The 72,089-nt window shown below is 37.8% G+C and overlaps 1 protein-coding gene across 3 annotated transcripts; it reads left to right on the forward strand.

The window, feature by feature from the left end:
* The first annotated feature begins 7,589 nt into the window (after positions 1-7,589).
* LOC118237404 (T-box transcription factor TBX5-like) lies at positions 7,590-44,422 on the forward strand. 3 transcript variants are annotated; one of them, XM_035436081.1, is made up of 9 exons: positions 7,590-8,028; positions 11,795-11,967; positions 12,892-12,986; positions 14,854-14,973; positions 16,413-16,560; positions 22,244-22,396; positions 32,286-32,377; positions 37,011-37,237; positions 39,778-44,422. In XM_035436081.1, exons 2-9 carry the CDS (start codon positions 11,815-11,817, stop codon positions 40,359-40,361), a joined length of 1,572 nt encoding a protein of 523 aa, XP_035291972.1. In that variant the 5' UTR covers positions 7,590-8,028; positions 11,795-11,814; the 3' UTR covers positions 40,362-44,422. The 3 variants fall into 3 exon arrangements, with proteins under 3 accessions (XP_035291972.1, XP_035291970.1, XP_035291971.1); XM_035436079.1 differs by lacking the exon at positions 7,590-8,028 and adding an exon at positions 9,537-9,950; XM_035436080.1 differs by lacking the exon at positions 7,590-8,028 and adding an exon at positions 9,959-10,103.
* The last annotated feature ends 27,667 nt before the right edge of the window (positions 44,423-72,089 follow it).

The raw sequence follows: 72,089 nt of genomic DNA on the forward strand, positions 1-72,089 counted from the left end.
ATAATCCATTGACTAACTAGGCCGACGCACAAAAGAGGTAATGTGTTTGCTTGATGTGCTTAGACCTGTAAGCCTGTTAAGTGCTGAAAGCAGTGAACTGTGGGTTATCAATAATGCTTAATTTGTCTTTTCTTGAATAGCCTACACCAAATAAATGAGCAGAAAGTGCAAGCAGGACGAATAAAATTCTCATAAAATACCATCACATGTTTATTTATTCAGTGAAAAGCTAAGCGAATTGGTATGGATTAGATTTTTTTTAAGGAAGATCTAATCTTAAATAGCTCGCTTGAGAAGAGAACGAGGTGAGTTTAAATTAGTAGGCTACTCGACTCTTTCCAATCTAAAGCAATAATTAGTGACGGCGATTCTAAAACGAAGGGGGCGGGGGTGACTTTTAAAATATAGCCTACCAGCTTTTCCCTAAATTTTAAAATAAGTTTTATCATAACTTCATAGCTTATAACAGGTATACCTGTCTGACTGAAACTATTAGAAAAAAATGTCAAATACATTCCGAATATAGCGTGAGCACTTACAAGATGGATTCAGCAAATGTGGGACACTTTTTGGTAGATTCATTAGGAGACTATCAAAAACTTTTTTACTGACCACGCCCACTGTAAAGACGTCAGGCCCAAAAAATACAATTGTTGAATGACAGTAACTATTGTTGCAACAATTCAAGAATGTTTTTTTTTTTTTTGATTGGCTGTTGATGCGTACATAGCAGAGTAATGCAAACCTTAAGTGTCCCACTTCTACTGATGTCCCACATTTGCTGAATCCACCCTATCCAAAGTTTTTCCATGCTAGTAATTTTCGATAATAGGCCAGAAGAGAAAATACTACCTAATTTGTTTTGTTTTTTTAATTAGTAAAAAAAAAGGCCGTTTAGGCTATTCCGTATTTCTGAAATATTTTCTGGATTATTGGTAGCCTAATTTATTGACAAACTGGACAGTACATAAGTGGACCACCATGTATGCAGAAGTAAATTATTGTGTGCGAATCTTGGAACCATAGGCTTGCTTTAAATTCAATGAATTAGGCCCGGGTAATGAAAAGCCAAGAATTATTCAAGCAATATACGCTCGATTATGAACTTTGAGGAGGCCGATCGAATGTAACCTATACGAGTGCAGACTATTTCCTGTTACAATGGCCTGTGCCAACAGGGTGTGAGGTGGAATCGTGACGACATGGCTACGCGTGATAGCCTAAGTGTTTCATCAATTGTGAAGAACATGGCTGGTAAATATGATTTTCTTTCGTTAGCCTACTTCTAGCACATGATTAGTAGACTAAATTAACAGCAACTTTAATTGGAAAGCTTGGGTTTAAAAGTGAGCTATTGCTAAAAGGACAAGGCAATCTTTAAATCGACTGACTACTTTGTCGCCAACAGCTTTCAAATATAATTGGAAAGCTGAATGACGATTTTTTTTTTCATTTTTAAGGATTGTCGATTCGGCTGGCTCATTTTTAAATGCTTTTTTTGGCTGCATAAACTGTGGGGTCTTCTCTCCCTTAAATAACTGATATCAGGCTTTAAAACTTTATGCCTGCTCAGTCGCCAATAGGTCAGCTTTATATGATCATTCGTTTTCAGTGATACGTAGCCTACTTACCCTTTAACCCATGTTGGATAATGGAATACAATGGTACCCATATAAATCTGTCCAGAAACTGATCGTGATGTGTTATTAAGCAGGAGTCTGCAGTCCTCGTCACTGAGAGCCACAACTGTCCATGACATTCAGAAATGGCCAGTAACTTTCTGTACACTGATGCGAGCCGTTTTAGGTTTTTTACACGTGCAGTTCAGTTCTCTACCGCGTGATAAAATAATGGACCAATTCGACAACCTTTGCGTGAAATATTTATTTAAAAACTGTTTTGAGCGAAAACTCTGTTCCGGAAGTAATTTTCGGACGTAAGTCATTATTCATTTTTACAATAAATTAAAAGATACAACATGTAAGCAGTCATCTGTCCTTGAAAAGTCAGTATGTTTTTCCGAGTGAGTTTTTGCGGGAATTGTTCGTTAGGTGACAAAAAAAACATGATGCCCCCTTCTGTATAAATGTAACAGCTGTTACAATTATGCCGCCTCTAAGTTGCTATAACAAAGTGGTTCTTTTTTTGTTGTCAGAATGTTTACAGAATACCATCTAAAGAGAAAATGAGAAGGTTGGTACCCAGGGAGGTCATGGAGAGGGTTTCTGATTTTTGAGATTATAGGGACAGTAGCTAGATGGTGTTGAAAATTATCCTCGTGTAGGCGGTGTTGAAAATCATCCTTTTGGAGAGACCGTTTGGAGAGTCATTTCAAACGATATTTAATAGGCTATTCATTGAAGAAATGCATTTTACTCGCCAAAGTTTTTGACTTTTAAAATTAGTTCTGTGTTTAATGCTAAATGTGTTCAGCTAATTTGCTTGCTGCGTTTGCATAGCTTCATCTTCCGAATGTTACTAATGGAAAAGAAAACGGCCACCTCGTCGCAAGCATTTATAATAAGTACACACCATATTGGTCTGTATAGTAGGCTATTTGCTTTTGTAAAAGCTTACCTGGGCGTTGAGAAACAAACAAAAGCAGTCTTCCTCGTCGATTTGGACGTTTCCGCAACTCACTCACAAGTAAGGTATGGGGTTGCTTGTGCGTCAATGTTTGCGGACATAAATAAAGCCAATCTGAGGATGTGGCTGGTTTCACGTTACCATTGGAAATGTGTTTCCCTTATTAACATTACTATGTGCAGGAGAGAAAAAAACTTCCATATGCACATATTCCATATGCCTGTGGCCCTCACAAGATAAAGGTTGAAGATCTTTACAGGGTTACATGGGTCGAGTATGCCTATATTTGAAAATTAGCGTGGATTTTACTCAAGGCTTTCGTATTTCCCGGATGTGGAACACGATTAAGACCAGATTTCCTTCGTCCTCCATAGTCCCAATTGCTGCGTGATTGCCCATCAGGCCTCCTGTTGTACAAAAATACTGAAGCTTATTACCTAAACCTGCTGCTGACCAGGTTTTATGAGAGACTAAGCGCTGTTTTTTTTCCAGAAAAATAATTTAAGTTCGCTTGTCCTTGTAGGCTACTTTATCCACGTCTTTTGTCACGCATATGTTTTTCATATAAAACATTGGCACCAAAGGCGTTTTCGTACATTAATAAATAGTAAATATGTTGTATGATTTTCCTTGTCTCTAGAATGTTTTCTTATGTTACATTTATAAAAGTTATTTAAAAACATGGATAAGACTTTTTTTTAAAACTATATCATAGGATGCAGATGTAGGCTACAGACAAAATATTTAATCTTCATTTTTAGTATATAATAATATGGTTTGTACTGATTATTACTGAATTGTTGTGAATTGCAAGCATTGAGATTTTGCTTGCATTATTTACATTAACAATAACATTGCCATGGTTGAAATAACCAGGATACTCAGCAGATTAACATTGCTGAACACCATCGATCGTTTTATTTATTTGAATGCTTTATTAACAAATTCGTTTGGGATGACAAAAACTATTAGGCTACCTCAATCAGCCTCGGGTGTCATGCTCTGTAAAACGTAAATGCTGTGAGTTTTGCAGTGGAACAGCACCAACAATGGACCGGTTGTCAAACGATCCAAGCAGCAGAATAATCACATAAAGTTAAATCCTTATTAATCTGTCCATTCACTTTAATTAACTGGTTAACACTGTATCAAGCCACTTGAATTTCTCGAATGAAAACTGACCACCAGCAATATTTTCAATAATTTGGTTCATATAGCTTTCTAATGGAAATAAAAAAGCAATAATTGTAACAATCACAGTATTTACGTGAGTAGTGACTTAGTATGAAAACATCTGGGAATTAAGGAAAGTGTTATATTTAAATGAAAGTTGCATGCTTAATTGCTTTCCCTAACCATTCGCACGCCTCGCATATCTACAACAAGGTTTAACCATATCAACTGGCGTGATATGCATATGCAAAAGTTATGTATATGTAAATTTCCAATTTGCTTGCTGGCTGATCTTACTTTGATAATGGTGTTTCCTATTATCGTAATAAATTGGAAGTCATCGTAGACGCCTGAGCTTGCGTGGTGAAGTGGAGAACTGGCGTATCAACTGCATGCCCAAATATAACTTTCGTTCATGCAGAAGACGCCATCTGATTTTATGACCTAACCGTTATATAGGCTACATGCGCGCTGAGTTAAAACATGAAATTTCTATAGCCGATTTAAGAGAATGTATATTTTAATCAGTAGACACGTCGGCTATGTATTCGTTCTCAAGTATTTGTTCTGAGGTCTTTCCATAACCTCCAAAGTACATAACAGACATATAAAGGCTACAGTTGTCCAGCACACCTGTTGGCCTATAACCTCCTCAGAATAGAACAATTAGAACCGTGCTACACTGTCAACCGATGGTAATGCAGTGTGTTGAATGATTAGAGAATTAGAGAATTTAGCAATGTAAAGCGGAGAAATGGTTTCTTGAAACAGTTAAATGCTTGGTGGTTAACTATATTTCACCGTTTGAAATTAAAAGTGGTGGAAGGCGGATATTGGCTTCCCCACATGTCCATCGTGATTGAGTCTCCTTCAGATTCTAACAGCCAAGCCAACAGGAAGTATCAATTAACTTTCATAACCTTGCTCTTCAGTCTTGGATAGATTTTTAGCATTACTTCACATCACACCACCTGAACTGATCAAGCGTATTTTACCAGTATGCCAGTATGACATGCTGTAGGCCTGTTCGAAATAAGGGTAATTCGACTGACTCTACCTTTTTTTACATTCATTAGCAATTTTGATTCTTTTTTTATTGAGGTATTCCAAAATCAAAAAATCTATCTGCAACTGCTGCTGGACCTCGGTCCTATTTACCCAGTGCCTATAGTTGTCTTTGGGTTTCTTCCCTCCCAGTTTGAGCATCTTTTTTACATTTACGGACGATCTTTTTTTTGATTATGCTTGTAACAAATATATGGCATATTCGACACAAGCATAGGTCTATAAAGTTGTGATTAGCGTATGTCAGTGCTCTATGATAAATCAAAACTGCTTTCACAAATTTTCACTTTTGTACCTTTATACCTTTGTACCAGTATGATATGCTGTACTCAAAATAAGGGTAAAATTCGATTGACTCTCGCAGCGGTTGAGATTTATGTTTGCACTCAGTATTATCGCATTGTTTAAGCACATGATAAAAGCGGATACTGCATTCTCAGTTAGAGATTGTTGGTATTTTTATTTATTTTTTGTTTGTTTTTTGTTTGTTTTGTTTTTTAATGCATTTTCAGGGAACATTGACTACAATGCTGAGAGTCTGTAATTACAAACACATTATTTTACGCCAGCCTTACTTTTTACCATTATGTATGCAACAGTTGTTGTATAGAAAATCGAAATTCACCGAACATACTATAGGCTACTTCGTTAAAAAGACAGAACATTGAATGAGTTCTCGAATTTAAAGGAAGGTTTTAAATGATGGTAGATATTTTACTTTTTAAAATAACAGCCCGTTTAGATGAAACAACTGAGCTAAGATGCTACAGGTCGTTGCGTCTCTCACAAAACTATTAAACATAAACACAATGATGAGTTGACAACTTTCTTCACAGTTATTTCGAGAATATAATTATTTACTTTTAGAGCTAATTAATTAGGCCTAGTTACATAAATTATCTATATGGGCTTTCCCATGTCGTTATGTTCATAGACAGTTTTCTTAAATTATTTAATAAGGATGGAATTACTATTTGTTCTAAATTATACAGAGGATAATTTTTTTTCCGTTATTTGAATGTGTTCGTTTTCATTGCCATTGGTGGGGGCTGGTCACTGTTAAGCTCAGGTAGAGTTGAAATACTATTTAAAATGTTGTGTGACATAACAAGGAGAGCGTCGCTCTCTGACTGTAGCCGATTTTGAATTATTCGTTTTTATTATCAATAAAAACAAAATATAGACGTCCTAACCATGTATATATTGACACATTACTTTATGTCGTAGTTAAGGAATTAAGCACTGAATTTTGATATTGAGAACCGTGCAAAGTGAATAAGAGAATTAATGCCTAAACATTCTTCTGCGACTGCAACATGTCTTGGAGAATTCGATTATAGGCTATTTCTTACATCCTAAACCTTACGAAACGGCCTGGCATGCCAGTCCAGCATGTGTAGTTGCATACCCATTTGACACAAAACGTTTCCGGAACACTGGGGAATATTTCTGTTCGAAACTCATTTGGTTGTGAGATAATGTTATGAAAGAACATTCCCTAAGCGGCCTTGTAACAATGTATTGTTCCAATCAAGTTCTGTCAAAGTCGAAAAAAAAGCTTTCCATGCACGTCGCAAGTTATTGCCAACATACCCCAATGGTTATTATTTAGTCATGGAAAAACATGGAGAATAAGGGCCAAATGCGCTTTAATAATGTTCTGAATGATAGATTTGTTTTTTTATTATTAACATCCCTAATGCAATTCACAAGAATGACTTTCAACAATTAAAATTTTTTCAAACAGCCCTTGGCACTGGAGATGGTGGATTATTTCATACAGACCTTGGCACTGAAGATTTGATTTAGTTTTAGCCTGAATATAGATTGGGTTAAACTCGGTTATTTAATTCATAAGATGGTTCACGCATATTCCAAGACAGATTCACACACAACATACCTAATGTAAAGGGTTTCGCGTAAAATGAATATGGGTCAAAGCATTTAAAGTCCTGAATATAATATGTGCCATTCATCCTTTGCCACTTTTTGTGGGGCAGTGTGCCGTTCTGAAGCTCTTGTACTAAAAATGTTAGCACTCGCAGGCCTGTAGCCTACCACTAATACGCTATTATTGTTGTTAATAATACTACGGCGATGTATAGACTATGTACATTTATAAATTCTGAAGCAGAGAATGCGATACACTATATTAGTAGACTACCTTACATTAGGTAATTGATAGGCCTAAATCTAATGTATTTTCTCATGGAAGCCGACCTAGCCTGGGTCATACAGTAAGAATAAAATAGTGTTCTCCTGTTATTATTATTTCCTCTAATAATAACCCATCGTGAAAAGTCAAAGACTCACCCACATATTTCTGAAGCAGACAGACATCTCTTCCACACGAGAAAGCACTGACGATGTGATATCAAGGTCTCTTTTACAAAAGAAATACACTTTCGTTTTAGTTTGACCCCGAAAACTATAGAAAATGGAATGCGAATGCATCTAAGACACCAGAAGAGTTGTATGTACTTCATAGCATATCTTGTGTTGAACGGGAGAGTTCCGAGTTGCCCCGGGGGCACAGACATTACTTTATCTTGGCATGAGTTTGCAGGGTTACCTTTTATCATTGCAAATAACTGGTTCCCATACTTTCATGTGTGAACCACAAGGTTATCATTCACTATATATAGCGCTATCCGGTTGTTACAGGGGTGTCTGAGTTGGCATTTATCATGTTCTTGGCTGCAATAAAACACGTAGCTCAAGTCCGCAACAAACATGAGTGCACAGGAAATAAGCATGCGACGAGCTGGTGTTTTGATACACGTGCGTGTAGACAAATGCGTGGATACACATTTTCACTCACTACACTCAATATGTGGATACATTTCCTTGCTCTTTTCTACAAATCCGGATCGATCGTGACTATATGAACGCTTTATTTTTGCTGCATACAATAACAAAGAGGGTCAATTATGTTACTGGTGACGTTTGTGGGTTCTATAGGAGGAACGTTTATGATATAAGATATTACCCTGGAAGATTCGTGTTTTATTCGACTGCTACAAGCGGACAGTGTAGGGACACCTTTTAAAGCGACCGCCAGAGCAACTTAAACGTGGAACCCGGGCCACTTCACTGTTTTCCTTTGATAAACCCCGTTTAGCAGCATTGTCTAATTTGAAGGTTTTTACCATATGAGAATTAAAGGAACTGGCGTAGCGCATTACTAAAGGTAAACTAGTAAAGGTAAGGTGTACATTTTCATATACGCGTGTATTAGTCAACCAAATATTGTTTTCTGAAAGATCCGAAACGTTTCTCAGATTTTGTTTTCTGTATTGAACATATTATTTTCTGTTTAGCATTAGCACGGGGCATAGCTGGCAAAGAAATTTGAAAATTTCCAACGAAAATAACATGTGTAAATGATTTCTAGATGTTGCTGTTTGTTACTGCGATAATTAATCTGAATACATCATATTGCTTTCGCATGTTTCGCGTATGTTATGGTTCTGATTGTAAGCGTACTAGGAGCCTATGCATAAATAACCTTACATTTAAACAACGTAATTGGAGATCAGCACGCGCATAACTGTTCCATTAGAAGTCCTTGTGGGCATTCTTGTCTGACCAACAAATTTATATTGACAATATATTCGTGAAGACGCGAGAAAGCCGTGGATCTCCAACAGTAGCCAGTTGCAACTAAGAAAAGCAATCGAATTCAGAGTGAGGAAATATTCACAATCATAATGTCTTCTGACCCAGTTGGATATATTTGATCAATCTCACACCGGGGAAGTCTCAATCAAAAATATCTGTGAATAGAGTTTGTCAGCATTGACTTCCAAATGCAGTCTCGTTAAAGAAAAATCCGCAATGAGAACTATCGTCCACAAACGTAACGTGAATCAGACATGGCATTCTGTGGCGGTATTGGATGGTAAAATGAATGCTTATATATCGAGGTCACTTTTCACAACGCGGACTAAAGCGAGATGTCAATATCGGAATGGCATGTATTAAATTAATTACATCGGCATTTCTGTCCACGTAGACTACATGTCATTTGATCATTTTTCCTGGGATTAATCGATTCAGCTTTGCATACGCTTCTGAATGATATCCTCTGTAGCCTGCTCAATGACACGAATGCCTTCCAACAAGACCTTCCCTGACGCGTGGTTCGCCTATTTCAGGACAACCCCATTACTACGAATGCAGTTTATGCTAGAACATTGCTTTTCTCGTTCAGATTTACCAGATATCATCCCTTTCAAAACAGTTATTATAACGCATGCATGCTTAGCGCAAATTATCCGTCTTTTTTGTTCTCAAAGGATGGCTAGTGGAGTCTTTCTCTGTGATCGTGAGTCTTCCTCTGTGAAAATGCACCTTGCTGCATATGACATCCAGATATAATTGCTATATTTTCGGGATGTTCTTTGTAGGGTATTTGTGCTATCGAAGTACAGCGAAGTAACATTTTAGGAGAAAATATTCGCCTAAATGGTAGATTCAGTTGCCTTCTTGAGAGACAAGCAAAGGGGAAAACAGGGTAGGAGGGCAGGGGGATGGGTGGGGACTGAAAGCTTCGGTGTTGATAAGTGATTCACTGTGAGAGCAACTAAAGCTAGGCTACCCCATGTCTTCATCCCTGAGCTTGCTGAGCGAATCGCTAGCACTCAGTAGAGATTGACAGAGTAGACGGAGACAGAGAGAGACGCGCACACACGCAGAGAGCGAGAGCGAGAGCGAGAGAGAGAGAGAGAGAGAGAGAGAGAGAGGTGAAGGCGGAGACGACGGACGAGGAGATGAACCAGGTCTTCAATGGGAGGACTACGCTCCTGCTTTGGTCAGCACAATCGTAGGATAAGGCATACTGAAAAAGTTAGCGGTTCTCGATAATAATCCCGGTAACACAACCGCAGTGAGCAGTTTCTAATCTGTTTTCTTACCTCCGTAAAAATATCTTCGGCATCTGGCAACCTGGAAGTGTTTTGGACGAAAAACAATTCGTGGATCTGCTGGGTCGAACTTTGGGGTTATGCATTTGGAATATGCGGTAATAAAATTGCAGACAAACAAATCAAACACCTCTGAGGAAAAATCAGGACAACGACACTCTGAGGGATTCCTACACTGAACGGTTCGTCTCGAAGTACGAGGTAAAAGAGATTTCGGTATGCAGGGTAATTCACGATGTCACGATCAGCCGTTCACTTGGGTCATTGTTATTGCAATCCCTGCCCACTAAGGCCTACACCGTTCGAATCTTCTTGCTGCATAAATTCTGGGGCATTGTTGATGTCTGCACCTAGGTAAATGTTTTGTTTTGGCATGCAATTATTGTTTGATGTTAATCGGTCTGCACATTATTAAAGAGAATCGGCTGTAAAACTACCACAGACATCGTTGCTGGTACTATAAGAATTCGTAATCCCATAGTAGGCAATATCTTTTTCTGTTTCATATTTACATTCAACCTATTCATAAAATAATAACGCGAGATGTTTTATTATGGAAGAACTTGCACGCCACACTATTCGATGTTTGTGCCGAAAAGACAATGCAGAAGAAACACTTAATATATGTTAATTTAAAATGCCTCTGGAAGTGCTCTTGCTTGAGAATAATTCACGAGGAGTGCAGGAGACTTTGTACTCTTCTGTTCAAAGTTTTTACAGTTTTCATTGTTGTTGTTGTTAGTTAGTAGTAGTTGTAGTTGCTGTAGTAGTATTATTCGTTGTAGGCCTATTATTAGTGTTAATCACTATGAAAGTTAGCTTTACTGGAAAGAGGATTTGAATTGAGAAAGTAAGTTAAGCATATGGACGACTCTTTCATTTTATCTTTTGTTTTAATGCTGCTAGTTTTATTTTATTATAATCTGAGTTTAATCTTCATTGGCAATACGCAAATTATGACTATAAAAGCAACATTACAAGTAGCAGCCTACTATACTGGTAATACCATTGCAAAAGTTGACCTATTGTGATATGAAGTTTAAAAAATAAGAAGAATTTTAGACCCTTGGTACCAAACAGAAAAATCCAACTACTGGGGACTTTGCAGCCGTCGTGTGTCCCAGTTTAGTAATTTATCAATAAACTGCATGGATTTCACCCAAAAGGTGCTCTTTTAATCACCTGCTGTATTAAATGTTTCAATAGCCTATGTTATATGCACTAGAGGAAATGTAACGATAGGCCATCATTTGGTTTCAATAAGAAAATAGTGATTCACATGTCCTTGCCTCAGCAAGCGATTTATGCTAGGAAAACCACAATATCACCAAAGATCAGAATTTTTGGCGTATTATATTAGAAGAAAATAAAGGAGTACTGCACCGACCCCTTTGAATGTTTTTTGTGCGTAATATAATTAAGAACAGTTTGTCATTATGTTGTAGCTATAGTACATTTTATAGATGGTATGGAAGGTACCTCATCAAACACACATACACACAAACACCACACACACACACACACACATACACACACACACACTATACATTTAATCGAGGTGTGGCTTTAAAATGGAATTCCCAAGCTTAGCCATTCCCAAGCATGTCAACGCCGAAGGCCATTATATTGTTTATCAAAGTTTTTAATTAACATCGTTTTTCATTTGTGTGCAGTATAGGTTCAATTAATCGTATTTTAGATCATTTGAGAAGTCTCTGTGTCTGTTATATTCCAATATATTTTATTTATTAGGCCTGTCCGGTGGAAAGGACCAGCCTTTAACATCTAATCAGGCACTGGAACTCCTCGTGGTTTTTTTATTTATTTATTTTATTTTTCACCGTTCTAGGTTTCATTTTATGTAAAGCATATACTGTATTGGTGTAGCCTACTTATTCCTTTGTTTCGAGTAACTCTCTCACTTCCATCCTTACACCATGGCATTAATGATTGTGTTTAGTTAAACATATATTATGTTTAAGGATAGAAAATATTATTTTCTCACGTTTGTGTTTATTTGCTTCGTTTGTCCCGTGCCCTGGCAGTTGGAGACTAATCTTTAGACATGTCTGACATGGCCGATGCCGAGGAGGCTTTTGGACTCCCCAGTACCCCGAATGAATCGGATTCAAAGGAGTTACAGAATGAAAGTAAACAAGACAACCAAATTGGAACTTCAAGCAAATCACCATCGCCTCAGACAACGTACACTCAACAGGTTAGAACTGTGTCTAGCTAGTAATTACTGTAGAATCCACAGTCGTGCTGTTAGAAGAAGACAGGTTTTTAAAGTTAAATACGGACTAAGCCATAATCAAAATAATTTGTCGAATTTATTTTTTCATTATTTTGTAAATAGGAGTCTTGGGAGTATTGTACAGTTTTGTGTTATATCAAAGGACACATCTTAGATAAATTAGCTGAAAGATTTATAGTTTAAAATCGTCTAAATTGTTTCTTTTTTCTGTGTACTTCATAAATGATAGCATATATTACATATACTCTGGGGTAATCAGGGGTACATTTCAGCTCATTCATTACGTAAATTAACGTTTTCATTGTTGTATCGCGACCAGTGTAGTGTATGAAGTGTATTTTCTTTTTTTACCGAAATGCAAAGAAGACTAAATGTGTATGAGGAGTAAATGCTATTATTTGTTGTTTATTTCTGGCATTTTCTTCAATTAATTTGATGTTACCCTCACAGCCTTTATGTATGTGAACCCCATTTTTAAAAATATTTATTTCTGGATCTCATCCAACCTGGTATCTTATCGAGGTATATCATATATGTCAGTAGTAACTGAATGTACAACATAAGTAGGCTTACAGATAATGTAGTTACAGAGGACTTGAAATCACGAACGTTTTAGCGAATTTTCTGGCTCTATATTACTTAGGCTACTTACTTCAACAGTATGATTATTAATTGACTTTTCTGCGACAGACGTTTGGAACCCAACAGAACAAATCTGAACTTAGATTTTAATTTTCATGTTGTTCAAAAGCTTTCCGGTATAGGTTATAATATGCTTCTCTTGGTCGGTGTGCTTGCACGCATGCAAATCTATGTTTGATGTTTTGAACTCCTGCTTTGCTGCCATTCTTTTTTTTCTTTCTCTCTCTCTCTTCTATTTATTAGGGAATGGAAGGAATAAAAGTGTATTTACACGAAAGAGAACTGTGGACGAAATTTCATGAAGTTGGGACTGAAATGATTATCACAAAGGCGGGGAGGTAAGGAGCATTGTAATAACAGATCATACAAAAAGTGTGCGTTGCATGGCTTTCTTCAAACAAATAATATGAGTAAATATTATTCACAACTGAACGCGAAAGCTGTTGGCTATGACGCACCATAGCTCATTCACGCACAATGTACTGGAAAACAATAGGGTCTATAGCCCATTTTATTGCGCTGTAACAATTATTGGTGAATGATGAATTTGTGTCTTTTAAAAAGTTAATCAACAAAAGCAATTATCTGGTCTGTGTTACGTGTCTGTCCCCAGTTTGTGAAACTGTGTTTTTGTCTGTTAAATACTTTATGGCACGCAGTTGAAAGTTAAGTCCACTCAATAGTAAAACTACATCAGCTTTTGTATAATGTAGCCAACTGAACTGCCTGTACAAGGCCTACTGTGTAAACGTAATAAACAGACAAGATCATAAGATTATGGCTCTGCGCAAAAATATTGCGTCCATCGATGTCAAGTTCAAATTCTTATATTTAATAAGTTCGTACTATTGTAAACATTTTGTCTCTTTATTTCCTAATTTCTTGGGCTCAATTATTTATTACGGTCGTGTCATATACTTCCTGTGTGCACTAAATTATTCCATAAAATGTCCTCAGTCTCTCACACGGCTGCACAAGGAGGCCTTTATACTATATTATATATTGGTTGGAAACTTTAATAAACTTTCCTTAACCCCTCCCGCCTAGAAAAGAGAGGCCTAATATTACTGCCACCTGGATAACGTTAGTTTGTTGCAACAAAACTCTAGATTCAAGTTTGCAGAGCCCCAGGCTTTTGATGTTAACTTCCGCAAAACTTTCCGAAATAGAAATTAGTCTTTCCGCCTCAGATTCTGTAATGGTGAAAAGATAAAAATGGCCGAAAATTCTCAGTCTTCTGGTATAAAAACGTATTTCACAATTTTGTCGGTTTTTTTGTTTGTTTGTAAATGCATATACATGTAGGCCTATGTATGGAGAGAGAGAGAGAGAGAGAGAGACAGAGAGAGAGAGAGAGAGAGAGAGAGAGAGAGAGAGATAATGAAATGTTTCATCTTTTAAATGAAAGATAATTTTGTTTTTGGCATATTGTGCTTTAGGTCGTTGCTTTGTTTCATGATGAATGAAAACACTACGTACCTTGTCAACTCATTAAAATACTAATCACTTGCACATAACTGCAAACGTATTATGCTGCTTTTTTTAAACAATGTCCTTCCTGAGAAATGAGACAGAGTTACAACGGTTTGCAGATAACATAAAGCTTTCACAATTGTTTTCTGAATGATATATCAGTTGTTTCTTACCACTTAGATGGTTCCTGACGATGCAGTCACTTTACTGTGGTGTTTTCTAGCACTGGTTTGGCATAGGCACCACTGCAGCATTTTCCCCCTTTCTAATTAATTCGTTTTAAGATAGATGACAGATGTTTTTCTGTGTACATATTGCATTAAACATGGCTGCGGTTTTACGGCACTACATTGTCAATCACCAATTGAAGGTAGTCACTAAACTTCAGACAAACTCATCTATTATAATAGTTGTCTATCAAGAATTTATACAACGTGTCATGCAGCTGTCCATCTGTGCTGTTTTAATCCGTGCTAATCAACATCAGTATATCTGGGTTGATCTTGATGATGATGATGATGATGATGATGATGATGACGACGACGACGACGACGACGACGATGATGATGATGATGATGATGAATTTCTTCTTTTTGTTATTATTATTATTATTATTATTATTATTATTATTATTATAGTTGTGGAAGTAGTAGCAGTAGGCCTAGTTGTACAAGTATTAGTATAGAAGTAGTAGTATAATATTATTGTATTTGTTTGCTTCTTAATTTGCAGGCGAATGTTTCCAAGCTACAAGGTGAAGGTTACTGGACTTAATCCAAAAACGAAATATATTCTCTTGATGGATATTGTGCCGGCTGATGACCACCGTTACAAATTTGCTGACAATAAATGGTATGTATCGAAAATGGAGGTGTCATTACACTTCTTTTTTAGGATTTTAAGCTGTACTGTGCAAATGTGCAAATCACATTTAAAACAATTATATTATGCATTTGTGCCGCAGTTAAACCACCAACAATTAGTTTTTTAAAAAATCGAAAATTTTCCTTTACGAATTAGCCTAGCTGTTTTTTATACAACGCAGATGCATTCTTCAACAGGCCACGAATGATTAGAAAGTAGACCAATATGATAAAGAAAGTTACGAAATGTTCTATTTTTTTTTGTATGAGATGTTACTGTTCTAAGTATTCACATGAGTCCTAAAAATGGATTAATGCTAAGACATAGATGAGTCTAGTTTTATCTGAATTACCCAAAAACTGGTATTTGTTGGATATTGTAATAGACCTAAATGGTGATTTATTACTTTTGTGGCTGTTCCCCGTGGAGTGGCTTCAGCACATGAAAGTTTTCCAATGCAGTAAAACGTGTACTGTGCTGTATACACAGCCTCATAATGGCAACAGCAATGGTCAAGGCGTTTCTATACAGGAAACTAAAATCCAATTTTAAATATTAATAAAGGGGTGCTTCTTTGTATTTAAATTCAAACCAATTCATAATTATCGAGAAGGCATATTCCCTGATCCAATTAAAGCATACTCCACTATGTCCTATTTGCATTACTTTATAGCACCGCCAATATTGTCAGGACACCCAATTCTAAGCTCAGGCCATTAAGGCAGGTATTGTAGAACGTATGTTGTGCAACTGCAGAACAATGAATCGGCAATTGTTTTTTATTACTTTAAATTACATATAAACGAAACCTGCGGGAAATATTTCACAGTCCGCCAAGTAGACCGTGTGTTTTCATTCTCAAAAATATGTCTTAAAATTACATTAAGTCATATGTTACAATTGAGCCATCTATGTGGGCGATTTTATTTATAAAATAAACTCACAAAATTCACACCACTTTAATGTTTCGGAATACACCGCGTATGAAATTACTTTGAGATATTCAAACTGATAAATGTTTTTATAATTTCCTTTATATAGCCAATTGATTTGATCAGTTTTCATTGCTCCCTGTTTTAACTGAAATTAACGAAATTGCTCCATTCATGTGGCGTTTGAGATGTATGATTCACAAAAAGTAAATAAAGTAAATGTTAATAAAGTACTGACATTGAATTCTTTGCCTGGCCTGAATATCGGTTTCACAAGTAGTCGACGGAAAGCAAAACACTAGAAAACCCCAAATGTGTTGGATTTGGCCCGAAAAATGTGACGGGAATTGTCTTTGGATTTTAATTTGCTGCTATCAGTGGCACGCGCGGAAGACGAAGGCCTATTACCTATATGATTAACAATTAGAAGGAGAGAGCAATGTATGGATCGGTCATGTAAGTGATGTAAAACACTATGAATGTGGTGTGACTCAGGTCTGTGACGGGGAAGGCAGAGCCCGCTATGCCCGGGAGGTTGTACGTCCACCCAGACTCACCAGCGACGGGGGCACATTGGATGAGGCAGCTTGTCTCCTTCCAGAAGCTAAAACTAACAAACAACCACCTCGATCCTTTTGGACATGTAAGTGTTATGCGTTTATTCATGCACTTAGTTACTCCTACCCTTTGCCTCTTTGATGTTCCTGGTTGCTCCTGGTTTGGTCTTAACTGATTTTGGACATAGTTCCTATTAATGCTAGCTTTTATTCAGTAAAACTAGAAAAACCTGCAGTTACAGCAGTGTTTATAGCGGTATCAGTAGTAGTAGAAGGCATAACAGCTAATGTTGTTGATGTTGTTTTGTTAGTAGAACTATGATAGTAGGAGTAGTAGCAGTGGTAGTAATAGCAGTGATAATTGCATCAGCTACAGATTAGTGGTGGTGTAAAGGTGATGTTCCTTGTTTAATTATACACCTATATTTAATTTTCTACATATAAAACAGTTCTGTGGGTCACACCACGTAACCAAACATTTTATGACTTGTTTTTAATATAATTTTATTGGCGTAAATCATATATATTATAAGCATAAAGTTAAACCAAACAACTTTCTTTATCTTGTGCTTACATTGTTGGATAGGAATATATTGGAAATGTATTGGTTTCCCTTTAGTTCATTCAGAAAAATGATGACAGTCCAATTAGCCTTCTTCGTATACCAAGGCTGCAGATTTCTTTCAGCAAAACCTAATGATGTTGTAATGCTTGACATCACTCATGTCCCATATCTCCATCCATTGACCTGAATTCATTTTATATGGTGTGTTTGGAAAGTCATGAAAATATGTTTGAAATAAAAATTTTACAGCCTCATGAAAAAGTCTGTTGCATAATCATATTGAAGTTTTTAAAACAACTAGCAACAAAAACAAGACAAATCTGTCTCTACCAGCCTCAGCCAACAAGTTTGTTCCATAAGAGAAATAGTCCTGGACAAAATTAATTTTGTGCTTATGCGGGCAATCCTGTATAACTGGAAAATTCGACAAGTGAGATAGTGTTTTGATTTTGGGAGGGGAAACCCTGGGTTGTGCATTTATACTGTATATAAGTCAACTTATGGGCAAAATGTTACATGTGTTCCATTTGACCTCTAACTTGGTGGCAATGATTAAAATTATCAAAAGCACAAACAAGTACTTAATCCATAAGGTTGATAATAATGGGACCACTATCTTAAAAATCTTGAAAAATTGGCCTTGCTTTTATCTTTATCTGAGGTTTTTGAAAGTCCACTAAATTTGTCCTTTACGCAGATCAAAAAGAGATGAAAATAATGGAAAAATCTGTAATAAAAAGTCTTTGGAATGTTAAAGATTGTGCCAGTGGGCACACTGCTAGGAAACTTGCTGATTCTAAACATTTGTTTCATCTTATACTGTTTCACCTGCCTATGTATACCTCTCTACATTCTAATCAATAGCCAGCATATGCATTTCATGTGGTTTTTAATTGGACCCACGTATATCATGCTTTACATTAACAATGTTTTTATCTTGAAATGTTATCACAAAGTATGGCTATTGTTTTAATGAAAACAGTTATGGGTTCATTTTGCCTGGAAGGAAAAAGTTCTCGTTAGTTAATCAACAGAGCCATAGACTGTAAAACAAGGTGATGGTAATGTCCCTCTTATGGGTGAGTTTTCCACTCGCCCACAGTTTTCTACTTTATTCCAACTTCAGGCAAGAACTTTTACTGGTGTCTTACCCAGTGTTGTTCTGGTATATTGCCTTTGTTTTGTTCTGCAAATAAACACATTAGGTATCAGAACTTGTGTGAGTAAGTCAGTGAGTGAGTGAGAGTGTGTGTGCTTGTGTGTATGTGTGTGTGCGTGTGAGAGACAGACAGACAGACAGAGAGATACAAGGATTTTAAAATATTATAATGTAGGAAAGAGCTGACACTCCATAATTAAATTCTAACAATGGTGCATTGTCATATACATTAGTTTCTAGCATGCACTGTAATGGCTGTAAATGGCTGTAAATTTACAATAAATTAGTAGCCACTAAGTACTTTTACCTCAAGCTTCACAGTAATTTACACTTTCTCTTCATCTTTCATCTTTGCAAATAGAAATTAAAGCTCAATGATAAAATTCTTGTTTTAACTTATTCCCCAGGTAATTGCACATATTTTAAGCTATAATAGGTGTATATAGACAGAAAACCAAAAAAGCTGTCAGCACAAAAGTGAATATAGGTCACTTCTTTATATGTATTGACCAATAGGGGCCGCTACCGCCCCCAGGAGCTCCATATAAATGAGCCTAGACTATAATTGCTCCACTGGACTATAATCTGCTGTTTCTAAATTGCAGCAATCACTTATATTTTTTCACATCAACTGTAAAAGTAATGCAAGTTAATATTATTAAATACTGTACATTGTAGCATGTAATGTTATTTGTAATAATAATAATAATAATAATAATAATAATATAATAATAACTATTCATTGCATTTATTTAGTGCTTTTCTCACACTCAAAGGGCTTTACAGTGATGAGGGGAAAACTCACCTCAACCACCACCAGTGTAGCACCCACCTGGGTGATGCACGGCGGCCATTTTGCATCAGAACGCTCACCACAAATCAGCTGGATAAGGAGTGAATAAAACAATGACAGTATATGGCGGTTGTTTCAGTAAAAGTGTCATATCCCATAATGCTGCGCGGTTCAGTTCAATTCAAATTTTACCGTATTCCGCTGTAATAGTGCCTCGCCTGCATTCATTTCTCCGTAAAAATTCTCACTATTCCTGGGTCTGAAACAAAGTTGAAGTTACTGAGAGATGACACTGAAGTGTACGTAATGAAATTTCAACCTTTTTTGGCCCACAATTTGAAAAACCTATGTTTCATAGGATAAGGAGTGTAGAAGGATGTTGGAATTATAGTCATGGAGTGGTAACCACTTGGCACATCTCTAATTTGTATTGCTGGATTTAATTTTCAATGCCCTTACTAACTTTTTCAGAGGCACACTCAAGTCATGTGTTGTGTGTACTTGATTCCAAGTGGCCATTAAAACGTGATCATTAAGCAATAAATAAAATTAAAGTTAATGAATTTGAGTGATGATAATGATAATGACATAACTACAAACATTTTTGATCCATCACATCATCATAATCTTGTGCTTGTCAATTATGCTACAATATAACGGGAAAGCTAGAATGTTTTGTAAAAAATAATTTATTTGAATTGCTATCTAATTTAATAATATACAACTGTATGACAGAAAATAAAAGAAAGCAGCAACCTCCTAAGGCAGTGGTGGCAACTAAAACCCAGAGAGGTTCAATCTGAAGTCACCAGTAGATATGCTTAGGTTTGGTATAAAGGTTTAGCTTATTCCAGCAGTGTCAGAACTGTAAATAATCTTTGCAGTATTGTGCAGCCCCAGCTGGAGAAATGACCCCCAGAGCAGTCTGATTGTGATTTAGTTTGTGAAGGTTTACACTTTTGATGATCTGCAGTGGTCTATAGCATACCCTTGCTCTTTGTTGAAAGAGAGTCAAGAGAATAATAATGAAAACATGGCTTCTCCACCAGAATGCATGTTGCTCCAGCTGTTGTGCGTAACGTAACCATATTTAACATATTAAAAACAGGTCCTGTGTGGAGCGCATGCATTTATGTAAGGAAATACAATTACAGTACTATTTTTGCTTTTGTAACTGTTGAGCTAATTTTGAAGTTGCTAGTCTATTGCACTTAAAATACAAAATAGAGCACAATGAATAGAGAGACAGGAATGTAAAATAAAAATGAGGAAGTATATAAATTAATAAGTATTAGTGAACTGTTTTGTTTTAAATGACATGATATGATGTATACCAGCAGGTTTTTGGAGCAAATTAACCTTATTCATTCAGTGTATTTTGAAAATGTGTGTCATGGATCTCTGAAAGTAGTGTTAACTTACAAAGTGGGTATTTCAAGTGAGTCCTAAAGGTATTCTGGGAAAGCCTTCCCCCGGTCTTTCAATTATATGCCCTGATATAAGAATATACAGGTGTAATTTACTGGGGGGGGGGGGGGGGTGTCCCCCCCTGCACTTTTATAGTCTGGGCAGATAAGGAAGAAAAAGGTAAAAGTTTGACTTAACAAATATGTGGCAGGTGTAACTAGCCTATATCTTATTTTATCTGTTCTAATCTGGTCACCTACAGCCTCTCAGAAGTCACTGAAATTTAAATTATGCCACTGTAAGAATACAACAGATTTTAGTGTTCATCTCACTACGCCAGATGAACACGCACATACACACACATGTTTTCTGTGCATATTGCAGAGGGGGGATAAATGGAGCCACCAGCTCAAGTGCCCAGATAACAGTTTCCCTTATACAGAACGTTCCTGTGGTGTGTTTATTGGGAAAAGGCATTCGCTCTGGTCTATGCCATGGAAGGTTTACTTGTGTGGGGAGAGGGGTGGAGTCTTTCCTTACTGCAGGATAATTACACTCTTCGTTCAAGTTGGCCGAGGGCCTTTTCAACCAAAACAAGCAGTACACTGAAGCCATGGAGCAAGTGCAATATTCAAAACAATAATCTGGCATCCTACAGTATGCCTCACTTCTATCAAACCCCTGTTCTAATTTACAATGATACCTAGTTAATTAATCGCTGAAGCAAATGTAGTTCTATGTAATGTACTTTTTTTATATTATACATATTTAATTAGTTTAATTTTGGACTCAGTTTTGTATTTTTTTTGGAAGTTTTGGTCAAAACTGTGTGGAGAATTCATAAGGAGGGGATTTTCAGTAAGCTTATTATGTTCATTGAGTTAATAAATAAGCATAAGGCATGGACGCCTGCTCGCTGTGGCCAAAGCTGGAGCAGAAAGGTCAGGAAAGAGTAGCGGAAGGAGAAGGGGTTCAAAGGGCCACAGATTAATGTGTTGCGGTCCACAGCCTACTGACAATACCCCTGAGATATACCATACACACGAGTAAGGACAAGGGGCTGAGGACAGGGAGCCGCAAAACAAACTGACCACTCTACCAAGTCTCAATTAGGACGATTTTAATGATATTACAGAGCCTCAGACCGCATGTGGCCCATGTTCCCATCTCCTGAGGATGTCAAAGCAATTTGCCAAAATCTTTGGATGAGAGGACCTCTCTAGTATGGGAGGCTCTTGGAAAACGGCAGGTAGTTCTGATTTGGCAAAGGCAGACAGCGTATCTCTACCCTCCAATTCTGCCAATAGCGCCATACGTCACAATGGTATAAGCACACCATGTTACAAGAGAGATGGAAGGGAGATTGATTGTTCTGAAAAATTGCAGCAACAAGCAATGTCAAAAAATGTAAAACAAGAGAGAAAAACAAAATCAGTCTATGAGACCAGAGGAGCCGCTCTGTTTAACCCTTCTGCTGCCTTTCCGCAGCTGTTGAAGTACATGAAGCAAGGAGAAAAATAAGCTTCAAGACCCTGCAGGTCGGCAGTGCATTCCTGAAATGAAAAAAGTGTGCGTCACATTTCTGCTCCATAGGTTCACAATAAAGTATGGTGGTGTATGTGTATTCTTGTGTTGGGAAAATTATGAAGTTGCCTTGTACAACAGAAAAAGTAGTTGTATGAGTAGCGGTACCAATTTGTGGTAGTAACAGAGGTTGTGACTGTTACTTGATGTAGTTTTATCATTTATACTGAATACAACTGAATATATCTGGGGGACAATGTGTTTGTTTTCAGTGTCCCTTGTGATTAGATTTAATAATGCTGATGTAAATTTCTTTTCTAGATCATATTAAATTCCATGCATAAATACCAACCCAGGCTGCACATTGTGAAGGCAGATGAGAACAATGGCTTTGGCTCGAAAAATACAGCTTTTTGCACTCACGTGTTTCCAGAAACTGCGTTCATTGCTGTCACATCCTACCAAAACCACAAGGTAAGTTTTCTCCAGCGTTTGGCTTTAAAGCATGACAGTAGAAACTTTAGACAAATTACAAATGATCTAGCAAGCCTTCTGATGATTTAGCAAACCTTAAGCATTAAAATAAAAGTACCCCAACGCCCTGTCCGGACGGGAGTGGTATTGCAGGACATCGTCGGTAATGTGTATTTTATCTTAACACATATTATAAAAATGTACTACCCAAAATAGTTGTGATTCGCATCTAATAATGACACGCTGATGCGGACGGTAATAGAATTATCTGTAGGAAACCCTGAAAAGCGCCAAATAGTGCTGCATATTATGGGGCATGCCTCCCCAGCAAGCTGCAGCCGAGGTCCCAGTCAGAGGACCTCGGAGTTCGCTGAAAAACTGAATGGTTTATAGACTGGATTTATTATTCGCTTGCTTGGTAAAATCAGTGACATGGTTCCCGACGTAAATAAAATTGCTTTATTACGCTGATAATAATTACATTGCCTGACCCACCCTAGTGAAACTAATCCGGTCTGGACAGGGCTTATCTAAAAAAAACAGTAGTCTTTTCCCAACTGCCAACAATTTACCACTAATGATCATTTAAAAACCAATAAATAAATAACTAAAAATTAAAAATGTTATTAAAAATGAAATGGAAAGTGTACTCAATTTGTATGTTGCGGCAATAATGTATGCAATATATAGCTTGAAATCTCAGTAATATTTTATTGTTTGTATATTATTAATTCAACGATACACTCTTTCAATATACAGTTTAAAAACAGGAAAAATCTTATTGATTTATCCAATTGACAGAGAACAAGTCCCTGAAAATGTATAGATTAGTCATTTTGAATTATAATAATAAGTAGCAGAGAACCTGAATACCAATTATTTTTTCATTAAAAACCGGAACAGAAACTTCTTGTCTGTGTCGTAATGCTTGATCTGAACATTACTGTGCGTTTTTTCCCCCTATAGGAATATTGTTTTATAACTAATGCTTAATTAACAGGCAGAATTAAAGTTCTCTGGTTCTCATAAATGGATGATCCAACTCTTCAGGCAAAACGACGAATAACAGGCAATCAGGTTGTTTCACAGTAGAACCTAGGAGTAGAAGGCATAATATAAAATACCTTTACATTATTCTTCCTCTTGGTGATGCTATCTGTTATATATGACCCTCTTCCTATTCAGTGTGTCTGGGGGAGTTTTGGAACAAGTTTATGTAAGTTTAACTTGCTCGAAGGTGTAGGGTAATATAAAATATATTTATATTATTCATTCTCTGCATATTAAATCTGTCTGAAGGACGTTTTGCATATAAATGAAAGTTTTTATTTTTTTCTGAGTCTATACAGAATTGCCTCATTCACAAAAAATTTTCTTAAATTATTCTTACTTTTGTTCTTTAAAATGTTCCTATGAAAACCCAATATGAGATTCATGAAAATGTGCAGACCTTTGTTTTTGTGTCCCATGTGTATGAGATGAAGAATATTGTCAAACGACGTACCATTACTATGGAACAACGTGAGCTTTTCCGATCTGAAAACGTTAGATCGATGTTCGGAGTATTAGATTATTTTTTATGGCATACACTTGTTCTTTATCCTTCATTGTCCAGTGTTACCAGGTCGCACCAAGCTTGGCCGCAAGGAATTGTTCATGAGAGTAAATATATTGTAACCGCATGTTTCCTGTAAACCATGGTGACAAAGGGGACATGACCACACTGTTCTGTTCAGTCGCTATGTCTATTACTCGTATGGGCTGATCGGGATCTTTTAGAAGGCAGACTTCACTAACCTCGGGCAAGTTTATGTGAAATATAAAGCTGAAAAGTTTTGATTGAATTTGAAAGACCCTTTGAGGTGTGGTCCCAGCATTGCACTTTTTTCCATACCCTATTTCTTCGCAGTAAATCGCACTGTGTTAAATCAACTCTTACACAGTAACCCCATTGAACTCATGTGTAGGCTACTCTCAAAGAATTTAATTAACACTGGATATTTTGCTGTTTAATTGTGAATTCAAATACCCTTGTCGGCAACCACAATAGGCAACATTTTTTCCAATTCAATTTGTTAAAATGTACACCATTTTCTATTTGAATAACAGTGACTGTAGTTTATTATTATTATTATTATTATTATTATTATTATTATTATTATTATTATTATTATTACCATGGCTTGCCATTTCAGTTTTGTGCACGAGTAATTCAATCCTCTACCGCGTAAAAAATAACGGGGAAATTCTATTTTCTTGGGAAATATTTCTACAAAACTGTTTTTTGGCGAAGTAAGCAAAAAAAATCGCTTTCGGAAGTAGGATAATTTATGGATATAAGGCATTATTTTTTTATTCACAATATACCAAAGCGTACATAATTTAAAGTAGTCATCTGTCCTTGAAAAGTATATTTTCCAGAGTGAATTTCAGCGAGATTTGTTTGCTTAGTGACCAAAAAACATAATGTCCCCGTCTGTATAAATGTAACAGCTGTTACAATCATGTCGAGTTGCTATGACAAACAACGTGCTTTTTTGCTGTTATATGTTTACAGAATACCATCTAAAGGGAAAACAGGAGGGTTGGTACCCAAGGAGGTCATCGAGAGAGCTTCAGATTTGAATATTAGGGACAGTAGATGGTAGACAGTAGACAGTAATCTACATGTTGTGTCCTTTTGGGGGACTTTAGGCAATCAAAATTGTGTTTAATATTTGTTCAATAAATTAATTGTACTCATCACTGGGTTTGACTTTTTAGTTAGTTCAGTGTTCAATGTTAAATGTGTTCAGCTAATTTGCTTGCTTTGTTGACATAGCCTCATCCTCTGGATGGTCCAAGTGATTAATGGAAAAAGAATCAGCCACCTGGTCACAGGCATTGATAATAAGCACACAGATTGGTCTGTTTACTACTTGCTTTGTAAAATCTTACCTGGGTGTAACAAACAAACGCAACCTTTCTCGTAGATTTGGATGTTACCATGACGCACTTTACAGTAAGTTACAAAGTTGCTTGTGCGCCAATGTTTGCGCAGTCTTATTTCATAAATAAAGCCCAATGCTTTATAATCTGAGGATGTGGCTGGTCTCGCATTGCCACTGGAAATGCGCTTCCTTGATTAACATTAGTATGTGCAGAAAAATCTTTCATACGCGCATTGTAGGGCGTTTTCATTTACTGTTACAATTATTCTGTCGCTCTGTTAAAATTAAACCGACTGTAACATCGGACTGCTTGTACTTCGATTTAAATTGTATCCGGGTCGATTAAGTTATAAACGTAATTGAAACGGATAATGGCTATACTGACACGTCAAAGCTGTTTAAAGTAAAATTTCATCGTGCTAGGCAAAATATTATTGGTAAATGAGCAATATCCAAAAACTGTTACATTTTTGCATTTGTAGCGACTCTCCCCTAGTGTAGTCTAACTGGGAACATTAGTCTTAATTTCAGTTCTTACTACAGACTCCACGGAAATCGATAGTTTTGGCACGTGGATCCGCGCTGTGTGGCTGTCTCACAATTTCTGTTCCAAACTCTTATCGTCAAATTTGACTTATTCCAAGGAGAATGTTTATACCTCTTGGAGGCGGAACTGAACTGCTCTTTTCCCTTGATCACTGTTGTTATGATGTTCGTGCCAGAAAGAAGTACACCATAAGGCCTTCAAAGCAGAGCTAAGCCTTAGACCGGGAAAGGGACTGCAAACAATATTTTGATATCAATAAAAGCTTAATTCGCTATAGTGTTTATTATTCGTATTCTTAATCTTGTTCCTGTTGGTGTTGGTGATGGTATTTTATCAAAAAACAGCCTTTTGCATTTCATTATCTTGTTTTTGTTTTTCTTAAATATGTAGCCTGTTCCATGTAAAAATGTAACCCATGTTTTGCTGCACAGAGCTATTCAATTTTCTGGCAATCAACAGCCCCTCCTTTCAAGTTTACTAATACGAATTCACATCTGAATCGCGGAAAAATATGGCGGGTTGTTTGACTTTACCAATAATATGCACTGTAATGTCATAGCAGCATTAATTAGTTGCAATAGTTGTTAACTAATCTTTGCCACTCGAGTGTGAGTTCTTTAGGGGTGGAACAGGGTGCTCATTGAGAAGATAATATAGATAAAATAGCCTATTTTACGGGTTTTATTTATTTTATTTCGCTACATTTTTTATTTAGCATTTATTTTAACAATTAATCCATTTTTCAAGAGGAAAACGTTTTAATAACGAAAAAAGACGGATGTAATGTACATTTAGTTTCGGAGGCTACAGTAGCAACAGTTTCATTAGTTTAGTGAAACCTTCTTGCAAGAAAAGTTCACTGCGTAATTTACTCCGTTTGTTGTCAAGAGACAATTTATGAAAGTAATTAAAATACGTTGTAAAATATAATTTAGACTGCGAGTAGTTGCTGTATGTTTTAAAACACAACGTAGGCTGTTTAGGCTGAACGATGAACATGTTTACTATTCGATGTAAATATATTGAATCATTATACATGTCAATAACACATTAAATCTAGTACGTTTAATGTTACGTTTAATGTTAATCACAATGTAATCATAATACCGTCACTGTGCAATTAGACCACGGTCGTAGAATAACTACACAGTAAAATGCCCTGCGTTAATTCAACACTAATAGAGCTAATTCACCTCTAAGAGATAACGTTTGTTCCCAATTGGGCCAAAACTATTGGTGTTGAATTAACACTGGACATTTTACTGTGAACATTTTTAAAGCGTGAAACTTATAAAGTTGCGTTTGATTCGTAATACCTTGTCCTTCGGTACTGTCATAGCCTACATCATGGAAATCTTCCCGGCATAGCCTATGTATTACGAAAAGTATTAGGAAAACACGAATATTCGATCTATATTAATTTCGCCCAGCATTTATTGCACAGTATTTATCTACCCCAAGATATATGAATAGGCCTACAAGAGTTTCGTGCTGGTCATTTGCATATTCTTCTCTTTACCAAAATATGATTTACATCATAGCCTACGTATTCACGCACGTTGTAGTATTATCAACTATTGTTATTGTTAATTATTGCTAATCCTAATTTGCACCACGTAGGTTACTGCATTTTCACTCGTGGTATATTATCAGGCTAAGCCTAATGCATGGCCTACCAAGACTCCTGGCCAAGCTGATATTATTTATCTCGTGTTTTCGCTAGGTAAGAATCCAATTCATTGCACACACAAACCAATAGGTTACACTTAGTCCTTAGTTTGATAACCTGCCGATTATAATCAAAGTAGCTTGTTGGCCACAACAAAAATCCTTGTAAATCGACTGACGTCATATATTTGTATTTATTTTCATATCATTTGACAAACTCCCGAAAATGTTTAGGGATTCTTACGGTGGGCTAATGAGTGAGAAAAATGAGAACCATTAATGATTTACGAGCCAATCAAAACGCCCTGTGTCCTGCAGAACAGGAAATCCAAACGAATGTTATCCTAAGGCAGCGGCTAATTATATCCAATCCCTTAGCAGAATGGTAGTAAGAACACAACTTTATGGTCAGAAGTCGTTCTCATTAACCGTTAAAACTGAGCTCTGGCAAATTGAACAGCACCGCCTCTTCCACATTCTACCACATGTTCTCAGTTTAGTACCGGCATGGATTTTTGTATTCAGATAAAACTGAATACACGCAATACGCTTCGGTATTGAGCTGTAGAAACACGTTTAATTATAGATGAAAGCATTCTCGTACACCTGTTGGCTCCCTGAGATTTCAGACGCCGAAACTCTCTGCCTGGCAGTAATATATTCAAATTTACGGAAGAATATCACAAGCGTCATTTAGCCGTCCTGCCAAAAGGTAGCTAACATAAAAAGTTACTCCATAATGAAATGTCGATTGTAAGCTTAAGTAGTCTAGCAATCATTCGAGCTGATTAGCATACATATATTATTTTTTCAGTTAGGCCTGCATTCCATAATTAAGTTCAGCCAATATGTGTGCTCTTTAAATGTATCGATAGCTACTTTTTGAACAGATCCCCGTTTCAGAAAGGCATTACTAGAATCAGAATGCAATAAATAAAGTATGTTTGTGGGCCATTGTGAGGAAAAATGGGGAGAGTTGTAAATGTAATAGTTTTTCGATTTTGCTCATTTATTCAGAAAAATATTTAGCTTAGCACTATTGAAAATTTCATTCAAACAGCTTTGACAGGTCAGTAGTCATTAGCCGTTTACTTCATATTCATAACGTAATCCAGTCCGATACAATTTAAAAAGTATTAGCAGTCCGATGTTGCGTCGGTATAATAGTAACAGAGGGACGGAATAATTGTAACAGTAAATGAAAACGCCTTATAATGTGGGTGCATATGTTCTTTTCTGCACATACTAATGTTAATCAAAGAAACACATTTCCAGTAGTAACGGGAGACATCATCAGATTATGAAGCACTGGGAAAAAAACTGTGCGTAAACACGATTGCACAAGTCATGAGAAAGACTGAGCAAACAGTAATGAACAAGCAACTTTGTAACCTACCGTGAAGTGCGTTGTGGTGATGTCCAAATCGCTGAATAGAACGTATTTAGTTTGTTTCTGAACACCCAGGTAGGCTTTTTACAAACCAAGTAGTCTACCATACCGACCAATCTGGTATGTGCTTATTATAAATGCCTGTGAACAGGTGGCTGTTTCTTTTCCATTAATCACTTGGAGCATCCAGATGAGGCTATGTCAGCCCAGGAAGCAAATTGGCTGAACACATTAACATTTAAAACGTGAAACACGACGCGTAAATATAAAATATTAAGCACTATATAAAATGCCTACGGTCTCCCCAAAAGCACACAGATGGTTTTACACCATCAAGTGTAACTATTCTCCAAATATGAAGCCCTCTCCATGACCTCCCTCGGTACCAACCCTCTCGTTTTCTCTTTAGATGGCATTCTGTAAACAAATAACTGCAATAAAAAAACAACAACAGCACGTTTTAATAGCAACTCAGAGGTGGCAAAACTGTAACAGCTGATACATTTATACAGACGAGGACATATTGTTTTGGTCACCTAACATTCAATTCCTAGGAGAATGCACTCCGGGAAACATACTAACTTTTCAAGGACAAATTACTTTTAAAAATGAAGTATAATTTGATTCATTGTAAATAAGAATAAAGCCTTATACCCAAAAAGTACTTCTGGAACAGATTTTACTTAGCTCCCTCAAAACTATTTTTTGGAAAAATTTCTAGCAAAGGTTATCACATTGCACTGTTCCTTTGGGAGGAGATAAGGACTGGTCAATTTCGAAGGCTGAAAAACTTTTATAAACGCGTTATCCTCTTTGATTTACCGCCCGTATAGTTTTAGAATACATAAAATCGTTTTCAAAAAAATGAACAAAAAGTTCCAGAAAATCTGTAGGATTTGAATCTTAATTCATTTCAGTATTTAAAGGAACTGTCATTGAAAATAGACAAAAGACAAGCTGAAATATTTGCATAGTGTCGACGGTGTACCATAGGTTATATATTTGATATAATTTCTCACAATTCTCCAGTTTCTACATCATGTCCGAAGTGAATCCCATGTCGTACATCAACGTCATGACATTGGTATGTACAAAAAACAACCACTTAATAAATATCATTAAAAAACTCTAATTTAGTTTCAAAACAATTCAAATAACAAATCACCACGATCATTATGGTTCCAAAAAATGTATTCTATATTTGTGATAGGCTGTATTGTGAAGTGTCTTCTTATTGCTGAAAAAATAGTTTTAAGTGGTCTAAACACTTATACTAACATATACTAACAATGATGTAAGTATCAGATTGTTTCACCCAGAGTTTAGTTAAATGTGTATTGAAGTTTTTTCTACCATGTTCAGTGGGTTATTATTCGTTTTTACTTCAGAAAATATATGGGAAGTGTATGTCGTGTGATGCATTGACTGGCGCAGCGTACAGCATACCATTCTTCCAAAATATGAATGAGTAAATATTTGTTTATTGAGAGTAACATAGGTACGTAGTTTGCAAACGTATCATGCTATTAAGAAGCCTTTGTCACAAAGGATGTTTTTTTACAATGTTAGTCTAACCCCGGCGAGTGAAAGCCAAAAACCGTACGGATCGAGTCTTGTGGGAATCTTGTCTATTAAATACCCATATCTGCCAAACACTAAGTGCTTAATTCTGATACCTGCATTCGACACATCGTCTTCTCTTTACTTTTAGATTGATGCAAGGATTCCAAGAACCGTAATAAAGATAAATTTGGCAATACATCTGGAAAAAATATGGCGAACGTTAAACTAAACAATTTACACTTTATTTCAACAGCGTAGTGCTATGTGATTTATACAACTAATTTGATTTGATTTTTTATCATAAAAAGTAATACAACTTCAACAAAGTTTATTGAAGTAGTATGTCTGACTTACTTATGCTACAGCAGGGCCTTGGACATTCATTTGAGGCAATCCTTTCAGCCATATCTGGGAACAAGATACCTTAAACTCAGCGGTTTACTACTTAATAGTATGCAGTCATTGTGACATATGCTAGTGATTCACCATTGTACAAGCTGTCATTTTAATTGAAAAACGATGGAAATTGATACTTGCTGATTGAACAAAATTGTTTATGGGATATTACAATAGCCACAATGGAGGGATTTTTCAATAAAACGAATAGAACAGAAGTAGAACATAAGTAAAATGGTAGTCTGACTGCATACATTAAGCTGCCTACCTATCCACAAATCTACAAAAATGTGCTAAATGTTCGCAATACAATCTGTATGGACAAGGGGATCTACTGATCAAATAAGTAATGCAAGTAATATTACCTAAATCATTATTGCAGTGCTTAGGTACAAAGTTGCATTATATTGACTTGCTTCTGAAAAAATTGTACACAAAAAATATTAAATATTTTCTTTTTAACATATTTTTTTGGAATAGATGACTGCAGTATCAGGCAATAGATGAATGATATAAAAATGCATATATATATATGAGTTATATTTGACTGTGGTCGCAAGCTATATTATAAAATAAAGTTAAACTATTATGCATTTACTGTGGATTTTAAGACATAGGCTGGTATTCAATCAGCAATTGTCTTTATATTTTAAGTTTAACTGATTTCTGAACTTGCCAAAGTGCCTGTGAAAAAATGAATCAGATTTGCATTTAATTCTAAATCAAAGTAAAGGACAAATGTTGATTGAATCCAGGCCATACAATTCAAATCACTTGAGTCAGTTTTCCTCAGATGGAATCAATGGCAGAAATCAGGCACATTGCATGCAGATACATATTTCCCATTTTATTCCCAAGGCATACCACAGCTATGACAAGCTCTCTAACGATCCCCTGAAACAAAGGATGGCTCTCCATGAGGATCCAATGCTCTGCCAGGAGAGATGAAGCTGATCCAGAACAATAACCCGAAAGGGACGGAAGGCCCTCTGTCATGGAGTGGCTTACCGGTGTTCCGTATTGGCATTTATCAATGTCACATCTGAATTCTTTCTCACACAAAGGAGAAGTCTGCTCATTCACTGAACTGGACTAGAGTGGGAAAACAGATCAGTCCCTTTGCTGCCCTTCACTCAATGTCCTGCATCCACACGCAGCGTTTACTGAGAAGAGCTTGAAATCGTTCCAGTGACTCCAACTGCAATTGCAAATATGCATCTGCTTCTACTCTGAAGAGTTAAATGACAATTCACATTGTTAGTTTAGACCAGTTTTCTGTTGTTCTTTGCAAAAATAGCATTGTTTTTTTTTTTACATTAGAACTGCTAGAAATGAAAGCTCTGTTTGAAATTGGCTGGAAGACTGGTCTTTTGCAAGTTGCTGTTTGCTTTACAGATTACGCAGTTGAAGATTGAGAATAATCCCTTCGCCAAGGGTTTTCGGGGGAGTGACGACATGGAGCTGCATCGGATGTCCAGGATGCAAAGGTAGGTACCAGAGACTAAGACTAGTGCTTAACATTTCCATCACTGATCATCCTCCTTTAGTTTGCTACCACTGTTGTGATGATGGCCATCCAACATCCTTCCTGCATCCTTCTCTTTCTTCAAAACTTTGGTTAGCAATCACACATTGCAACAAAATATTGTGTTACGTGGTGCTTAATATAATTGTAAAATCAACCAGTAGTTGGCATCATAAACTTCGTAAGTCTAACATACGAGTCTAACATGAAAATATGAAGAATTCCTATATGGTGATTTGGGATAAGATTTATTAATCACTTTCCTGTATATATATATATATATATATATATATATATATATATTCCTATATATAGCCAGTTAGCTTGGAAGGAGACCATAAATTACACAATTTCTGCCCTGAAGCTGTGACTTATTATCATTCAATTTTTATCATTCTTTTTGTTATTTGTTATTTACCTTTGCCCTTATTTCCCAAGACTTAAAGCAACCGAGACTACATAGAGAATGGTTTTTAATTAAAACATTATAAGGTTTCTATTTCATAAAGATGACTCAATGATATGATCAATATGAACAACACATGGCCAACCCTGTCGGGGTCTGAAAAAAATAACCATTAGCTGGTGTATTTTCCATATGTGCCCTTTTTTTCCTTTTGTAGAACATAGCATATAAAGTGTCTCATTCAGAATCAAAAATATTACAAAAACACATGGCATATCCCCTTGGGATATTGGTATTCTTTTCTCTATTTTAGCTGATGAAATTGCTTAAGCACTAAAAACTAGTAATTATGATTCAATGCAGATGGTGTGGCCCTTAGCCCTTCTCTCCCAGAAGTGACGTAAGTGCATCTGTTGAGCAGGGGCCAACAATTTATTCAGGCCTTCCTGTGCTAAAGCTTTCATTGTTGATCTGGCACGGAATCTAAACCAGTGTGCATTCCTCCTCTCTGATCCTTGTGCTTTTGTAGGCTGGTAGTAAGAGTTGCCAGGGAGCATGAGCAGCTCTTCCGTAGTCCTTTTCCCTTTTTCCCTCCAGATGATAACTTAACCAGTCCATACCAAGCCAAAGAAAATGGTATTCAACAAAAAATAAACAAATCCAACAAAACTCCATAGCATACACCTTCAAGAATGGGAACCGCCATCAAAGTAAACTAACATCACATGAGAATCCAAAACAATGATTATTTTTTGCAATCATTTCCAAATGACTGTCACTTCTTCTCATTGTCCAGTACACAAGAACAGCTTGTCTGTTAAAGAGTAAAGTTCATGAGCGAGACCACAGCCAGTGAGTCACAGCAGCACAAGGGTTTAGCAGAGGAGATGCTATGTAATGTGACAAGAATCTTAAGAGTATTTTTAGACCTGTGCTTTATCTTACTACACAGTGTGTCACAGAAACTCTAGAGGCAGGGCAGTATGAGGGTAAGGCTTCAAAATAAGCTAACATCTCAGAGAGGTCAAACTGAGTTTAGTGTTCTTGTGTGCAGAGGGGGTGGAAGAGAGGTAAAGAGGTGACAGAAAGTGCATGTGAATCAGAGGCAGACATGTCGCAGGATTATGAATTATGAACATTATTAAATAGACACAATTACTGTTAGCATGATATCCCTTATTTAATTCCTTTTGTATACAGTATGTAGCATTTATTATGGCATGAAAATGTACTTGTATGGTAGATCACAAAATATTGTTAACACGATTAACACAAAACATACGATACAAAATATTAATACTACCAATTCTGAATATAGCTACATTGTAAGCTTTACAAATAACTGCATCAGAAAAAATCTGACTGCCATTCTTTACATCCCCAGTCAATATTTTGAACATGGTTTTTGATGTTGATGATAGTGATAATTTGTTTCCTGTACTTATGTGGGGCTCAGAAGAAACATTTGACCACCTTTCCAGGTTGGGTTTTAAGATTTTACTCTTTAGGTTGTGAACTACAAGTTTTAATCAAAAATAGAAATTTTGTATCGCAGTTTTTAAACAACTTTTTGTACAGCATGTTGTAGTAAAAGGCTTTGTAGTAAAAGTCTCCTTTGCACAGTAGAAAATCAAGTGACCAACATTTTGGCAGTCTATCAGGGAGTCTGGGAATTGTCAGAAATATTGAGGACTTTCAGTAAAACTTTCAAATTGTTTGGGTAATACATTACATTGTAGACAATGGTAACATGATGAGGAATTACATTTCTGGGATTTCATAATGAGATTATAATGTGTGAAGACATCTGATGGTTTGTAAAAAAAAAAATATTTTTAAAAAACTCAATATTCTGCAGTTTCGGTTTAAAAGTGTGAGTATTTGTATTTGCTTATGTTCAATTTATTGACATCATGAATACTTTTGAGGCCTGTGGAAGAAAAAGCTGATACATATTGTTTTATTTGAATTGTAAACTCATATGCTAACAGTAAATTTGCAAAGCCAAAATTAGTTAGTTGTCTTTGGATATTGTACATAAAATGAAAAACTAAAATATGCTACTTGCATAATTGACACCACACATTAATATTTGCTGCAAAATTTGGTTTTGCCAGATATTTTGAGGTAAGCAGTTTTACACACTTTTGAGAGTGATTTTTGCTGATTTGTCTGGGTAGATTTGCTCCAGGTTATTCAGGTTGGTTGGATGACACATGGATCATAATTTTCAAATAGAGACACAGGTTCTCAATGGGATTGAGATTAGGAATTTGACTGAGCTACTGTTGGACATCTTGTTGTTCCTGAGCCACTACAATCTTGCTCTGGCCTTGTGCTTGGGCTCATTGTGACTGCTGTAAATTGCTCTTATGTTAAGTTCCTCTCCCAAGCTTCAGTTTTTTTATTTGCTCCATGCAAAGCATCCCCACAGCATGATGCTGCCACCACTATTCTTTACTGTAGAGATGGTGTTTCTTGAGGCATGGGCAGTGTTAGGTTTGCGCCATACATAGTACTTTGAATTTTGGCCAAGAAGCTTTATCTTGGTCTCATCTGACCACAGAACTTTTTCCCACATTTTAGCTGGGTCACTCTCATGCTTTCCGGCCAAATCCAGATGTGCTTTGAAATGGTTCTTTTTGAGTAATGGCTTCTTTCTTGCCACCCTCCCAAACAGGCTAGTTTTATGTAGAGCTATTGATATTGTTGACCGTTTCACTTTCACTCGACTTTTAGCCACTGAACTCTATAACTCATTCAAAGTGACTGTTGGCTTCTCCGTGGCTTCCCTTACAAGTCTCCTTGCTAGGATGGCTGGGAGATTTGAGGGGCAGCCTTTTTTAGACAGTGCCTCTGTGGTGTAATGCAGCTTACACTTCCCGATTATTGATCCAACAGTACTCACTGAGATATCCAAATACTTGGACATTATACTTGGATATTATTTGTAATTTGAATTTTTATTACTTTATCTCTGTCTTCTATAAAATGCTCTTTTGTGTTTATTTTCATACTTTTCCTTCAGATTCATAGCCTGACCAGGTTCTTTAAACAGAATGGGGTTTTTTTTCCAAAACTTGTGATGGTTACATTAAAAGATCACAGGTAGACTTTCCAGAGTTACTATTTATGCACCAGCTACATAGTATACTGTCTTGGTTAACAAATACCAGCATCTTGTACAAAAAAGAAATATAAGGGTAGTGAATAAATAAACTGTAAAATTTTGCGGATTTAGTCACAGTAGTGGGTTCTGGTGGTGGGAGGCACATTTTCCTATGCGATGGACCTATTGTCCATTTCCATGGAAATTAATTTTTTGACTGTAGGTCAGAACAACAAGACAAAACATTTAGCTGGTATGGTTTTGGTGCCCTCATACATTTAGAAGAGCCCATGTTAATGCATTACACTTATACAGAGAGGGGTTTCATTCAAGATAACAATCTGCCTGTCCACAAGGAACAAGTTGGCACCACTTAGTTTTAGCATAATCTCAACTTTGCACTTGGCATTTATCAGAAAACTGTAGTTCTGTACAGTTTGGCTGTGCATGCAGTTCCCTCTGGTCTAGATACAAGGTGACCATAGTATCATTTCTGCATATTGCAGGGTGACATATGTGTTTGATAATTGTACAGGGTCTACCCATAGCTCTTAACCAGCTCTCATATTAATATTTGTCACGTTTGTCATTCAATTCAGGGTGGTTCCCCTGGAAGGATGGCTGTCAAAGTACAGTGGATATACATTAAAACTGTGGCTTATCATGCCTAAAGGTTAACGCACATCATGCAGGAAACATGCTTTTAGAATTTTATGGTTAGGTCATTGATTAAGCATGTCTTTGAAATGTTAATAAAATGTTTAGACTGGATTGCTGGTGCATTGCAGCCCTCTGAAGATCAGTGCATTCTCTGTGGCATGTTGTGTTCTACACAGCGTAATCCTACTCTATGGATACCATGTTGAACATGTACATGTTGGGCATGTACATAAGTTAATGGTGTAACCAACTTCCAGTGTTCGCAGCTATACTTGTGCTGATAGCATAAAGACATTAGGTTCAGGCTATAGAACTCTAAAATCCACTCTCTACCAGTCATCTTATAAAGATATGACTTATGTAGCTTAAAACCTGTGGATTGTCCTCTGCTTTGTGACCGACCCCCCCTTCCCCAAACAGTAAAGAATACCCGGTGGTACCACGCAGCACTGTTCGCCAAAGGGTTGGAGCCAGCCAGAGCCCATTCAGTGGGGAAGTGCGAGGCCTAGCAACACCCAGCAGTTTGAGCTCACAATACCCATGTGAGAATGGGGTCACCAGTACCACCCAGGATCTACTGTCCCAACCAGGCTCCTACCCCATCCCCCATGAGCACAGCCAGGTCTACCATTGCACCAAGAGAAAAGGTTGGTTGCCATCTTTCAGCTCTGTGTTACTCTTTGTTTTTATTCAGTCAATCAATGCCGAAGACAGAGGAGGTTATAAGACCACCAAGACCACACCCACTAGATTTAAAACAATCCTTATTTCATTAAATCAGTAGAGTTCATGCATACATTCATTTGGAATTGGTGGGGCATGGAGACTTGGAGAAAAACATTATTATACCCCATTGCATTGCTAATATTTATGCAAAACCACTACATGATGCACTATTAGGCCATGCAATAATAAGGTCTGAAGAATACAAAAATACAAAAAAAGTGATAACCAAGTGAATATATTTGTGCAGAACACGCCACTGCCAATTGTGGCCAGGAATCTGACGTAGCAATGCATAATTGGTTATAGCGTTATCCAGGGACGGAGGGTTTTAGTCAGAGTAACTCCCGACTCACCAGCGACTCCTCTGGTGAACCGGATGCCTGCAGTGTATTCCTTACTGTTACCCAGCCCAGTAGCTGCAATATCTCAGCTGGTGGGCTGCAGAGTGAAAAAAAATTGTAAGCTGACTGCATGCATTTTGAAAGACACACTTGCAACATGCACCCTCCTGAACTGATGGAAGATGTTGTGATGACGGGACATATAAACAGTTGCATTTTTTCATTCCATATTCATAAATGAAGCAAAACAAATATGTATACACAGGTAAAATCTGATCAAAAATAATTACACTGATAATTGAATTAACAGTATTTGTTAATATTAGTAACATTATTGCCATAGTGTATGAAAACTCTGAGTCTATTTACCTTCAGGATGCTCTGAATTGCATGCCAATATAATTTCTAACCGCATCATTCAGCCATTCATTTGGAAGTTGAAAGCATTGTATTGACATCTTGGTTGATAAAATTCAACAGATGAAGGCGCATAGTTTCAAAGTCTTCACAAGAATATGGCCCAAATTGAAAGTAGTCCACTTAAACCACATGATGGAGCAACTTGGTGTAGTTGTTGGATAGTAATTTTAGCATGCTCCCTGTGGGTACATAGACTCTCATTGTTTTCAGACATCAGTGTTAACAGTGATAGCCAGCGGTGGGTTTGCTCGGGAACAAAGTTTCTAAAACCTCTTCTTTAAGCATGGAGTACTATGTTTCTTAAATTTACATCACTCTCGCCATATGTTTTCTTTGCAACTTTATGGACTATTTATCATCTCCTCAGGAATGCAGATGATTAGCAGTGATTAGAGCTATAAAATGTAGCTCCATCCATGCAAGCTAATTTGTTTTTTTTTAGAGGTTTATGGTGCATACACACATTTAAAATGGTTTCAACAAGTGAATGAAAACCAGCTATTGGTTTCCTGTTGGAATGTAGACTGGTTCATTTCTGTTCATTTGCTTTTTGACTAAGGCATCACTTGACAGCTGAGGTGATATCACCATTTTCAACAGCTGCCCTTTTTTATAATGGAGTGCATAAAGGTTTTTTTTTATATTGCATAAATGTTTATTTGATGATTCAGCCACTCTGCACAGTAAAATGGTCACTATTAATGAAACTATATGAGTATGTGTGTGTCCAAAGGGTATGAAGTGTACTATATTACAATAAAATAAAGTGCAGTCACTTGCAATTGTTGAGCTCACCAATGATTTTGACATGTCACATATTGATTTGTTCCAGTTTTCAGCCCTGTGATTCTCTGCTTTACTTGCATTGACACATATTTGCTCCTCGTGTTGAGACAACAGCAACAGGCTCCAAGAATCAGCGGAGCAGCCAATTCCAACTACATTTGTCCCCTAAAATTGGGGGACTAATAAGGCATACCCTCAAAAAACAGCTGTCTGCCCTTTAACCACATATTCATTATTTCATTTAAATCCAATATGTTGGAGCACAGAGCCAGAACAACAAGAATTGTGTGTTCAACCCATGTTGTAAGTTTGTGTTAACATTTGTCTGTGCTGTGAGTGTGTTTTGTTTTTCTGGTTTATTATCAAACTGATGTTTCTGTTTCCGGTTACTTTGTTTGAAAAAGCCACCGTTTGCCACTTACCAGTGGAGATGAGCTTTTCATCACTCGTGGTGGTTTGTATAAAGTGATTGCTTCATTTGACTTTGCATATTTGACCCTATTGTGTATTTGACCCCGTCTAGTCCTTCTTATTTGTTTGCTGATTAGATCTTGTGTTTGACCAGGCTTGTTCCCTTCAACTCTAATTCTTGAATTAGTCCTTCTTGGATATAAAGACGAGGAAATTCGGGGAACTGCTTAGAAAGGCCCTTTCCACATGTTTGGCAGGGCCTGTTTCATGTTTTAAAAGTGGAAAGAACAGTATGAGGATCAAGTATCGGTAACAACTGTAACAAAAATGCATTGTAACAAAAGGTAGTATTTCCTCTGTTATTTATTGTGATAAATTTAAAATCTATATTTAAGTATAAAGGCCATTATTCAGCAATAGTTTCTTCTACTATTTTGAACAATATACCAGCAATATATTTCAATGGCATAGTCCTGACTGAGGTTCCTGATGTGTTTTCACAGTGGAGGATGAGTGCCATGCTGGAGACCACCCATTCAAGAAGTCCTACATCGAGAGCTCCCCCAGCGAGGATGAGACATATTACCGGCCATCCAGTTTCTCCCAGCACTCCGGCCTCGGCGCCACCTACAGGACTGAGTCGGCGCAACGGCAGGCTTGCATGTACGCCAGTGCCTCGCAGGCGAGTGAGCCGGTGCCCAGCCTGGAGGACATCAGCTGTAACACGTGGGCGGGGGTTCCACCCTATACGAGCTGCCCGGTGACAGCCATGCAGTCCATGGATAGGCTGTCTTACCAGCATTTCTCTGCCCACTTCACTTCCGGGCCCCTGGTGCCCAGACTGAGCAGTGTGGCAAGCCACTCCTCCCCACCACTCGGCGACGCCCATGGCATGTACCAGAGCTCAATGCCACACCAGTCCCTCGCCAGGCAGTGCGGCCCCAGTGGAGGCCTTCAGTCACCCACCGTGGGTTTGCAGGGCAATGAGTACCTTTACCCCCACAGCATGTCCCGCACCCTGTCTCCACACCAGTACCATGCTGTACACACTGTGGGCATCATGCCTGAGTGGAGTGAAGGCAGCTAATTGGACAGCTTTTATATTTTGAGGGGGCAACAAATAAGACTATAGTGGAGTGGAAAACTGAGATTTTTTTATAAAAAAAATTATTTTCCACAGAAGTCTAATCACACTATTCATCGGATTGATTGCCTAGATACGTCATAAGAAGCTTGCTTTATGCGCCTTAAGATCATTGCAGTATTACTCCCATCCCATTGCAGATCTAAACAGAGAGACATCTCTTGTGCGAACATCACTTCTAAAGGACGGAAAGGATGGAAGAAATTACATGGCAAAAAGTCAGACTTTCCTTCAACAGCCTCCTTAATTCCCTTCTTACTCCTCATGACATTTAAGTGTATAATACAAACTGTTGGCCACAAAGGAAACCTCACCTATTTTCATCACTTTAAGAGCTCTCGGAGAAAGGGGAGCAGATTGTTGAGATTGATGACATTGTTTCTTAAAACCTAGCTCATTATGGTATTCTCTAGATACTAACAGGGAAGACTGATTTTTTCCCCCCTTAAAATAGTCCATGTGCTTCTTGTACATTGCATCCCATTTGAATGCAGGTTTTGTCATTACTGTGTAAATGTTGACACTGAGCATGACATTAACTTGCAGCTAACCTTTCCAACAGGATCTTGCCCACAGTGGATTAAGCAATATTCAGTTCTATTGTTAATAAATCTTGGTGCACATACAAAGCTTTAGCAAGACTGAGTAGAAGCCACAGATATTTTGCACACCCCTTCCCATATAATTTCTATTCAAGAGAAAAAAGCAAATGGGTGATATTCATTTCCTTGGTAAAAGGGTGTCTTTAGTATAAATTATTTACATTCTTGGATCTGTACATTTGGTTTGTTTCTCTTTACACTATCACCAATGTAGCACAGGGATATTTGCAGTGACAACTCATTCAGCGCCACTTTGACTATATGTAAGAATACCCAGTGAGGTCTTGATCTATGGGGAGTATGTAAACAACAATTTTGTTTTCATTTATTCTGCTTGTTTAACAAGTATGTCAGTTGAATTAATAATTTATGATGAATCCAAACTTCCTTTTTTTCTGTAGTGTTCTCTTTCTCAAGAGAGCTAGCTATTGACAAATGAGGTTCAGTTCAGCAAAATCAGTTAAATCACAAATAGGTCGCACTTAAGAGGTAAATCCCTGACTAACTGTAGATCTAGCAAACGAATGCTGCTGCCCCGTGAGGTGCAGAACCAATGGAAGGTTATCAATATACCTGGAATTCAGGCACAGACAACAAACCTTTGTTAGCATGTATCCCTAAATTCAAATAAATTAAGATATAAGAAAATGCAATTTGCCATGTGAATAAAAATAATTTATTACAAAATCACCAATAAATTACTGTGCCAGGTGTAAACATTGGTACTTGTGTGATGACACTTGTCAGAAACACCTCTGAAGTATTTACTTATCACATGGCTAGTCAGATTCAACAGAGTTTTGCTGTACACTATCACTGACTACACACCTGTCAGTGCAGTAGTGTGTTGGATATCTTATACACCATCTTGTGGCATGGAAATGAAGATTCAACAAAAGCTGCTTTACTTTAGATTATAAAAAGAACTAGCGGAATGTGCCTTTCACTGACTCTAGATTTCGTGAAAGTCATTTTTTGTCTTTTTTTAGCCTTCTCTTAGTGTCACTCAGATGACTGTATCTCTGCTGAATGGCATATAATGACATGAGGTTGGAAATTAATCATTTATTTTAAATAGGCCTAGAGTGGTTAGGACATTGACATGGTATTCTCTAAGAAACACTATAAAATGCAGAATTGCATTCAACAAAAGCACTAAAAACATCATATGACTGTCACTTACATCCTTTTGCTAACCCTTGTAATGTATTGCAGTAAATTATTGCTGCTGTTACAGACATGAGACCACAATACAATCAACATTTGCCTTAGTGTTAATGAAAATGGTTTGTATAATTACTGTTTGGTGGCAAATGATCTCACCAAACGGCCTATGTGAGATCAGCGAACTAACATTATCTGTTTTTAAATGGCAATCAAATTGGACAAATGTTAAATGAATCCAGGCTTTATTATTTGGATAGGTGCTCAAAATATATTCTATTTTCAGAGGGTTAGAATATTTTTTTTTTTATTTGTAAGAACAGTGGAGGGAATAAAATTCCATAGAAAAAACAGCCAACTGCATCACAAGAAAAAAATTTAATCAACATGAGGATGCCCCTGTGCGGTTCTTGTATACTACAGAATGTTGTAGTTGTTTTTTTCTTTTATTTTAAATGGATTTCTGTGGGTGCCTGAAGAATAAGTTCCCTTAAAGGTCCAGGAAACTGAAATCTGTGAATTATTTGCTGATGGGTCGTTTTAATACTTTTTTTTCATTTGCAAGAAATATTTTTTTGCAAACGACTCATGCAAATAAAAAAAACATATAAAAGCCTGTGCTAAAATTGACCTGCTTTCCCCCTTGGATAAACGCCAGGTTTTCATTGGGTGGGGTTAACTGGGAGTTAGTTACATAACAAAAGCAATATGCCTTTTTGCTTTTCCAAAAATAAAGAGACCTACAAGAAATGTATTTTGTTTCTGACGCCTACAGACAATATTACAATAACCCATACAGTTAGTATTTGCAGTTCCCAGTTTCACCCAGAGCTTTTCACAGAACAAGGGTAAGTAGGCCTAACATTAGCTAGCAACAATTAAATAGCTTTCAAGCTAGCAACAATTAAATAGCTTTCAAGCTTAGACATGTGGAATCAAGCACTTTCTTTATTCAGGTGTAATGTCCAGAGTTTGAGACTGCTATAGAGTCTAATGTTGGTGTACTGTAGCTCCATGTTACAACATTATTACACATTGAAAGTTCTTCAGGTTTAACTATACAATGGTAAATCTAGTTTATATTGCTTTCTTTCATTTTGTTGAGTACCTCTAACCTGGCTAGCGATTAGGAATGGTTTACATTGGACACATAATGTGTATTACGGATATGAATGTTAACGAGCACAGGATACGCACCCACCCTGTTCTTGTCCAATGAACAGGTCACAATAATCTAATAGTGTTTATTAAAATGTAATGGTTATAACTGTGTTTAAACTTCGATAAAATATTACGAAGACAATCAATTGTCCCTTCTCGGAAATATCGCCACATTTGAATCCAGTTTCCTGGACCTTTGATTAAGAACCCAAGATGTGAACGGGGGAGCCTAATGAGGTTATTTCCACATTTGGTGCTGAAGATAGTAAAAATGCGAAAGCGGAGTCTCCACAACTGCAGCTCACTGTTAAAACTCTGTTAAAAGCTTGCACATACATGATACACTGCAGAATGAAAAGCATCCTGGACTCACAAAAAGTCTCATTCACAGAAATACAATTTAAAAAAATAACAATAACAAGTCCAAGTATGAGGTAGTATGAGCATTTTTTAACAGTTGTTTATGCCCTGACTCAAGTATAATCTACGGGTAAGTCATTCACAATTAAAAATAAAGGAACACTGAAAATGTGTGCTATTAATAGTTATTCCCACTTTTATTTTCAATAAAAATGAACATGGTTTGGTGTTAGACTGAATAAAGGGAACGTGGAATAGAAAGGTATGCTTCAAATATTTTGACAAAATTTCACCTCAAACAAATTTGAGTCAATAAACAGATTTATTGCTGGTACTAGTTGTTTACAAATGAACCATGCTATTAAACCATTATACATGATAATCCATAAACATGGGACTGAATAAAGTAAAAAGGTGAAGAATTTGATCCTGATATTAAATTATATATATTCACATTATTTCCAGTATTCAAAGCCTTGAAAACAAGTGCAGTTTAAAATTTGACACTTATGATTTCATACTGATAAAGGCTAAGACTGTGTAAAGCATAAATTCATCTGAGAAATGATTGGAGAGAGAAGCATACTTAAAATAAGTATGGACTTAGACATGTGTGTTACATATGGTCAAATTGGTAATTTGGAAAAATGTTTGCTTGTAGTAACTTGTATTGTTCTTGTTCATAGTATTTATTGTTGTAGTATTATAAATACATATGTTTTTAGCCTATCAAATTATATATTGTTAGTTCAATTGTTATTTTTGGTTTTTGTTGATAGTTTATTTTGATTTTTGTCTCATTTAACATTAAAAGAAAAACATGAAGAAATCATCATATGAAATTTGGTTATTAAGTTGCAATTGTATAGAAAACCTGGATTACAATGTAGTGTGTCATTGATGTAAATAAACACAAATGTATATACAGAACTGCAATAAATTTAAAAGAACCTTTGGAGTATTCAAACTGTTAATTTCAATTTCTGTGTCAACACCAAAATTCTGTGTCAATAGAAGCTTGTGCCAAAAAGTATTTGAGAACATAATATCAATAATTTAAGGAATGCAATTTTATGTTCAAATATGCTGCATATATTTGAGTGGACTGAGAGTTCTTAGCTATTGCTCAATGCATGATGCTGAAAAACTGTATATATATTTTGTAAATAATCATTTAATTACCCTCTAATACAATTATATTTTTAAAGCAATTATTTTTATATTTGGTGATGCATAATGTTCAATGTATACAATAATAGCTTTTGTAATGCCAGGGTGTGACTGTTGAGAACACACTTGAAAAACCCCTTACAGAAATTGGGTATACCACAAACCGTAAATGGTATGATTTATATACTTAACAACAAATCCTTTAAATTGATATATTGCAGTACCTTAAAATGCCAGTGATACATTTGCTTGTATATTTTGATTTGTAGCAATATTTGTTTTCCAAATATTTGCAGTGCTGCAGTTTCGAATTTGGACAGCAATACCATGTGTTAGCATTAGCTTTATTTTGTGGGGATATGCATCTCACAATTCACATTCTCAAATCCGCAAAACCTTTCCTTAAAACTAATCCCAACATTATTTTCTTTTCTAGATTATGATGGAACATTACTTTTCCATAATTTGCTCTGTTATACACAAATATTATCAGCTCAGTACCCTCACACCTTTTCTGTCAATTACAGCATTTTCTGTCTAATCATAATCTCGGTCTGTGAAACAGGGTTGCAATTTCAGACATTATTTCCTATTAAAACAAAATATCTATCTCCTTGGGAAGTATGTTGTACATGGTCTCAAAATTACCATTGCAAAAACAGAGCTGAAACCTTTGATCTCCAACAGTAAACTTGTAAGAGTGATTCATGCAGCTTAAACCCCTGGGAATAAGGGTCATTTTCACTGACCAAGAGCCAAATAGGAGGTATGTTACTCCATCACTTGTTCAGTAGACAGTGGGATCAGAACTAGATTAGCTAGCTTTAATGTCTTAACCCAGGCTAGACATGCATGTCCTTCTTAGCCTTTGTTCTGAAACACGAAACTGTGAGCAAGAGAGGCCAGAGTATTCAAGAGTAAAACCAGCAAAAATAAAAGTATCTGTCATCTTATCTCAGCGCTTTTTAAGCGCTAGTGTCATTAGGATAGTGTGCAGTTCTGCTAAGGTTATTAACAATGAAGTGGCTTTAGATTCATCTTGAATGAATTTCTGAAAATCTCAGATAGTGGCTACAGAACAAAATTAAATCCAACAGATAATTAGGCTAACTTCTGGTGGCTTATGCTATACACATTTTTCCTGAAGAGCATCATGTTGTGTGGGAGTATTTATGGATTTTTTTAAACATAATAACTTAAGATTGATTAGTGTCACAGACAGTATTAGCAGTCACAGACTAAATCAGGGGCAGGGCTGAAATGAGAAACAGGTGAAAAGAACTGAACACTGGTAAAAGCTACCTAAAAGAGTAGGGAGACCGGGTAGGGTTGTCACACTTTTTACTCTCTCAACTATATCTCAGCCACAATACATATTACAAGGTTCTTTTCAACTACAAATGAAAGATGAACATCTCAGGTAGAAACTGATATTTCACGTATCTGCATAACTTATTCCAAAATGAAACTATTACTGGTTGAATAGAGTGTGTCCACTTGTGACAACAAACCCCATGGTTGGATATGGGGTTGGTTGTCACAATGTAAGTAATTACTTTATTACAAAGGAATGAAACAACAAATAAAATCTTTAGACTTTATATATAAAGCATAAAAGAGGTTAAATGTTATTCAAGGTCAAATAACCTACATTACAAATTGAACAGATTAATTGAATTGAATCTAGAATCTTTACTTCAACGTTAACATATCTGCCAGAATACAAAATTAAATCAACTGAATGTAACCTGACCACTTAAAAGTGTAAAATTGGCAATAGGTCAAAAGTGATTTTCAATAAAATATTTATTTTTAAATGTTTTTAATTTGTGTTATAAAGAAAATAGTACATTTAAATTATGAATTATCCTCCTATTTTAAAAAAAGAAATATGATAGAGGAATCGGTTTTGAAAATATAAGCTATGCTGGTAAAACTGGGGTTCTTGTGTAAAAAAAACCCCAAAAAACAAATAGAGAAGCCTAACCAGTATCAGAGTCGCAGGAGTCGCAATTTTGACAAATGTAGGTTGGGACCCCTGGGGTACACGCTTGATGAGCCCACACACAAAGCACTTAAGCCACACTTCTTTTGGTTGGGTGTTTGCATATGACTCCATGCACACCAGACAGAAGCAGCCCTCATCTTCCGAAGACGCAGATGCCAATCGCTTTCTTTTTGTTGTAGCTTTTTTCTTCTGAGGGGCTTTAGCCTCTTGCTTCTCTGTTTGATTAAACAGCTTCTTTTGTTTAGGCCTACAGGACTTTTGATTTTCCAGTTCTAATTTCACTGGTGTGTCAGTCAAAATTGCAGTTTTCCGCTTTCGTCGAACTTGCCTGACATTTTTGCGTGGTCCAGCTTTTGGGAATAGTCGTAACTGCTCTGGGGTCGGGAGGCTTCCAGCAGTGGAACTGTTGTCAGTTGAGGGTAACTTGGACCTGGCACAACACAGTCGTCAGTGAGAGGAGGGCAACTTGGACCTGGCAGAGCATGGTCGTCTGTGACAGGAGGGCAGCTTGGACCTGGCACAGCACAGTCGTCTGTGAGAGGAGGGCTGCTTGGACCTAGCACAGCACAGTCGTCTGTGAGAGGAGGGCTGCTTGGACCTGGCACAGCATGGTCATCTGTGAGAGGAGGGCAGCTTGGACCTGGCACAGTATGGTCGTCTATGAGAGGAGGACAGCTTGGACCTAGTATGGGACAGTCAGTTACATTGACTGTAGCAAATTCTGACTCCAAAAAAATATCCCTGTTAAAAGGATGAATGCCACTGACTCTAAAACCTGCCTGGATGTTGAGCGGTGTTGCAGCTACTGGATACGCTGTTGCAACAACCCCTGGAATGTTGTAAATACACTTCGTCTTCCCAGGACTTCTCAGCATCCAGGCGTCGCAGGCAGTGTTTATGTGTTTTCTGAATGGCACGTGAACTGACCGGTCGTGAGGCTGAAGTCGATGCGAACAATGGGGAGGGAATGACAGCATTACCACACCATTATCCTTGGCGTAGTTGAGACCATTTATGGACAGATGTGAGTCATGATTGTCAAGAAGCAGCAAGCATGGTTTCTCATTCGTGGGCTTGGTGTGGTTGACAAAGTGTTTAAGAAAATCCACAAAATGGCTCTCTTTCATCCAGCCAGATGGGTTTGCTCCCCCTTTGCATCTAATGGGTCCATTTACAAGAAAATGATCATGGAAGTGGACATGAGGGAATACAAAGTAGGGGGGAATACTGTTGCCTGCCACAGACACTGCACACACAAGCGTCACCAGTGTGCCCCTTTCTGCGGATGTTATAGAGCCAACCTGCTTGTAACCTCTCCGTGCCTTGTCAGGCTCATGCACGGTAGTCACTCCAGTTTCATCCAAACTCTATATCACCTGGACCCAATTTATAACTAAAAATGAACTTCTTGATATCTGTTTTATCTTGTGACAACGTTTCAGAGTTTTGCTTTGTTTTAGAGAAAAAACTGTATAAAAATTTCAGTAACTACAAAACCCGACTCAAAACCATGGCAGACCGCAGTAAGTGAAGTTACTGCGGTCTGCTTTGGGATCCTACCGGCCAATTTCGTGCTCTACCCATTTAAGTTACCTCACGCGACTGCTTTGGGATTCTACCACCAGCCGATTTCACCGATCTAACCTTACACAACAAAGCTGTTTAAGATGGCACTATCCAGGGGAAAGAGGATAGTGGAACTGGTGTTGAAAAGAAAATACCCAGGTAGGCTAAGTAAAGATGACATTAAGCGTTGAGAAATTAGCAATCACATTATAAAACACCTGTCAGCCTCGCTATATATGCTGACGGACAGGCGATGTTAGTTAGCTAGCGTTAGCTTACCTGCTCCCTGAAAGCTGTAACATTATCATTTGTAACTTCACATCATCGCCGATGCCATGTCATGCACTTCAAGATTGTTTACAATCTAGCCTACGCATTGTGGATATTTGCCATGAATACGAGTGCGGAGAAAGAAGTACATGTATCCGGAAATAATGTTGATTAAAAATGTGCACAATTTCGTACTGCAAATGAAAATAAATGTAGGCTATAAGGCCTAGGCTACTCGCTAAAACTGCCTATTTGGGGAGAGCTGGCTATAAATATGATAGTATTGAGTAGCCTATTTTGTGGATTAATTGTATTGATACTCAAGGAAAATCAGGGAAGTTTCTGCCACTGTTTAGTGATTAAAACGGATTTTTCTAAGTCGCATTTATCATTTAATCTCCCTAACACAATGCGAAGAAGCTGTGTGTCACTTTCCAATTGATTAGTCAGATCGTTTGCATGCTTGTTAATCACTGAAAATTAATTAATGATAGTATTGAGTAGCCTATTTTGTGGATTAATTGTATTGATACTCAAGGAAAATCAGGGAAGTTTCTGCCACTGTTTAGTGATTAAAACGGATTTTTCTAAGTCGCATTTATCATTTAATCTCCCTAACACAATGCGAAGAAGCTGTGTGTCACTTTCCAATTGATTAGTCAGATCGTTTGCATGCTTGTTAATCACTGAAAATTAATTAAACAGTTTGAGATCAATGGTTAGTTTAAAGGAAAGTTTTGCGCCCCACCAATTTTCAGCTCACCAGTTGCCGCTGTTTAAAACATGTAATATAATAAACACATTTTACTGTGATTCAGTGTAGCCTTGTATTTAAAAAAAAAAAAAATTATCTAGATAGGTGAATAAGTAAAAAAGTGAAATGAAATGATATTAAGACTAAAATATGATGTCTAAAATTCTCAATTTGTCCAGACTAAATTAAACATGCACAAATCCATAAGTAGAGTTGTTAAATACTGTTAAATACAATTATAACAAAATCAGTGTCAAAATAGTTTTGTTCACTGAAAACACAATATAAAAGCTGAGAACATTGTAGTTATTGCACTTTGCTTTTTCATTGCTCTTAGAACCATTTAAGGCAATGCAAAGGCAGAGTGCAGTAACTACATTTTTGAGGTCAAAGGTCAAATCAGCCGTCATGGTTTTTGGGCATAAAAATTACCTCATGAATACATGTACAATTAGTGCAATATCACTGATATACCTATAACCCATTTGGCTGGCCAGTTAAAATACTTTAAAGCCATTTTTCTCAGTTTTACCCTTTGCGTTACTGCAGTTAGGCTTTCTGGGGCAGTATATAATAACTCTCTTCTGGCTGGACTACCGGCATCTGCCATCAGACCCCTGCAACTCATTCAGAATGCTGCAGCTTGTCTGGTCTTCAACCTCCCCAGACACTCCCACGTCACTCCCCTGCTCACTACCCTCCACTGGCTGCCTGTTATGGCTCGCATCAAATTTAAAACATTGGTCCTAGCATACCAGGCAGTCAAGGGATCAGCCCCAGCATACCTCCAAAAGATCTTCAAACCCTACATGCCAGCCAGACCCCTCTGTTCCGCTACCTCAGGACGCCTGGCACCTCCCCCTTTTCGCATCTGCGCTTCCCGAACACATCTCCTGTCTGTTCTGGCCCCACGATGGTGGAATGACCTCCCCGTGGAGGTCAGAACAGCTGAGACACTGACCCACTTCAAGCGACAACTGAAGACTCACCTCTTCAGGCTGCACCTCTCCCCATCCCTCCCTACCTCCCTGTAATCTCTAAATTGACTGTAAGCTTAGGGTTGTAACTAGGTAGCTGTTTTGTAAATGACTGAAGACGAGTGCATTAACTACTGCTTGTATTTTTGCATAAACTGCGTTGTTGCTGTTCTCGTTAGTGTTAATCAGTTTAACCTACAGGGTCCAAGTTGAACTATGCTGTGTTCCCTGCACTTGGAACGGTACTTCTCTCTAGGGTTTTCGACACACTTGTTCCTGGTTATGGTTATACACTTTGTTGTACGTCGCTCTGGATAAGAACGTCTGCCAAATGCCTGTAATGTAATGTAATGTAATGTAATATAATAGCTAATGTAGTCAGTTTCTACAATCTTCTAGACCTGCTGCTCCCAGGGGTGTCTAAAGGAGAGCAAGGAGGGGAAGGTAAAGAGGGAGGGGGAGGGTGACAGACAGGGGGAAAGCAAGCTAATTTCAGCACATTTCTTCCATGAGAATAGTATGTAATATATTGTATTTTACACCTTGAAAAACGCATAATGTCATTTGGCTGCCATGGCTAAGTTTACACCACAGATCTTTCAATTTCTTTCCCATATACTATTTTTTTACCGCCCGTTTACATCTACTTTTAGAAGTGACCCATATCCAATACCTGTGTTAACATGGTTTACACTTCAAACAACCTGCACGTTTACATGGGGGTTTGGTTACAGATACGAAAGTAAACAACCATTCCATCGCAAACTCCATTCAGACCTCCCCTCTGTGGTGAAAACCATAGAATAGCATTCATTTGAAAGTATTGGCAGATTAAAATCAAACACAACAATATTCAAGGAAAGAAAAGTAAATTAATTCACTATATCACAAAAATGTGATCATACATTCAGTGGGCGTCACACGCTCCCTAACAAAAAGAATCTGGCTCCTGACATAACTCTCCAGACCTATTTACACCCAAAATGTCTGATAATGGTAGGTGCTCAAGGTAAGTTTCTATACTTAGTACACATATGTGGGAATACTGTAAGGCATTACTGGTGGGTAGGGTAGTGTCTGGTATGGTAATGTCTGGTATGGATGTGTCTGGTATAGATGTGAGAAATGATAAGGTGGAACTGCTGCCACCTACATAGGGGGTACACCCCACACTGGTAAACTATTGACTGCAGGGTGTGGCTGAAATAAAGGCTGACCTAATGTTTGGTAGGTAAATGTCTGTGTTGGTTTTCTTTCTCGGGTTGACCTTCTAACTGACTGCGTGGTTATCAGTTGTGGGGGTCAGGGTAGGTGGAAGAGGCCCGTCTTCACGTGCAGGTTAAACACTCTGTTCCTGCTCACCGTCAGCCTGATCACCGTCACCATCAGTTCAACCTCTTCAGGTGGGTCGTCCTCTATTCTTTCCTCCAGCCCTCTAGGTTCTATCATTTCCTTTCCAGATGTCTCCACTCTAACTCTTTCTTTTTCTCTTGCAGGTACAGTGTGGCGAGGACTTTGAGGATTCCAGGTAAGTACACCACAGACAGAACGTCGGGGATTACAGGTAGATACATCACAGTGAGGATTTTGGCGAGGACCACAGGTAGGTACATTGTCAACAGGGTTTCTTCGAGTATTGCTGGTAAGTACATTGTTTTCTTGTCTGTGCCCATTTTCCGTAGGCATTCTCAGTCAGTACCGGTATCTGGGGGTTCCATCATCATCCGAATCGGTCTCGTCTGCTGCATTTCGCTCTCAGGTGCTTCCTGTCTATTATTTCTCTATTTCTTTCTAGGTACTGGTAGCTTTACTGGTGCAGGTAAGTCTGCAGATAGGTCGTTCACCATATGTAGCAGGTTTCGGTGTAGGACACATGACTTTGACCCATCTGTCTCTGAGACCACTCTGTACACTGGACTGTCATTGACTCTTTCCTTTACAACATAGATTGTGTTTTCCCAATAGGCCCTTAGCTTTCCAGGTCCACCTCTCTCTCCTAGATTACATACCAGAACTCTGTCGCCTGGTTGCAAGATTACCCCTCTCACATGTTAGTCGTAGTACTTTTTCCCTCGGGCGCTGGACTGTTTACTGTTCTCTGACATAATCCGGTAGGCTTCAGTCATTCTCTTGGCCCAACTCTCTGCATAGCCTCTTGGGGTCTGGGTTTGCTCGTTGGTGTTCAGTCTGAACAAGAGGTTAACTGGGAGGCGCAGATGGCGTCCATACAATAGGTAGGAAGGTGAGTATCCTGTCGACTCGTGGTGCGTGCAATTATAAGCGTGGACTATTTGAGGGAGGTGCTCCTTCCATCTGTATTTCTCCTTTTCAGCAAGGGTCCTCAGTATTTGGAACAGGGTCCTGTTAAAGCGCTCGGTTAGGTTGCCCTGTGGATGATATCAGGATGTTCTAGAGTGCCCAACTCCGCTCAGGTTTTGCAGGGTGATGAAAAGTTTGTTTTCAAACTCGCAGCCTTGGTCATAGTGTAATTTTGCAGGATAGCCATACCTTGGGACAAAGTCATTGAATATTCTTTCTGCATCTCTCTTTCCTGACTTTTTCTTAGTCATATAGGCTTGGGCGTATCTAGTGAAATGGTCGACGACTACGAGAATATACTCATAGCCACCCTTACTGGGCTCCAGGTGTAAGTAGTCAATGGAGACAAACTCAAGTGGTGAGGTGGTCGTGATACTGCTCATCGGTGCTCTTACATGTACAGCTGGTTTCTTTTGTTTTATGCATGGGCAGTGTCTAGTGACATAGGCTTCTACCTCATGTTTCATAAAAGGCCAGTAAAAGCGTTCTCTTGTCAAGCTCAGAACTCTCTCCATACCAACGTGATCCATATCATTGTGCAGCTGTTTGAGAACCATTGGTTTATACTGGGCAGTTAAGACAAACTGACGTCTGTGGCTGGTCTTCCAGTATAAAACTCTATCTTCAATGTGGAGCTTGCTCCACTCATGCATCAGTTTTTTGACTGCACCACTGACTCCTTGTCTCATCTGCTTGGTAAGTGTCTTATTTGTCTCTTTCAGCTTCATTATTGTTCCAATAACTGGATCAGACCTTTGAGCTTTCACTAATACGTTGTGGTCTATAGCAGCCATAGGGCCTGGGACACTGCACTCAGGTGAACTGTCTTGCATCATATCAAGGGTTGCAACCCATGCAACCTCTTGTACCTTTGCTGCTCTGCTTCCTCCCCATGTAGCATCGACAACCTCCTGAGGTAACTCCTCTGTGCACTCAGCAATGTACTCGTCCACCTCCAGAGAACAGCAAGAGAGTGTGTCCGTGTCAATATTGGTTTTCCCTGGCCTGTATCGGATGTCAAACCTGAAATCTGACAATTCCCCAACCCACCTGTGGCCGACTGCGTTCAACTTAGTGGTGCTCAGTACATATGTCAGGGGATTATTGTCCGTGTAGACAGTGAAGTGTGGTGCATAGAAGTAATCCCTGAACTTCTCGCATATAGCCCATTTTAGGGTGAGGAGCTCCAGTTTCCCGGAGTGAAGCCTGTAGTTCCGCTCAGCTGTTGTAAGGGTTCTTGAGCCGTACCCAATGACCCTCAGCTTCCCATTCTGTCGTTGGTGCAGAAAAGCTCCCGGCCCCTGCTCCAAAGCATCTGTACGGAGAGTGAAAGGTAAGTCAAAATTTGGATAGGCCAAGATGGGTGGGTTAGTCAATGTGTCAGTATCAGTCTGCAGAGGACTCTTTGATGTTCCTCACACCATACCACTGGAGCTCTCGATGATAACTGGGCACTTTTTCCTTTCTCTATCTAGAGTTTTCCTTGCTGGGCATCTGATATGCCATCTTTCAATTGCAGTAACTCGTAGATTGATTTAGCGATCCTTGAGAAATCTTGGACTTAAACCCGATAATAACTCAGGAACCCAAGCTCCCTGCGGACATCTCCCACAGTGGTAGGTGTCTTGTCCCTCAGTGCGTATACGGCTTCCAAGTCTTTTGGGTCGATACAGACACTGTCCACTTATACTAGTCGTCCCACGTATCGCACTTTCTGTCTGAACAGCTCACATTTGGTCAGTCTCAGCTTTACACTGCAGGGCTTGAAGAACTTTCCTCAGTCCTTCAACATGGTCCTCAAACGTCCTGGCGTAGCAAAGCACGTCATCTAGGTACGGGATGCAACATTCATCTCGCAGGGAGATTAGCATCTCTTCCATGCTACGTTGAAAAGTAGCTGGGGCGTTAGTCAAACCGAAGGGAATTCTTACCCATTCATAGAGACCCCAAGGCGTGATGAATGCTGTCAAGTGGCGTGAACCTTCAGCGATGAACCCCTGATGATAAGCCATTTCCTGGTCCAGGATTTAAAACCAGCTATAGCCACCAAGAGTGTCTGTGAGGTCCTGGATCCGGGGCAAAGGGTGCCGGGCAAAGGGTGCCTATCAGGTACAGTTTTCTGATTCAACAGCCGGTAATCGATACAGAGTCGGAGTGTACCATCCTCCTCCCGAACACATATGACTGGTGCGGATTGTGGGGATTTAGATTTGACAATCCAGCTTCTGACCAGCAGATCTTGGATGTACTCCTTCACCTCTTTGTACAGAGGTTTTGGCACAGAGGTGTATGATTTCTGGACTGGAATATCATCCTTGAGTGTGATGGACATCTGTAAGCTTGGAATGCATCCCATGTTGTCTTCATCTCGAGCGAAGTCCAGTGACTCCTCATGGAGCATTTTCTTGACAATCCTTTGCTGTTCGTCATCAAGATGACTTTCCTCAACTGGAGGGTCCCATTTTGCGACTTAGAACTACTTAGAACTACCTAGAACTGGAGCAGGTTGTTTGCCATTCGTGAAACTCTTTCTATCTCAATGCATCTTGCTGTGTGTACTGTTATGTGAACTTGCAAGGTAAATTTCATTATTGATAGGCTCATGACATGACCTGACTATCTCTTTTATTGGGTCATGTCATTAACCACTTTGTTTTGTAAACAAATATTCAGGTCAAATCCCTGGTTAGAACACAGAATTTGAGAGTATAAACACAGTGTATGATGCTGGATTTCTCTCACAGCAGCTCATTCTATGATTGCTACCAATTAAGCATGACTGTTCCCTAATAACTTCCTTAAAAAAAAAAAGTTACATACTGCAGCTGTAAATGAAAACAAAATATAGCTGCAAGCAGCAATATATGGGGTCCAAGCACACACAGCCAATATTCAGCCACTTAACAAACTGATAGTATATTGTGCCCTCAAGTCTAAATGTTATGCCTGAGAGTCTGGTTAGATATTTTGTTATCATATCACATTATATTCATTCTCAAGCTGCAAAGAGAAAGTTTTAATTACCACCCATGGACACACATTGACTAATCATAGTAACATACTCAATTTTAGGCCTTTTAGGTTGACATCTAATAGGTCTTTGTAGTTCTTGCAATGTTTGTAAAATAAATTTGGGCATAAACATCTACTCTGTCATTTATTTTGTATTTACACCAATAAATGTTGATCATACGTCTCCAGGAAATCACACACATTTCCAATTAAATCCTAAATTATTTACACTCACCTCCCACTAACTAAATGTCCCTACACTATACTTCATTGCAGTTTGTATTGAAGATCAAACTGTTCAGTTTTCTTTTAATATATTTATGTCACATTGACATTTTCCATAAAGTCTAAATTTACTGGCTTATTGTGACCATGTTTTTAAAATATAGAAATTTTGTTTATAGAACTTTTAAAGATCTTCTGTATTAGATTCTGTATACCCAATTTCTTGGAATTTTATCAAACTGCCAAGGAGGATAGATTTTAAAGGCTTTTCACATTACGTATTATTGAGTGCTAAGGCACTCTTTTGTAACTAAGGTTTTGTCATGATGCCTTCCAAGACATACTGCTGTTTAAATTGTATTTAACATGTATTGTGGAATTTGGAGTGGCTTCAAACATTTATTTATGATTCAAGATTTTTTATTTAACAAAATAAGACCAGGGAAGATCATACAATGTCAGTGATCCCGTTCACAGCCATAAAATAACAAAACATTCAGGATCACCTCAAACTTAAAGTGACTTATTGTAGCAGACAGAGGTTTTCCCTTATTCAAAATATCTTCATGACCACAAGTGGTAATGACTCTCTGTAATAAAGCATACAAAAATAAAGTATACAAGCCAGAAAATCTTTTTTTTTTTCCATTGCATGAATATTATAATTTTATGCAGAAAAATACTTGACAAACCAATACAAGTTCAAGCTGATTATAAAATATCCACCAGTAAGATACATTAAATTTTTGAATAGTTTGGAGTTTGCATGTTCTCCTCGTGTTCGTGTGGGTTTCTTACGGGTATGAAAGACATGCAGGTCAGCTAATTGCAGACTGTAAATTGTCCATAGGTGTGGGTGAATGGTGCGTGGGCGGCCTGTCCAGGGTGTATTCCTGCTTCTCACCCAAAGCACACAGGGATAGGCTCCAGCACGCCCCATGACCCTGCCCAGGATAAGCAGGTATAGATAATGGATGGATGGATGGATGTTTTCCCAAAAGTAATGTGTTACAACAACTTAAAAATATATTATATATATATTTTCATACATTTATTGCATTATATCCCTTTGCTATGAAAGTGCCATAAATGAAAATACATTATAAACATCCATGAGCCAAGACATATGTTACACAGATGGTATAATATAGATAAATCTAGATTATAGTTGGTCAGTTGTTAAAATTACCTTTGCAGATTATTATTTCTGCTGTAACTTGGCACCATTGCAAAAGATAGTCTCTCCCTCAATGCATCCTTGAGATTAAAATAAAGTTTGAATGAATTAATGAATTATGCATAAGTAGGTGATAACTATTTTAAGTAATTTAGGCCTAAATGAAACTGACCCAACAAGCGAAAATAATATTTTGCATGAAATGAAGTGATGTAACGTACAGCACCATTTTGAAAAGCAGTGTGTGTACTGACATGGCAATGGTTACTTTTATATGCGCTTAATTACGGAGACTCGTGAATTATTGACCACATCAGCTAGCTGTTAGGGTGAAATGCTCCAGGATTTGAAAACGGTTTGCTAGTCTTCCCACGCATTCTCCAAGAACGTTTTCATCTTGTAAGGTCTCCACCTGGTCATGCTACAGCAAGGGCCACTCCTCAACTCCTCAGAGTTAACCTATTGCCCTGAAAAGCAGCACTTGACAAAGTACGGCTTCAAGTGCCCAGACGATCCATTTTTTTCTGCTAACCATGACATCCTATTGGTGTAAATCAAATGCAGTTCAGCAGATGCTCTGCTGACTTTAACTGAAGATTTCTATTGATTTAAATTCAGGATTTTGTAAATCCAATAGGTACCAAACACTGTTTGATTGTCAACACTGTTGAGGGAGATTTTTATTCTGCCTATAGTTGAAGAGAATGATTCAGTGCTACATGGCTGTTGATGGGTATGGTCTTCAGGTCAGTCAGGGTGTGGAGGTATAACAAGGGGGTGGAGGCATTGCAAGGAATGACGCTTCTCAAAATAGCCGATGGTTCACAGGTTGTCGGGACTAGACAGGACTGACCGATTTGGCACCTCATTTCCTTCCTCCAACTCGCCTTTGTGTCTATGTGCCCCTCATCAACACAGAACATCAAAGGACAGTTGGATTTATGAAATGGCACACCACAAGGAAATAGATAAATGTTTTATAACATGCATCCCACCCTTCCAGGTCATCGTTAAATTAAAACATACACAATGTAGAACCATAAGGTTTTGTCCATATCTTTTGTGCCTACAAGACAATTAATACTCTAAAGAGAGATCTAACAATCAAAAACTGAAATAATACACAATTCATTACTCCACTCCGGCATTTAAAATAATATAACACAAAATAAACACTTGACTATAATATGCCATTGATATACAGAAATATAATTTGAAAGTTCATGTAAACTGAATAATGAATCTATTCATAAAATGCATTATGTATTATTATGTATAAAGTATGCTTATTCAGACAACTAATTTAACATGTACTTTAGGCATCATTTGCACCTCACAGTTTCCAAGTGTGTCTTTCAAGTAAATGTCCATCCAAATATTTAAAACATTAACCTGCTCCCATTAGATAATTACTTGCATTTTAATCATATTAAGCTGAACCAATTATATAATTTCCTAGTTACAATTTAACAGTGCCATATATAAATGCAGTGATATAATCCATGACATGATTTATTTCATAAGATCAATATTACAAAACAATTTATACTCTGTGATCTGTGTATTAATTATGCAAAAATAATTTTCACAAAAAATCAGTTGAATGGAATGAAATGATAAGAAATGGAAACAGACTATCTTTACCAATATAGGAGTAAGTAGTGAGTTCTTGAAGAAATACAGTTCAAGGATTTTCTTTATCACTGAGCTTTTGATTCACCTTTATGCTGTTCTACCATATTTAAAATGTATCCCATTCTTTAATTTATGGACCATATTAGAAGCAAGAGAGATTAAACATGTATGAGTCTATAGCTACTCGGGATCAGCAGTGACCACTGAGCAGTTGGGTTAGATAGGGTTGGGTTTTTAGTCCATATTTTATAGTCAATTAACAATTGCAAAAAGGCTTTCTAGGGCCTTACACTATACATTTTCTCTGTTTTGTATGTGACAGAAAAGTAGTGACCTGATGACCAGTGAATGGGACACATTTCATATCCTTTGTTTTCACTCAGAAAACATGGCACTTATGCATCTCTGGATTGAGGACTGAGGAGAGCTGCTTTTTCTGAAGTGGTTTTTCTCTGGTTTTCACTGGCTCTTGGTTAGAGTACCCACTACCTCTTCCTGTGTCTCACTTCCTGAGAATTCATCAATGTATGCTTTCACTCAAGCAAATAGCTGGGTTCTCATGAAAGAGGACATATATATATATATCTGGGATGAATGTTTGATCCCACACTAGCACAGTTTGGAGTGTCCATGGTTTTCAGTTTACAACATAAAAATGGGAAACGCAAATGGCATGTGTTTGGTGACCTGTGCTTTATTACGCCAGCCAATCCAGGAAAGTGATAAGAAAAACACAGAAAATAAAAGATGAGAAAATGATGGCATTGAGCTCAAATTCATTTTTATTTCTGCATCTCCTTGTTTGCATATTGCTGTTTAATAAGTATTGCAATAAATAATTGTGCAGCTAAGGGAGTATACCTTATCCATTCAATCCTTTTAATGGTAATTATAAAATTATTAATTTTCTCAGCAACAATGTTCTCAGACAGACACTGACAACCAGCGTACCAGTTCTGAATGTACCATTCCCAGTTGTGATTGGCCATATTAAATCATTGATGGGGTGTTTGCCAAACACAGTGCTTTTACAGAGGTATTACATCCACATGGATATAAAAAGCCTGGCTTTTGAGGCTTGAATATTATGTAACAAGTCACAATTTTTAGGCTTATAATAATATTGACAATATTTCTGTGTTGAAAGAAATAGAATCCCACTAAATACAAACTTCACCAAGCGATCACGGCAAAAACAAAAAATTCTTTTGATTTCTTTATTCAGTATAATTCATAATGTTATGATCTCCAACCTTCATTGCAATGGTCAGTTTCCTAAAAGGACAATATTTTTATTTTAATTAATCATGTGCATTGCAATTTTTTATATTCCACAAAATATATTTTGTTGCCATTGCTATTGTTTTCATTTTTTCTTTTTGTTTTCATGAATTTGTTTTAGCGAGTCTTTTACCACCAGTGCGTATATTGTATGCTTGTGAAATGTTTCTGTGTTTACAGAGTAACGCTTTTACTTTTTCCAAACAAAAAATCATTGACTTCAGCATAACAGAATGGCACCCCAACCCCTAGTATTTCAAATATGTTCAGTTTATGCAGCCAATTAATCCTGGGCGTGTGTTCAAAAGGATTTGAAAAATGACTTGAGGGAATGGTCTGACAGAGAATCCCCCCCAAATAGCCCCCCACCCCCCCCCCCCGGCTCTTGCTCTGAGTAGGCCTTGGCCTAAACAAAGTAGCCTGGCCCACTAATGCCAGAGCCTTTGATGTGACCGATGGTAACTCGCTGCTTTACCTGCCCTTTTCCAGCCCCTCTTATCTGCCTCGAAAGCACAGTCGCACCACAGCAAGAGAAATTAATTAACCCCTTCCCCTCTGGCCTCAGCTCGCCTGCTCTGTACATGATTTAAGATCGCATGGGCCACTGATGTATATGTGTGCAAGTGCCAGGGGGTGTAGCCAGCAGGGAGGCTGGCTACACCCCCTGGCACTTGCACACATATACACGTGTACCACTCATCCTCCCGCATAGTGAGTACACCCAGGACTAATAAACCTATATCAATTTTCTAAGATTTGCCATAAATAAAAAAAACTGATTGTACAATGCTTAAAATTATAGAAAGAAGAGTACTATCCCAAATGGCTAGAAAACAGCTTGATGCTATTTCTGAGGAGTAGGAGTAAGCATACTGTTGTTTAGTAGAATAGATTACAACTGGAAAAACACAGGAAAAAATCACTATAATAGCACAGTTATATGTTGTTGATAATAGTTTCTAAATGTTTTTTCTATTACAATCTCTGTAGTATTTTATACTCTGTCCAAGGACCAGTATTTTCTGGGAAGATCTTTTCTCTTGTCCATTGGTTTCTCCATGATATAACATCTCAGAAACATCCAGTGAAAGCTACACAGAGTGCTGCAGTCCATTGTAGGTCCAGCTGAGCCAAAATGCAGGAAAGGTGCAGGAAAAGTGAAAGCAGTGATAAGTTGCGGCCCTGCTCAACCTCAAATCCATAAAGAAAACAAATCATCCCAAGGTTGTGCAGGCCCTCCACCCAAGATTTCCAGATGAAGAGGGGGAAAAAAGAGCTGAAAAAGAACAAGGGCATTCCTAACCAGAGAAAAACGAGAGAGAGGATTACTTCATTAAGACGTGCTGAAATGCAGCTCGCCAGTGACTGATGACTGGTTAGAAAAATGATTTTTTTGGGAAAATCCTCTGTGCTGTTACAGGCATGTTTCCTCTTTGAAAATGTGGTCTGGCCATTACTCACAAGCTGGCCAGCCTCTTCCATTATTGTATATCTTATATAATAATTTTGGATATTATTTGGGTATGCCATTGGCTATGTTATGGGTTGCAGAGGCATACTCCATGCCGAAACAGCAATGAGCATTTGGCACTTTTCAGTGTTTCCCACAGAAGTAACTGAAATGACCACAAACTCTCAGACTATACAAATGTTAACTTCTGTACTTTCTGACCTCTTGTAAACATACCAAATTTAGATACAACTTCACACAGCCACATAATACAGTCCCAAACTTGGGTTACTTTGTGTTTCATCTTGATCTTCTTATAATTGAACATGGATAAGACAAAGTACAAACACAAGAGTTTGAATTATTATCAGCTGAAATACAATAAAAATGGGGTATAAACAGACAAGACAAAAATAAAACTATGGGAATTACGGAGACAAAATGATTACACTAAATGGAGCAAAATAGCTTGAATAGATTTTTATAACATTTGTGTTCTTTGAAAGTTTTATGATACTAATGTATTTTCCCAATTTTTTCCCAAAGGAAATTAAGCACCAACCTATTTTCTTCACCTACTGCACCCCTAGTTCGCACTTCAATGAAATTAGCTGCATTGGCAACAAGAATAGTAATTTCTAAGTGGGCATTATTGAGAGTTCTAACTGCAGCTATATTGTTCTGACTAAAGCCAAGTATCTCCAAGGTTTTGAAAATAAAAGGGAAAACAATTTAAGAATGAAACTATCCTCAATATATTCTGACAAATGAAGCCTGTCAAGTAGCCTACCAGCCATTTTATTGTTTTTGGTAATCCTTCACTTTATGATGCCCAAATGTCTCTGCTCAGTTATGTGATCAGACTATGTGTACGGGTTGGGAGTAAGCTACTCTCTCTAATGTTTTCTTTAAACACATTAAAAAGGGAAATCTTATTGAACAGCTACTCCAAAATCAAAGAATTATTAATGGATACCATTGTATTACATGACTACAAGGTAAATCAATGGTAAATGTATCATTTTAACACTGATTTAATATCCTTAAAATTACAGGAGTGCTCAAAAGCTGACAGCTAAGCCACACAGCTGTTTACAACACTTCATGAACAAATCAGCTATTATCCTAGAGTACTGAATAATATTATTTACATTATTTTATATAAATACATAACAGATAGAGAAGGGATCACACCGCAGTATTTTTCATGGTGGGACTGGCTGGGGGATTTGTATATGGTCTGAAAATAAGGCACCCTGCACACCGCACCACACATATTCCCACCCTGTTTTTCTGATTATAAACATGTATAGAATTCTGGTCCCCTTCCGAGTTTGCACAAAGCACCATATTCTTTGTTGATATAAATTTAGGGTAATTTATTATGCACTTCAGCCAAGTGAATTTTAATCATTTGGTATTCTTATTAGCTGCGACCACAGCTCTATAGCTCTGTCAGTCAGTCGGTCGGTTGATTGGTCGGTTGGTCCACAAGCGTCCCACCCCGTAGCGGCCACATTTTTCGCCCCAGGAGACTGAAATTTGGCATGGAGGTTGGTCATAACCGAAGGTAGAGCTGAGTAACTTTCAGGCCGATTGACCAAGAGGGGGCGTGGCGATGGGCGTGGCCTATCACATAACTCCCGAATGGATTCACAGATTTGCACAAGATTTTGTGGAAAGGTTGGTCATGAGCCAAAGACGAGGTCACGTGTTTGTGTGAGGGTATGTGCATCGATGCATGCACACATAAATGCATGTGCGTGTGCGATCGCAGCTATTGCAGATTCGCGCTTGTTATAAACTGTATATTGTGTAAAATCTTAAAATCCCAGTGGCACCTGCTTTCATTAACCATCCTTACAACTTTTCATTGCACCAAAATCCTTCTCACTGATGCCCTTTTGCCTGTACATTAAAATGTTTATCTTGCTGAAGTGGCTACAATAGACACTGCGAGTTACCTACTGTATCTTTTGCTGATGAAGTAACAACGTATCAATTGTAAGCACAATTAATTTAATGATCTGTGAAAGTGGGGGGGAGCAATATTTCTGCTCCTCATGTCTGATGAAATTCTCCCAAATAAGTCAAAAGTCAATCTTGTATTTTTGACACCAAACGTGTGCAAAGTAAACTTTGTGTTTCTGCTTCTTATTCTGTTTATGAAAAAAATACTGGTGAATGTTTAGTTGTAACTTGGCATCATTTTGAAACCAGTAGTTTTGAACACAGGCAGGTTTTATGTGATTTATTGAAGAACAAAGTAGGTTCTTTGTATATGTAAGTAACAACTTACAAGCAAATGTTCGTAGGATGTGTAAAGGAAATAATCCTTCCCGCAATTTGAAATCTATGTTCCTGACCCTTGCATCTCACTGCAACACTGGCTGTTCATAAGAACAGGCTTCTTTGGTTGCCCCCTCCAGCGCCCTGTGAGCTGAACACAAGGAGGGAAGGGCTCACCTATGCCTGGCAGGTGGGAGACGGGAGAGAGAGCTCCCCTCAGCTGGGGCCCAGATCATGGTATAGGCAGGACCTAGAGCAGGATGGGAAATTAAGCAGCCCTCCATCAGATAACACATCTTCTGGTTCCTGTAAAATGTCTGACAAATCAATGAGGCCATCCATCACCCTGATTGAGCGGCATCTGCACAGGCCTTTTCAGCTTTGTAGCTATGCACTGCTGTGATGGGAATGGAGGGAGATGCCATTGCTCCACCAAAAAATGAGCTGTGCTTCAAACCAACAGCTACTGCTGTAAATCTAAGCAGAGCCTGGGAGTCCCATTGGGGGTACCTGCTGAGGGAAATGGTGAGAAAGGGGGAAAACTGGGGGAGTAGCACCTCTAAGGAAGCTGGGGAAAGCTGCCTTCAGCCAATCTGTCAGACATCCCTGTGGTACAGTGGCACCGGTTCCCTTACTCTGTTTCCCATCAGAAACCTGCACCCATGCATATTATGCTCAGAGACATGCAAGAACACAACTGGCACTGACAACTATAGACAGGGTAGACTGATAAGACAGCAAATGTCTTTTAGATGATTACAGGCCTTTATGGACTGTAAAGTATTAAACTTAGGATGTTGCACTTTGTGTTGGAGTCAGAGATACTGTGAAGTATCTCTTGAGTTTGCTACACTCTGGGCTGAAAACCAGCCATCTCAGGGGCATGAAGAGAGATGTAGACACATACTTGGTGGAACTTCTGCACCCATAATCTCCAAACTAACATTTCAAGCTGTTCTCTTCCAAATGAGGTTGTTGTGTAGAGCAGTGGCCGAGGACATCGTGGCTGGATTTTTAGCTTTAGCAAGGCCTGTAGTTATAGCTTGTCCCAGAAAATGACAAATGTGTTGTTGTTATACATTGTAATGTCTTGCTAGGGCAAGTCAATTAAAAAAGATGGCTAAAATAATTATAGAGACACAAATCATTTAATAACAAAAACAACAAATGGTACCAGTAACTGTAATAATAAACTGATTGATAACAAAACATTTATATTAGTATTTCTAAGTTTATCATAATGGTTTTTTGGGGCACTTGCAATGCATTGTTTATTCAAATTTATGGTTCAGTATCAGGTTGTAATAGGCTGAAATGAATTTGGCAGCCAGTGGTATTACAGTATGTCCTCCATAATGAAACTAATTGATTAATTTATTGTAATTTTGAGCTCTCTGAAAAACTACATTCCTGTCTTACAGTAACTGTAGGCAGGATTATAACCATATCTTTGTGTTGTTTTTTTATTTATTTTTTATGATTTGTCTCTGCTTTTGATCTCTGACAGTGAATAGATATTATCATTTATTCATTAATTAGCACAGGATAGAAATCTGATTTACCTTGGGGTTTTCTCTTACAATTTCTGAGTAAGAATATGTTCTCTTATTGTATAGTTATTTATTAATTGTGATTCTAACCATTGAAGCTGTATGGGACTTTTGGGGCAGAGAAAAGTTAAAAGACTCCCAATAGCTTATCTTTGAATAATAACTACATATCTGATGCACTGTATAGAAATGTTTTATTTGAATAAGATTATTTGAATACCTCACCTCAATTACCACCAGACTGAATGAGTGATGCACAACAGCCATGTTACATCTAAGCAGTCACCACACATCAGCTGAGCTGGAGAGGGCACACTTCATTTATCCAAATAAATGGGGAGAAGGTTAGGTAGCCAGATTGAGAGAACCAGATTTGGAGTTCCACGGAACTCCCCCCTCCCACTCTTCCATATGTGGGAGTTCTCCTAGGTCACTAATGAGCCCCCAACTCATCATTTACACAATAACTGATTGCCAACCATAGTGATTCAGGACGTTCTTTTAATGTCTCTTCATTAAAATGAACAATATGATCCTATGATCCAAGTGCATCTACATGATTACTATAGTAATATGGCCACTACTTTCAGTAAATTGCTTTATTGTGGTGTACTGTCAACATTATTGAGATATTGAGGCCACAGACATACTTGGAATATTCTATTTTACAGATATTTTCCTTTATCACACAGTGATTGTCATGTTTCATTCTGGAAGGATAAAATATAAGAAAATAATGAGACAAAGATGGTTGAAGATTAGACATTTAATCAAAACGAAAAGGGCTACATTTCTGCATAAATAAAGCATAACTGACACGCAAAAATACATGGACAGCTGTGATTCATTGAGACCCTTTTCAGTCCAACTTTAAGATGAGATAAGCTTCAGTTCTCTCAAATGGTACTTTGTCAGCCCATGGAGCTAACAGCTGATAGAGGCTCCAACATCAAACTGACCTGTTCAGTTTCACTGTCCTCTGAAAGATAGTCAATAGGAGGTGGCACTGTCACAGAACAGACAGTGTCCTTTGTCAGCTACAGTAACACAACCTGAAACACTCTTCTGGAACTTATGAATATGACACTATATCCAAATGAAACCATTCACTGGTATTTCCAAACCAAACAGCGTCTCTCTGTTTAAACAAGGTTGATCTACTTGGCATAATTATCAACTGAACACAAAGAGAGGCGATTCTTTGATAAATGGGCATGCGCTCAAATGAAGAAAGATCAATCCAAAGATGTTTTTTAAAAGAGATAACCATGTAGTCCTGGAAAAAAAATCACATTAGTTCAAAATACTTCTTTGTTGATGTCAGAGCGACTCCATCTATTCTTGACATGAGGAGATTAAATGGGCCCTCTGGTTTTCAAAGCCTAATCTGGCTAGAGTAGGACGATGCTGTCTATCGCAAATGGCTTCCAGCTGTTTCATCATTAGGCCTGATAAGACACCCTTTCTGTCTGTGGGAAAAGGTAGAGCCCAAGGATGTTCCACAAAGCAACCACTTCCACCTGCATTTTTTCTCCATATGGAACACATTCACAAACTGTCCCAATATACATTTGTGAAGTTGTGTATATACTTCTTAGAATGTCTGCATCCCTTCAAAGCATTATATATGTCATTCAATAATTTTCCATAATTGATTGCTACAGCTGGGCGTTTGTCACGGAAGTCATGGGTGTTGCCTCTTTACCTCCTTTTTCCTCAATTTCCACGATTTTCACCATTTTCAGTGCGTTCTGTGATTTTATTTCTGTGACTAAGCATTTTAACTGTATTTCCAAATACTGGGAGAAAGTTCAATAATGTATACAAATTCTCAAATGCACTGGGATCGAGATTCCTGTCCTTGTCAGTTGTTGCAATCAGAAGTTTAATGGTCCCTGCCAACATTACTGATGCTGAGTGTACCTTCCACCTTTACAGTAACGTTGTCAGTGACAGCAGGCATTCCATCAAGACTCAAACCCTGCAATGTACAACATGCCTTACCAAAACAATCTTTAAAGAAATAAAAATGGACACACAGTAACTCTGTTTTATTATTTTAGCAATGCAATTTGAGCATGCTCTGTTTCTAACAATGTTCTGTTCAATTGAAAGGAAAAAGTATACTCTTACTTTCCATGATGGATTGAAGTAATTACATGAACCAGTCTGTCAATGTACTTTCCTAGTATTTGTTCCTGCCTGCTAATTTTTTTTGAAAATTCAAGCACTTCTTACTGTATCTCCAGTTGCACGTATTATTTCAATTCTTTACCACTGTTACGCATGAGATCTATTAATTAAGTAAATACATTTTGCCATGACTGCTCCATGTCTTTAGCCAATATTTTCTATAACAAACACAGACGCACACATATTTATTCATTGCCATATGGCCTTAAACATGTTGTATTTTGTTGTGGACTACGTATATGCATTTATTACAAGGAACACAGGACTTTATCATGAGGAAGACCACATTTCTGTTCTTTCAAGTTTGACTGAGGAGATCTGCTCACAAGTTCAGTTTTTCAACACAGGATTCCTGATGAAGAAACTGTCCACAGAACAGTACAGTAAATGAAAGGAACTGTTTATGTAAGTGTTCGTAGTCTTTACTGAAACAGGATCTTTGTCAGTCCCTTGAGTGAGCTGGACCCAAGTGCAGAGAACAAGAGAACAAGAAAAACAGCCAGAAGCAGGGGAAACAGGTAAGGACAACACAAAAAAGAAGGTAAGCCAAGCAGGGGAAAAATAGGTAGAGCTGGGCAGGGGGACCAACAGGTCTCTGGGGTCCATCAACCATGACACTATTAGGCTGCAGTTAATTATGCCAGTCACTTGAGGAGGTTAATGGGATGGTTTCACCTTCTAGTGCATGGATGAGCTCCACGGTCGGGGATGGAATCCCGACTGTGCCAGTGCCGACTGCGGCAGGTAGCCCATGCATAATTGGTGGTAGCATTGCACAGGGTTAGGGAGAGTTCAGTCGGTAGGTATCCATGACCCATTGTTCTCCTGCGACCGCCCTCCATTGTTGATTGGACGCCTGCCAAGTCTGCCTATTAAGCACCATGTGAAGTGTTTCCCTCTGACTCTTTTCTGTGTAAGCACGACTTTTGAGCTGTGGTGTGATAAGAAGTGATGCTTAACATCACATTTTTGGGAGGAGGGCACATGCTTGTCTGTACTCTCCCAAGTCAATAGTGGTGGGACCAGTTATATTGCTGGCATTTAGCAGCTTACACAGAGCTTCTTATTTTAAATTTTATTTTACATTTCATCCATTCATACAACTAGATATATACAGAAGCAATTCAGGTTAAATACCTTGCTCAAGGGTACAAGGGCAGCAACCTACCTCGGAATCAAACCTGTGACCTTTTGTTACAGTACCACTTCCTTGCCCTTTATACTGCACTACTGCCCAATCATGAGAGTTGATGCACAACTGGACAATCTAACTGGAATAAAACGGGGAAAAAGCATAAATACATAAATAAGTAAATAAATAAGAGGATGTTTGACATTCTGAATCTGCAGCGGATCTGTATCTCATCATCTTTACCTGTATATTCTGTCCTGCTCCTCCACTAGTCGTACTGTCTTTGGACCAGGGCATACGTTCAACAATTTCAGAGGCAATAGTGTGGCAGCCCTTTATTTGACAAGAGAACCCAGGGAGCCAGAGGCAGCATTGATCCTTGAGACTTTCCGCTTGGATGCTGGTATATTGGGATAACACGTGCAGAGAAAATAGCTTCAAATCCAATGCCAGTGCGGTCCTGGAAGCAGAAGTAACATGGGCATGGAAAGCTGTCAATGAGGCAAGATGTCCCCTGTGTTGTGAACGGAAACACCCTGTTTGAATCAGCTTTCTGGAGAAGAGGGAAGGGGCAGAATGGTATTGGGAAGCCACAGCTGAGGGTCAGACGATCTCCACAAAAAACACCCGCCAAAGTAAGGGATCAATACACCCAGACTGACCCTCCTCCAAGGAGGGCACACCGTGACAGGCCCCCAGGGCCCAAGAAGTATACAGAACAGGTCCACCAGAGTCTCCTGTACAAGACCTCCATATTTTCAACACTTTTTTGTGAGAGGCAGGTTATTGTATTGCTTTTTATGTGACTTCCAGGTTGAACCGACAGAAAGGAAATTATGTAAAAGACATTGAAGAGGCATTTCAAAACTTTGCATGTTTTAAACTATGTCAAATATGGTCTTATATGACTTTTATTTGTATATATCACATTCCTACACTACATTAAGTGCACGACAATGGTTTATCAATAAGTTGATTTATTTTTTAATTAAAGCAATTTTATCCCTATTTTCTGCCAATCTGAAATGTGTAGATTTTGTGTGTTCATGCTCATTGTTGCACCTCCCTCTGTCAATTTGAGAGTGCACAGACAAGCACACACTCTTCCAAAACATGATGTCAAGTCACAGATTCTTTTCTCTCCACAGTCCACCAGTCAAGCTTCCACTAAGAGTTGGAATACGGCACTTCATATACAGCTTTCAGTCTGACTTTGTGTGCCCAATTGACCAGATGGGGTCGCTGTAAGGAGGTATTTTTGTAGCAAAAGTCACAAATATAAAAATAAATTGTGAAATAAATGGATTCACAAATATGTAAAACGTGAGCCGCAAATATGTAGGATGAGTTCACAAATATGTAAAATGCAAGTCATAGTCATGCTAAAGAGATATTTGCTAACACTTTGGTTGGAACGTTCTTCGAACCAATCAGATGAGCATATTTGGGATACAGTGGTAACATAACATAACATAATGACAAGAACAGGCCATTCAGCCCAACGGTGCTCACTAGTTTCCTGACTAAATTGTACCTAATGCTCTGATTACCACAGACTAGATAATATCTAACACCAGATCAAGCCTAGTCTTGAAAATCCCCAGAGTTTCTGCCTCTACTGCGTGACCTGGCAGGCTATTCCACACCTTGACTACTCTGCGTGAAAAAATTCTTCCCAATATCTGTATGGAGAGTACGTTATGCTCACTCTATAGCAAGAAAGAGTGCCATGGCTGAAGAGGGTAGGCTGCTGCCTGACAGTGGAAGAAGTTTCAACAGGTTTCAGTCATGCTATTGAAAACAAATGGTGGGGGCAAACTACTAAAAAGCAAACGTAGCGTACTCCAGTGAACGGCAGTAAAACGTCATCCTAAATACGTTTGGCTGATTGGTCGAAAGAATGTCCCCACCAAAGAGTTAGCATTAGCACATTAGCACAACTGCAACTTGCGTTTTACATATTTGAAAAAAACAATTCTACATTTGCTATTCCAGTCTACATATTTGCAACTTGCATTTTACATATTTGTGAAACCATTTACATATTTGGGAAACTGTTTACATATTTGTGAAATCGTTTACAGATTTGTGAATCCATTTACATATTTGTGACTTTTGCTACAAAAATACCTCTATATTGCTTCTGCGTGATGAGACATGGAGAACAATGAAACCAAATTTTCAAAAACTAAAAAAAGAAGCCTTAGCTGCAAATAAAATAGTTATATCTCAAATTTGTTTGGCCAATCTTGCAATTTATGTTTATAAGATAAAAAGTGTTTTTGTTGTAATGAAATTATGATTTTCCTCAATTCACTTGAATTTTTTTATATGATTGGTAGGCTACTGCTATTAGACTTGTATTACCTGCAAATGTTCATCGTTTGTTGATCAGGTAAAGCATAAACATTCTGAGAACATCAGTCTTAGCTATTATTTTTGCAGATAACATACATATTTAGATCTTCAGTGTGCACCTGGCTAGTTCTGGAGTAAGCAAAATAATGGTGACAAAGAGGGGAAGGAGGCAAAGGCCACAGAAGAACTGTAAATGTTGGTGTTAACAGTAACTAGATACTGAACCCTTTTGGGATTGGCTTACATAAGAGTGGCCTTGTCCATTAAAACAATTCCAGGAATGTTTCGATTGCATGCTCTAATGATAAGAGGTATAAACTATTTACAATATATTGGTGAAGACCAAATGTGGTGACATTCACATATTTATTTGAACGTATATGCCATTTTGTCTTCATTTTAATATTGAAGTCAACCATGGCATAATATTATATTGAGATTGCATCCATTTTCATCAGCATAGCTTGTTAAGCTAATGTTGTTTGCCTGGAAAAAATACATTGAGCTGTAGATTCCATATGCCAACTGATAGTTTTGGCCTGTTTATTCCACCTTTCTGTCCAAGACTTCAGATAAAACTTGATAAAAGTGTGCAAGTCTCAAGCCAGATTTCCATAACCCAGAATCTTTTCTTTTTTGTCGATCTAGCACAGAAGAAAAGGTTGTACTGTGAATAAAAAGAGTTCAAATTGCACGGGATGCCTCCTGAAGGATAATAACACTCGTTTAGCAACAGACAGACAGCAATAATCAATTAGCTGTGATTAGTCTGTGCTGGAATTTAAAACTGAATTACATTCATATAAATCATGTAAACCATTTCCACTTGAGAGGGCAATAAACATAATATAATTTGACTAGCACACAAACAAACAACAAAAAACTGTTAGTGGTGGACACAGGTCTACATTTCCTATGGTTGCCAAAGATAAACCTTCTACTGTTGGCAAATAGCAGGACTGAGTTGCTTGATAACGTCTCATTGGTGCACTTGTGTCATTGTTAAAACTAGTAAACA

The sequence above is a fragment of the Anguilla anguilla genome, chromosome 10, assembly GCF_013347855.1.
Source record: "Anguilla anguilla isolate fAngAng1 chromosome 10, fAngAng1.pri, whole genome shotgun sequence".
Classification (NCBI taxonomy): domain Eukaryota; kingdom Metazoa; phylum Chordata; class Actinopteri; order Anguilliformes; family Anguillidae; genus Anguilla; species Anguilla anguilla.

What these genes read in the sequence shown, in the direction of transcription:
- LOC118237404 (XM_035436081.1), top strand. Translation starts at nt 11,815, where the DNA reads ATGTCTGACATGGCCGATGCCGAGGAGGCTTTTGGACTCCCCAGTACC. An exon ending in CATCCTACCAAAACCACAAG is followed by an intron (nt 22,397 to 32,285) that starts GTAAGTTTTCTC and finishes TTTGCTTTACAG; the next exon opens with ATTACGCAGTTGAAGATTGA. An exon ending in CCATTGCACCAAGAGAAAAG is followed by an intron (nt 37,238 to 39,777) that starts GTTGGTTGCCAT and finishes GTGTTTTCACAG; the next exon opens with TGGAGGATGAGTGCCATGCT.